General features: G+C 42.1%; 1 pseudogene; it reads right to left on the bottom strand.

Annotated features, from left to right (window-relative positions):
- Nucleotides 1-35735: 35735 nt before the first annotated feature.
- Nucleotides 35736-36631, bottom strand: LOC117516403 (annotated as a pseudogene).
- Nucleotides 36632-72089: the final 35458 nt, after the last annotated feature.

Below are 72089 nucleotides of genomic sequence, written 5' to 3'. Positions count from 1 at the left end.
ACTGGTGCACCGCCGTAGACACACTGATAGGTCAGGAGGCAGATCTTATATTCCACCCTGAACCTAACAGGAAGCCAATGGAGTTTACTGAGGATGGGAGTAATGTGTTGAGTTTTGGGCACCCCCATCAGGATCCTGGCAGCACAGTTTTGAATGGACTGGAGACGGTGTAAATTTCTGCCAGAGATCCCGATGAGGAGTGCATTACAGTAGTCCAGCCTGGAGGAGACAAAGGCGTGGACCAGCCTCTCAGCATCAGACAACGACATATTCCTAACGAGATATTCCTGAGATGAAAAGAATGCTGTCTTACAGATATGCTGGATATGGATGTCAAATGAAAAGTTGGGGTCAAAACGGACTCCCAGGTTTGTAACAGATGTTGATAATGGAATGTTGTGGCCAGAGAATTAAAATACTTTGAGGAGGGATGATTTCAGTTGATGTGGGGTGCCAATGAGAATGGCTTCAGTTTTTGTGCTGTTTAGCATAGAAAATTGTCATTCATCCACGCCTTTGTCTCCTCCAGGCAGGCAGTGAGGGTATGAATGGAAAATGAAGAAGTGGGGTCCAACCTGACATAGAGCTGAGTATCATCAGCATAGCAATGGAAGGATATTCCATGCCTGCTGATGATGTGGCCCAAGGGGAGAATATAGATGGAAAATAAGGTCGGTCCAAGGACCGACCCCTGGGGGATCCCACAGGTTGCAATGTGGGGCCTCGACCTGACTTCCCCAGATGAAGACACCCTTTCCCACTGAACTCGGTGGCCCATTGCTTGCAGGATTCCTTTCATTATTCAGTGTCCCACATGTCGTGTCCTGGCCTTAACTGACCTCACCAAACTGTCAAGGTGTTCGTCGGTTAAGTTACTGTAGGACAACTTGACGGAAACCCCAGTATCATGCATCCACCACTTTACTGTCCTCTCAGATACTCCCAGAAATGTTGCAATGTATGGCACTGGCAGGGACATCTCTACAAGGTTTAGCGGGACTTGAGAAGATATATTGAATTTTGGCCGTCCAGTGTCTCCATATGTTAGTGGCAAGTGTTGACAACTCTGTCAAAGCAGTGATGACATCCTGTGGCATCTCAACCTGGTGCGACAGTGTTCTAAACAGAACCATCTCCTGGCTGACAACAAACTGCAAATAGTCCATATCAAGGGGCAGTCTTTGTGTGACCTGGCAAACTTTGGTTAAAAGCCTCTGAAGAAATGCCCATCCGAGTCGCTCCTAGAACAAACACCATTTTAATTTCTTGCACAGGTTTAAAAGTATTGAGATTCAGAGTGAGCACATTTAAACTTATTACCAAACAAATGTAGACAATGACAACTGAAGACGTAAGTTTAAAAGGGGAACACTTTTCGGACTACACCATGAGCAGCAGCTAGTATTGCCGTAGCTCATGCTAACCTATGGCTGCTTACTGCTTAGACACATAAACACTTCTTTCTGGATGACCCTACATCTCAAAAGTAACTCAGTTTTATGTTACTTAGCCTAATTTTCACTGCAGGTTATCTGTAAGGAACATTTCTTACCTGTGTGCCTGCACCTGCCGGTTGCCCCTGCGACGCCATTGTATTAATTCAAGCAGCGATGCTGCGCTGCGTTCACGGTCTTGTATGGATTTGGGACACATCGATTTTTTAGGTATAGGTGTTAAACTTTACAATCTGGCATATTTTCCAGTTTTTATACATCAAAAATGACCAAGAGTGGTCTAGAATTACTTGTAATAGACATATTTGTCCGTTGCATCACTTTATTTACAGGTATCAAGACAATACAGTGGAGAGAAAGTGTTGAGTCATTATCTCTCAAAGTACCCACGTTTCCTGAAAGCAACATCATGTGAGGACTGTTTGCTCTGCTGTCACTCACAATTCCACGCCCCTCTCAATCGAAGCCACACCCTCTCACGCCAGAACAGGGCCAAAAGTTTGAGACTGAAAAAATAAGATCTGAAAGTGAAAAAATGAAATATGAAACCAAAAAGATAAGATTTGATTCTGAAAACTTTTATCTTGCAACTGATAAAAATGACACATCATATGTTGAAATATATTTCAGAGTAAAAAAGGAAAAAAAAATTGATCAAAATACTTAAAGACCTGAATCAAAAGTATATTTAAACTGAAAAATATATATCTTACACTTATTTTTATTTTAATAATACTTTTTAAATTATTAGAAGATTCAAAAACAAACACTGAATTTTCAGTTTCAAAATTTATTTTTTCATTCAATTGTATTTTTCAGATTACAAAACTTTTTTTCAGATTACAAAACTTTTGGCCTTGATTTAGTTCCATAGAGCTGGTGCTATAGAAATTAATAAATTAGATTTGATTTGGATTTTGGATTTTCATTAAATTGTAAGCCTGATCCTGTCAGATCGCAGAAGCTAAGCAGTGCAGGACCTGGTTAGTACTTGGATGAGAGACGTCTTTGGAACACCAACAGCTGTGCGTGTTTTTCCAGGTTACACTGGAGTTGCATCAGGAAAGGCAGCCAGCATAAAACTTGTGCCAAATACCAATCCAGATCTGGTTGTATCCACTGTGGCGACCCCAAGCAAAACAATGGGAGCAGCTGAATGGACAACAACAGATAGGGTAGATATTAGACCAAGGAAGACTCCACTGAATTTTGGAGGTGATCCGGATTCGGATTCTGGATCAAGATTTCCATTTATATTGACTTTGAAGGATTGCTTCAAACCTACTTCACAGATTCTCACCATGTTTTCACCACAGATAGATATTATGGCTTGGAAGATTCCACTGAATTTTTGAGGTAATCTGGATCCGGATTCTGGATCAATGATTTCACTTTATATAGGCTTTGAAGGATTACGTCAAAACTACTTCACGGATTCTCACCAAATTTGCACCACAGATAGATATTAGGACATGGAAGTCTCCATTGAATTTTGGAGGCAATCTGTATCTGGATTCGCGGAAGTTGTAAATCTCTGATTGCTCTTGTTTTTAACTGTTTTCACTCAAATGTGGAGATTCATCTGAGGTTTGTGTAGATCACTTCCTGTTTATGCACCTCATCTAAAAATCCAGTTCCCGCTTGCTGTGTGACTATAAATGGTCCTTGCCACTTAGCAAGTATTTGGGAGTAGTAAGATCAGGTTTAACAGTATGTGCTGTTGCCGCATCCACCACACCACAGAACCACCCTGGTTCCTGCATGGCAACTACTACATGTCCATCCACACACAAAGTAACAATCGATCTGCCTCAGTCAGGTGAAACATGGACAGGGTTTGTTTGCCTGATCTACACTAGCAAACATTTGTTTGCAAACACCACCAAACTTCATGTTTGGTGGTGTTTACCATGAAAAGTTTGCCCGAGTTTGGTAGTGTGGACGTATTGCCAAACACCACCAAACTAGTTTGCAAAAGTTTGGACATGTTCATTCTTGAAAACATGTTTGGTGAAGTTTGCCAACAAACAGCCAATCAGAGAAGAGCTGGTGATCATGTGAATTACTAGTTGGACAAAATGGCAGCCTCCAAGAAGGAAAGAGTGTGGGGATTTGAAGCGATACAAAATTTAACTGAGGAATATGAGAAACATCCATGCCTGTACAACACCATAATCAAGTGTGTGTCTTGCTTTTGTATCAGTGGCTCCACCTTCTGAAGGAGTTCCTCGAAAGCTGCCTCATCCATCCTCAGAAAGTTCTTATAACTTGGTTTGTCTGAGGACTGTATTTTAAGAAGGCAATTGTGGGTCCCATACTTGTGTCTTTTCTTAATCTAGGATCTGCACCACAAGCGAGGCTTGTGTTGTTTTTGGCGGCGGTGGCAACGTTCCACAGCAATTACACATATTACTGCTGCAGATGCCCTGATGACTTCTCTCTTGAATTTTGCCATTGTTTCTGATCATTTTTAGAGGGAAAGTGCAAAATATTGGAAAACATTACCAAACATTTGTTTGGTAATGTTTGGTACTGTTTCATAGTATGGACGCCCAAGCCAAACATAAGCAAACGTGGTGTTTGGTAATGTTTGCAAACAAAAGTTTGGTCAAGTTTGCCAGTGTAGACTAGGCATAATCCAGCCACCTTCTCAAATACCACAGACAGAGTCTTCATCTGCCTCCACAGATGTCACCCTTTGTTATGTCTTCTCCTGCTGTTTCTCACTCTCTACTACTCCTTATTGCTCATGGTTGACCTCAGTAGGATTTATTATCTCTAGTCAAGAAACCAGTCGCTGAACTTCTCTGCAGTTATTGCTTCAGGGCTGCTGTGTTGAATCGTCACCGCTGAGGAGAGAACAGTGACATGAAAATCAAGCATTGACAGCGGGTGTTGCACATAATCACTGGTGCTTTGGAGCCAACAGCCAGATCACTACACACTGACATGTGGAGGATGAAATGTCAGAAGTCATAAGCTGCAGCCTGCTGTTCTGTACAGTTGGCGTATAGCGGTGAGCCGGATACAGTGACTGCCATAAATAATTTGATAGGGATTTTGATTTGTAGAGACACGTTGTGCTTTGCTTTATGAGAGGTCTGGTGCCTTGTTGTTCTAACTAACCCTGCTCACCCAAAACAATGAGCGAATGATTAATCACAACATCAAGTGAAATTACAACTGCATCTCATTAACCAAGAAATGCCCCATCATAAGTAGTAATTAATGCAGCCAGCAGCCAGCACTGATTGGCTGCCCACTAAGCCTTTCTGCACCATGGCACATTGTCATTGACATTTAGATGTAATGACTCCAACTCATCAACCGTCATGATACATTCTTTGGCAGCAGCAACATATTAAAGTATGCGGTGTGTGAAATGTGTCTGTGCACCATGTGACAAGCCATGCTGTTCACATTTAAGGTGGTGATATGGAACTGCCGTATATTTCAACACTAAATAATAACAACACTAGTCAGCATTAATACGACAGCATGAATAAGACAATAAGCCATTATCATTTGCAAAGGCTATCCGTCCATCTGTCTGTCTGTGCTCAGTATAAGTCCAGTCCTGTTATTGCGAGAGTCTTCAAATTCACAGGGAATATTCTTGGAACACAGACCTTGGACAAGGTTCAAAGATGGCTAACCTTGGCCTATTTTAAGAGGTATATTAAGAGGTTAAAAAGTCACATTCTGTTACTATTTTTATGGTATGAGATCACGGGATTGTTAGCATGATGACATCACTTCCTGGTGCCGCTAGATGCTAACTGTGTTTTTGCCTAGAGATAACACTCTTCTCATATATTATGTAAAAGCTAGTGAGAAATAAACACTTCCAAAACTGAAAACACTGTTTTTGTAACCTGATAACACCTCTGGAAGGATTTACAAAACATTTAGTGGATGTTAACGTGGTGACATCACTTCTTGGTATCGCTAGCTGTTAACTTTGCTTCATTTTTGCCTAGAGATAACACCTTTGTCATATATTATGTGAAAGCTAGTGAGAAATAAACACTTCCAAAACTGAAAATGCTGTTTTTGTAACCTGATAACACCTCGTGGAAGGATTTACAAAACATTTAGCAGACGTTAGTGTGGTGATGTCACTTTCTGGTATCGCGAGCTACTAACTTTGTTTTGTTTTTGGATAGAAATAATATTTTTCTCTCTAGCGAGAAATAAATACTTCTAAAACTGAAAACACTGTTTTTGGAACCTAATAACACCTCTGGAGTTATTTATAAGACATCTCATAGACTTCAGCATGCTCACTAAAGTTAGCTAACTTCCTATGGAGTTAAATTTGTCTCATTAATACTTGCAAATGTATAAAGTGTGAACAACAAAAATTCCTTGATTTGCACAACTTCCACTCTTGTCAAAAGCTCATGTACACTCACACACAAGACTTACTTCAGACGGCGTTAAAATGTAAATATTGTTTTTAATTGATTGATTGATAAAGGGGCTTCATTGAACATGTACAAATTGTACGTAAGACAATAGGATCTTAATAATTATTTAAACAACTGCAAATTATAAAGAACACAATGCTCATATGATCAAGGGTATTTTAGAATAGCGTTATATTTTTTATATTGATAGCACATATGATACTGTCTTTGCTGATAACAGAAAGCTATGGTTGCATGATGGACTGGGAATTTTACCGTAATAGGACTATTCCACAGAGGAGCCATTCTTTCCTATTTCATCCTTAATAGTAAATTAGGGCACAATTTGAAGGATCATAGCAACGTCTTGATCCATCTTTGTCAATCTTATGCAAACTTGTTATATGCAGTAGTTATGACCATCATCGGCACCAGTTTTGAAATCGGGGTGACATTTTTAAGCTGTTCAAAAATTTCATAGAGATTCACCAAATCGTTGTTAATGCATGGTAATTTCCAGGTGTTCATAGTATTTACAGCTTCAGTCGTGTTCAAACATCTTTAAATGAAGTAGTCCTAGTGAGTGCAGCTTGACACATGTTTGATTGTGCTCCATCGGGGTAAAAATTTAAAGCAGAATCCATGTTTGTTGCGGTTCTGGCTTAGGACACAGCCGGGTGCAGCTTTACTTCTGTTTTTGAGAGGTTGACAGGTATTGACTTTGTAAGACAGCCACTTGCCAGGTCTCCAGTTTATAAGCCAGACTCATAGGAGGTAAGCCGTTTCATCCTGTTTTTTGTTTTTTTTTCACTTTTTCTAGATTGTGGTAGATTGTAATAGAACGGTGCCCTGTGGAATAGGGGTGTAATTAGCACTGCCACCGGTTGCATACACTCTTGTGGTCACCCTGGTTTCTTTGTATCTATGCATTCGCCACGTCCCACTCTGTTTCAGCTGTTGTTTTTAGTTTCCATGCCCCACATCCTGTTTTATTCTGATCATTTCTGTGCACAGGTGTGGTAGTAAAGAGAAGACAACTGTCTCCCCCATGTATTTAAACCTCTCTCATGTCCATTGTCAGGAAAGATGACTTTAAGCTTGCTTTCAGCTTGTTTTCATCTTGGAATATAGTACGTGCCATGGGATTAATATACATGCTGTTGGATTAAATTGGACAGTGTTTGGTACTTTCCCGGAGTAAGTGAGGTCATACCGGACTTTTCCATTACAAATGGGGAGGCCCACGGAATGAACTCAGTGGTGAAGACGATGGAATATGTCTAAAGATGATTCTAACATGACAAGTATGATCAAATGAAGTATTAATGTGTTAAAAGTAATGTCTAAGAATGATTCTAACATAACAAGTATGATTAAATGAAGTATTAATGTGTTAAAAATTAAGAGTTGATTAGAAAAAGTATGTTACAAATAAGTGAAATGAATGATTATATGAGTTGTTTTTCATAAAGAGTGCAGAGTCAGAGGAAAAGAGGAAGTGAAGAAGTTGTTTTTCATAAAGAGTGCAGTCAGAGAGAAAGAGGAAGTGAAGAAGATGTTGCAACGAGGCAAGAAAAGCTGATGATAAACAACTGATCAAATGATTAAGATGTGGTAAAATATGAAATGAATAATAAGGAATGAAAAATGTTTGTATATGATCATATGAATTGTTTTTATGTGAAAGAGAGTTGTAAGGAAATGATTGAATATGATTGATGTGATTCTAAAGAAATGATTTAAAATAATGAATTCTCAGAAAAGCTGAAGTGTTAACAGAAAAGAGGAACTTGAGAAATAAGTTACTGGCAAGGGGCCGCAGATGACTTCCAGTAAGGGTAGGAGAAGGGAGGAGGTTTTGAGTCACCAGCGTCCCCATGGTAACCAAGATCATCTGAAAACAAGAGTCCAGCACATATATAAACTGTGAAACACCAGGAAACGGGGTTATTCTTCCAGGGAGAGGTGCTGTTGCCACTTCTCCCCTGCTACGAGGAGATCACAAGACTTGACCATCTTGTGAGCAGCAATTGGAATCGTGGAGTGAGAGGATTGGAGCCATAAGAGATCGTTTGAGAGAGTTTTCAACTCCCACTCAGGCCATCCAGTCACGGAGTAGCAGAGCATTGGAGAATAATCACTGGCCTTAAGTCTGAGTGAGGAATGTTTTCTCTCTCAAGGAACATCACATCATACCAGAATGGATTAGATCAACTTTTGGTTGATTGAAGAAGGAATAAACTCTTATGTGGATTAATTTCCTGAAGGATTACAACATCACACAAGGATCGTGGTCAGCTAACGACTAATAGCTGATGAAGAGGAAATCAAGTTCATCGAGCTGGGGACTTTAACCTCAAAAACCTCCTTCCCTCACTCCTAGAAAAATTGTTAAGAAGTCAATCCAGTCCAGTCAAAGTAAGATCAGACAGTATTATTGAATTAAAAACAAAAATCTCTGCCAATCATTATTCTAATTATACTTGAATTACTGTTGTGAAATTATCACCATATAACCTATTTTGATTATGTTGTCGGCACTTGCAAAACCTGCAATAAATTTCCAAGCATGCAGTTAAAGTGTTAAGGCTCAGACATTGGATTTATTGATGCTTCTTAAGGTGTAAAAGTTAAGGTTTATTGAGTGTACAACATCAAAAAGTGCTCTAAAAGGTTAGTCTGGTTTTTAATTAAAATAATGCATCCTGGGGACTCGCTGTACGAGTCACTAAATTCAAAATCTAGCAACATTCCAAGAGCCCTGATCCATAAGAGGAGAGCTGCCATTAACGGGCGTGGCCGGTTCGTATCCTGGTTCCAGAGAAGACTATTCAACTGGGGTGCGAGATCAGCTTCAGCGGGGTGGACGTCCGGATGGAGGCAGTGAGCGGCTAGATGAATCTCCTCGCCACCAGCTTGAACAGCCTTTGTGCAGCCCTGCCGGGTAATACCCGTGGAGACACGAAGGTCGGACCCCAGAGACGGAGAGCTGGTTTAGTACACAAACACACTCATCAGAGGGTGAGCGTGTGCTGTGTATCTAAAAAATAACGGGATCTGACACCATCTCTCATGTCCCAGTACAGTACATCTCATCTCACATCTCAACATAGCGTGCTGCTCAGATGTCCTAGTGATTCACCATGTTTGTTCCTGTTTACCCGTCTTTTGCTAACCTCCTTGTCATGTGCTGCCTTGGTCCCTGCCTTGTCTGTTCCTGTTGTGTGTTGTCTGCCTGTTTCCCTCCAGGTGGCATGCAAGCAGAGATGAGAACCCTGAACCAGCTGTGTATTTAAACCCTCATCTTTCAGCTCATCATCACCAGAAACTCAGTGTTCTTCACGAGCTAAACCAGGCCCCTGTATTTTCTGCAATAGAGCCTGCGATTTTTTGGTGTTTCCACACTCCTTCCTGTTAGAGCACCCACGCTCAGTGCCTGTGTTTTTCCCTGATTGCTTCCATGCCAGTTTTGGATGATCAGCTGTTACCTGCAGCCTGCCCTATTCTCTGGAGTTATTCAAGTCCAGATTAAAAACTCATCTGTTTTCCCTTTTGTATGACTAGCATATTACTGAGTTGTTGTTGTTGTTGTTGTTATACCATTATACTCACCTCTGTTTCCACATCTCCTCAGAACACGCCTCTTCCTCAGGTCCCTGAGCGGCCACCTGGCACTGGTTCCTGTCCTGGGCTCCTACCCACACCATATCCTCCTTTTGGTCCTGTCTGTGCTGCAGCTTCCTACTTCCACCTCCTGGAGCGGGCTGTGTCAACACTCTCCAGGCCTCCTGGCTCATTATCATTTAGGTGGCACAGTCCATTGTAAATAAAATCCTCATTTGTTCATTCCAACTCTCTTTCTTGCTCGCTGCATTTGGGTTCAGAAAAAATCCAGTTTGGTCCAATCCAGAACCTAACCATAACACTTTTGTGGGTTTGTTTGCCCATACCTATTGTAAGACTGAGTTTACTCATCAGCTGCCTTTTTGAAACTGCCTTTCCTTAGCCTCTATGGACACCTTTACCACTTTGTTTCGCTGTCTCTGTTTTGAGCTTGACCAATCTAACAGCCTCTGGTGGAATCTTTATGTACCCCTTACAATGCTGGCTGTTTTGACCTTGGCTTGTAAACTTTGATCAAAGGAACATTGGACTCACCCTTATTATTTGTTCTCTGCATTGAGGTCATCAGTCACATCCAGATTCATTACAGTAGCACTGTCAAATTGGAGATAAAATTTACAGTCCAAAAGACAAGAGCGGGTCTGTACAGACTAGGAACCAATGTTGCCACAGTTACTTTAGTTATATTCAGCAGCTGCTGACAACTTTTCAGCAGCTCCTGAATGTAACTAATAAAGTAAGTAGGAATCTAATTTAGGTACTTTTAAAATTGTGCAATCAGTAAAGTAATAATTTACTTTTTCAAGGAGTAATCACTAATCGGATGGATTACTTTTTCAAAGTTAAGCCCTGGTCCCACCGAATAATGAAGGATGAATAATGAGCCATGCAGCATGTTTTTTTTTTTTATTTTGGTGCGAGAGGAGGTATTCAACAATCGTGGGAGAATAGTGGCTCTGAGAGGCTCTTAGAGGCAGAATATTCGGCTAACGAGGCTCATCTCTGAGCGTGGCTCTAATTTCAAGAAATTCTAAATTTAGCAACAACAGCATGGGGCAGTTTGTGTATAAGTTACTACGAGGACAAGCAAGGATTTTAGAGGCATGTTTGTGGTGAGGACAAGGCTTTTAAAAGCCCATTATCCGAGCCCCTCTGCGGCTACAATGACCAGACAGGCTGTTTTGAACAAGCTCAGCCCTGTTGCACACTACAATCCCACCTGCTTTGTGCACCAGATGCTGTATATAATATATATATATATATATATTGCAGATTAATCATTTTCTGTCAGAGCTTGGATGTTGAAAACACCTCTAATTGCTTCTGGAATCACAGAGGAGCTTTTTTCCTCCCTCTCTCTCATGTGCTGAGGTGGAGATCATATTTGGAACAGCTAAAAGGTAAATATTTGTAATGTTTTTATTGTAATAGCTTGGTAAAACAGTTTCTTGTTCATTTCTTCTTATAAGCAGCTGTAAAAGTATGTTTATGATGAGGTGCACTCTGAGTGCCCTGATGCAATGACTCGCATTCAAGACGCAGAACGTGAGCTTGCAAAAGAGTGACTTTGCAGTCCGTAACGGATGAACACAAAGTTAAAAGTTGGATCACGGTAACTGTAAGCCGTGGAAGAAATAAAGCCAGCAAGAGGAAGCACAGAGGCGACTGTCCAAGAACTGGTGGTTTGGTTCTAGCTGATCTGGTGCATTTAATGACTCTGGAACACAGGTGAACAGCAGCCTGACGCACGGCACACACTGGCTGGACTGTACAGAAGCATCTATTTTTGGACTGCGTTTAAAAAAATATAACAACATCTTGAATGGATGCTGTGAATTGAAGACCCGCACTTTAAAGGGACCAAGTGTGGGAGGGCTGGAGGCTGGCTACATGGTGCTACATGAATCATATGTGGCTTGACGTGGATCATATGCGGTGACACGAGCCAATCGAGGCTGGACGGGGCTCAAATGACAAGTCAGTCTTGGCTCGCTAGAGGCTGATACGTGGCACATTTGAGGCACATAGAGGCAACTTAGTAGTGGATATGTGATAGCTTAAAACATGGATCATTCTTAAAATAATCGCTGACACACCCATGCGCGGCACATTATTCATGGCTTATTATTCAGTGGGACCGAGGCTTAACTGTGTCAACACTGCTAGGAACTAGAATAACAATGAGAAACAAAAACTGAAGTATTTCTGTGTAGGCTTTCAGTTGTCCAGGTGGTTTGTCCAGATTCAAGCTTCTCTGCTACAACCCCTGACAATAATTATGGAATCACTGGCCTCTGAGGATGTTCATTCAGTTGTTTAATTTTGTAGAAAAAAAAGCAGATCACAGACATGTCACAAAACTACAGTCATTTCAAATGGCAACTTTCTGGCTTTAAGAAACACTATAAGAAATCAAGGAAAAATAATTGTGGCAGTCAGTAACAGTTACTTTTTTAGATCAAGCAGAGGAAAAAAAAATATGGACTCACTCAATTCTGAGGAATAAATTATGGAATCACCCTGTAAATTTTCATCCCCAAAACTAACACCTGCATCAAATCAGATCTGCTCATTAGTCTGCATCTAAAAAGGAGTGATCACACCTTGGAGAGCTGTTGCACCAAGTGGACTGACATGAATCATGGCTCCAACATGAGAGATGTCAATTGAAACAAAGGAGAGGATTATCAAACTCTTAGAAGAGGGTAAATCATCACGCAATGTTGCAAAAGATGTTGGTTGTTGACAGTCAGCTGTGTCTAAACTCTGGACCAAATACAAACAACATGGGAAGGTTGTTAAAGGCAAACATACTGGTAGACCAAGGAAGACATCAAAGCGTCAAGACAGAAAACTTAAAGCAATATGTCTCAAAAATCGAAAATGCACAACAAAACAAATGAGGAACAAATGGGAGGAAACTGGAGTCAACGTCTGTGACCGAACTGTAAGAAACCGCCTAAAGGAAATGGGATTTACATACAGAAAAGCTAAACGAAAGCCATCATTAACACGTAAACAGAAAAAAACAAGGTTACAATGGGCTAAGGAAAAGCAGTTGTGGACTGTGGATGACTGGATGAAAGTCATATTCAGTGATGAATCTCGAATCTGCATTGGGCAAGGTGATGATGCTGGAACTTTTGTTTGGTGCTGTTCCAGTGAGATTTATAAAGATGACTGCCTGAAGAGAACATGTAAATTTCCACAGTCATTGATGATATGGGACTGCATGTCAGGTAAAGGCATTACTTCTGTCATTACATCATCAATAAATGCACAAGTTTACGTTAATATTTTGGACACTTTTCTTATCCCATCAATTGAAAGGATGTTTGGGGATGATGAAATCATTTTTCAAGATGATAATGCATCTTGCCATAGAGCAAAAACTGTGAAAACATTCCTTGCAAAAAGACACATAGGGTCAATGTCATGGCCTGCAAATAGTCCGGATCTTAATCCAATTGAAACTCTTTGGTGGAAGTTGAAGAAAATGGTCCATGACAAGGCTCCAACCTGCAAAGCTGATCTGGCAACAGCAATCAGAGAAAGTTGGAGCCAGACTGATGAAGAGTACTGTTTGTCACTCATTAAGTCCATCCCTCAGAGACTGCAAGCTGTTATAAAAGCCAGAGGTGGTGCAACAAAATACCAGTGATGTGTTGGAGCGTTCTTTTGTTTTTCATGATTCCATAATTTTTTCCTCAGAATTTAGTGATTCCATATTTTTTCCCTCTGCTTGGTCTAAAAAAGTAACCGTTACTGACTGCCACAATTTTTTTTCCTTGATTTCTTACAGTGTTTCTTAAAGCCAGAAAGTTGCCATTTGAAATGACTTTAGTTTTGTGTCATGTCTGTGATCTGCTTTTTTTCTACAAAATTAAACAACTGAATGAACATCCTCCGAGGCCGGTGATTCCATCATTTTTGCCAGGGGTTGTATAAAAACTGAAGTATAAGAGCCTACCATCTGGCAGCGCATGAAGGCAGGCTTCCTGTTTTTCAATGTTATCAGACAATAGATAATTAACACAAACCAAATGCCAGGTGTGTGTGATTAAAAAGAATGCAGGTGTAATGAGTGCACAAAACTGAAATTAACCAGAGATCTTGTATGCTGCAGACATTTGGAAGAACATGAAAACAGAAGGTAAGGAAAAGAAAACCGCAACAAGTGAATAATAACAGAGTGATATCACAAAGAATGAGTGGAAACACTTCAGCAGACATATCCAATGGGTGCTGTCTGACTAGCAAAGATGGGGAAAAAGCAGAAGAGAAACTTCTTGACTGCTCTCAAACAGCAGGTGAGCAAAGAGAAACCTCACCGCTGTTCTCGCCACTGACAGTCAAACACGGAGAGATCTGTAAGCTGTAACGAGAAGATCTGACAATAATGAAATAAGAAGAATAGATAATTATGGGATGATCTACTTGGTCTACTAGCACTGACCCAGACCAGAATAAGCAGAAGACAATGTATGAATGAATGAATTAGTGAATGAATGAATTAATGAAAATAATGATGATGTGTACATAATACAAGGCAAGGGGAACCAGGCAGTAATGCTGCTTCCAGACAGAAAGTCACAGTTAGACCTCCTAACGGTGTGCATGTGACACCGTTGTGGTGGTACACAGAGACAAAATTACAAAAATTGTGTCACTGTCCAACTGCGGTGAACCTGACTGTATCCTTCTGGTCACCATGACCTCACATCACTTTTGCTTCTGCATTTCCAGGCTTTGGCCATATTTACTTCAGATGCAAACACAAATTATTATTTTTGATGGTAGCTGATTTGATTTGTATTGTTTCACTCTCTTCTTTTACAATGTATATTGTTTTTATTTGAGGCAGAATGATTGTATGCTGCTCATCTTGGCCCAAAAAAGAACATTCTTGACAAAGATATATGTATTAGAGCTGCGCAACAAATAAAAATTTTAATTGCATGATTTCCATGATTAATCGCGATTTATCTCATTGTTATACACAAGATCCAAAAATGAATTCAAAAGTAGTGAATAGCAAAATTTTATTTTAAATGTTCTGCCATATGAATTAATGTGCGATAAAAAAAAATTGGCGGCATTAATTAATTAATGCGTTAACATAATAATAACACATAAACTTGCCCAGCCCTAATATAGATAGATAGATAGATAGATAGATAGATAGATAGATAGATAGATAGATAGATAGATAGATAGATAGATAGATAGATAGATAGATAGATAGATAGATAGATAGATAGATAGATAGATAGATAGATAGATAGATAGATAGATAGATAGATAGATAGATAGATAGATAGATAGATAGATAGATAGATAGATAGATAGATAGATAGATAGATAGATAGATAGATAGATAGATAGATAGATAGATAGATAGATAGATAGATAGATAGATAGATAGATAGATAGATAGATAGATAGATAGATAGATAGATAGATAGATAGATAGATAGATAGATAGATAGATAGATAGATAGATAGATAGATAGATAGATAGATAGATAGATAGATAGATAGATAGATAGATAGATAGATAGATAGATAGATAGATAGATAGATAGATAGATAGATAGATAGATAGATAGATAGATAGATAGATAGATAGATAGATAGATAGATAGATAGATAGATAGATAGATAGATAGATAGATAGATAGATAGATAGATAGATAGATAGATAGATAGATAGATAGATAGATAGATAGATAGATAGATACATACTTTATTCATCCCCTCATGGAGAAATTCAGTTGTCATTCAGTAGCAAGTACGGATTAACATGGCTGATCTCACTGCGATTTCCTCCTGTGTAGCAGACGAAATTGACACATTCAGTATACCAATGATCAGGCAGAGAGCTTTGGTTTATACATTTCGGACATGCAGCTCAGTACCTACCAAACTCTCCAAATATATAAAAACAACAATAATTTGCAGTTGAGTTGAGCTCACAATGAAATAATACATACGAGGGCTGTCCGTAAAGTATAGGTCCTTTTTATTTTTTTAAAAAACTATATGGATTTCATTCATATGTTTTTACGTCAGACATGCTTGAACCCTCGTGCGCATGCGTGAGTTTTTCCACGCCTGTCGGTGACGTCATTCGCCTGTGAGCACTCCTAGTGGGAGGAGTCGTCCAGCCCCTCGTCGGAATTCCTTTGTCTGAGAAGTTGCTGAGAGACTGGCGCTTTGTTTGATCAAAATTTTTTCTAAACCTGTGAGACACATCGAAGTGGACACGGTTCGAAAAATTAAGCTGGTTTTCAGTGAAAATTTTAACAGCTGATGAGAGATTTTGAGGTGATTCTGTCGCTTTAAGGACTTTTCACGGTGCGAGACGTCGTGCAGCGCTCTCAGGCAGCGTCATCAGCCTGTTTCAAGCTTAAAACCTTCACATTTCAGGCTCTGTTGATCCAGGACGTCGTGAGAGAACAGAGACGTTTCAGAAGAAGTCGGTTTCAGCATTTTATCCGGATATTCCACTGTTAAAGGAGATTTTTTTAATGAAAGACGTGCGGATGGGTCCGCGCGTCGGGACGCAGCCGACGCGGCGCGGCGGCACAGGAAAAACACCTCCGTGTTGATAACCATTTGTAAAAATCCAGTTGGCTTTTGATGGCTTTCAGTGGAGTGAGTATATGAGAAATTGTTTATCAGCTGGAGATGTTCCAACTTGTCCTTAAGGCTTCCAACGGAGGTGTTTTTCCTGTGACGGAGCGTCGCGGCGGCTGCGAGCCGACGCTGCAATCCGCCCGCACGTCTTTCATTAAAAAAATCTCCTTTAACAGTGGAATATCCAGATAAAATGCTGAAACCGACTTCTTCTGAAACTTCTCTGTTCTCTCACGACGTCCTGGATCAATAGAGCCTGAAATGTGGAGGTTTTAAGCTTGAAACAGGCTGATGACGCTGCCTGAGAGCGCTGCACGACGTCTCGCTCCGTGGGAAGTCCTTAAAGTGACAGAATCACCTCAAAATCTCTCATCAGCTGTTAAAATTTTCACTGAAAACCAGCTTAATTTTTCGAACCATGTCCACTTCGATGTGTCTCACAGGTTTAGAAAAATTTTGATCAAACAAAGCGCCAGTCTCTCAGCAACTTCTCAGACAAAGGAATTCCGACGAGGGGCTGGACGACTCCTCCCACAAAGAGTGCTCACAGGCAAATGACGTCACCGACAGGCGTGGAAAAACTCACGCATGCGCACGAGGGTTCAAGCATATCTGACGTAAAAACATATGAATGAAATCCATATAGTTTTTGAAAAAAATAAAAAGGACCTATACTTTACGGACAGACCTCGTATATGCTCTTCTCTATTAGACTTTGGAGTTGTTTGTAATCAGTTTGAGAAACACTTAAGTTAGCATATGATTCATTCTTTTACTTATAATCTACAACCCCAATTCCAATGAAGTTGGGATGTTGTGTGGAATGTAAATAAAAACAGAATACGATTTACAAATGCTCTTCAACCTATATTCAATTAAATACACCACAAAGACAACATAATTTAATGTCCAAACTGATACACTTTATTGTTTTTGTGCAAATATTTGCTCATTTTGAAATGGATGCCTGTAACACGTTTCTTGGGTGGCACATACGGTATTGGAGGAGTTTCTGTGAAGGCTGTCAGTTGTCCAGGTGGTTTCCATAGTAGAGAAGCTTGAATCTTCGACTGGACTGGGTTGCTTGACACGAGGACGTTTCGCTTCTGATCGTAGAAGCTTCCTCAACTAAAATTCTTGCTCTGGTAGTCTGATTCTGTCTTGACTCTTGTAGAGAAGAATAACAGAAGCCAGCAAAAGCTGGAGTTTTAAACCTAACCAGACCCCTCCTACCAAGAGGCAGACTGCTATTGTCTAGTGACTAACAATTGCTCTAATTAGCATCTATTATGCTCAAGTTAGCACCCTCCTAATGACAGGGTAGCTGTCCCTCCAAACAATGGGACTGATGCCTCTCCTGATGACTTTCCTGAGGACTCTCCTGATGACATGAATGACTCATTACCATGAACAAAAGACTGAAACTGCTTTGACCTGAGTACCCCATTGTAAACAGGGGACAAGACACGCTGTCCCATTTTGTCATTCTCTTGAGGTTGGCAATGTGGTCAAGATTTTGTGCTATTAGGCCAAGGGTGGTTAACATTGTTTTGTCAAAGGTTATCTTTCTTTCAGCCTCCTCCACCTTTTCCAAATCTGGTTGTACCATCGACTCAAGCACAACTGTCCTCCTCTTTGCATGAGCCTACATCTCATAAAAGGCAGCAGCAGCTTACTGGCTGGTCAGCTGGTGGTGGACTGCTCTTCACAGGATGTGGATGCTGAAACTGAAGGCCCTGTAAGTACTGATGTGGCCTGGTCTGAAGATCATTGCTGGTGCGTGGCATCACATTGCGTGGCTTCATCCAATAAAACTGTAATCCTTTTGTTGTATTCACTCCATCAAAGGAATACTTTGCACCATCTGTCATGCTCAGTTGTTAGAGGGCAACATATGCAATATGTCATAGAATTGAGATCCAGATTGCCCTAAAATTTAATAGAGATTTCCATGGCCCAGTTAGCATCAGTGGTGAAAATTTGGTGAGAATCCGTGAAGTAGTTTTGACGTAATCCTTCAAAAATCTATATAAAATGAAACTTGATCCAGAATCCAGATCCAGATCACCTCCAGAATTTAATGGTGTCTTCCATGGTCTAATATGTATCTGTGTTGAAAATTGTGTCAAAATCCGTGCAGTAGTTTTGACGTAATCCTGCTAACAGTAATCCTTCAAACCTAGTGAAACTTGATCCAGAATCTAGATCCCAATCCGAATCAACTCCAAAATTTAAAAGGTTCTTCTATGGCCTAATATCTATCTGTGGTTAAAATCTTGTCAAAATCCGTGCAGTAGTTTTAACGTAATCCTGCTAACAGACAGACAGACAGATAAATAAATAAAAGCCGCTGATTTTATTACGTCTTTGGTGGACGTAATGATCAAATGATTCATCTGAACCTTGTGGTTTAAGAAATACTTTTCCATTGGGGTCAACATTAAATGAGCTTTTGTATTCTTGTAATTTGGGTCTGACTGTCTCTGAAGAATGTGGGAACTAATCAGCAAGGTCGAGGGTCTGGGGCTCACTTTTCTTTCCTTGGTTAATGAGTGTACACTGCTCATTACTTGTTTTTTCATTAAGATGCAAAATGTACTCTGTCCTAGACAATCAGTGGTAAACAATCCCTGACAACTGGAACTTATTAACTGTATAATTTGGTTTGCTACAATGAGGTGTCGCTGTTTGTGTTTGAGTGACAGTAAAATAATGACTAAACTATAACAAGTTTGTTTATACAGCATCGACATAACAAGCCCACAGTGGGCCGGTCCGTGATGATCTGCAACATTCAACACTTCATTCGTCAGACTCCCTCTGGAGTCCATTATGCTGCTTTCTATTGTTGTGTCAGGACTGTGGGAACACAATTCAAAGGTCTTCTTGCTGCAGCAAACAGAAAAAAAAATATAGAAATATCATTCCTTTATTATTTTGGTTCCAGGTGCAGAATTCTGACAGCTGAAATACATGAAATATTGATGTGTTGTTGGTTAAAAAAAAAAAAATTAATTAGGATATGTTGACACTAACAAGCATCAAACACGCTCAAGATTGTGTGGCATGCCCCGGGCTGTGTTTTAATAATAAAACCCCAAACCAGAAAAAGTTGGGACGGTATGAAAAATGCAAATAAAAAAAAAAAATCCAACAGCAAAACAAATGGATTCTTACATTTATTTTGACTTGTATGCCATTGTAGAACCCAATGGTTACATTGTATGAACCCAAGATATTTCTTGTTTTGTCAGGTAGGCTTCATTTTATTTTTTGTAATATTAAACCATTCCTGCACTTCAGACTTGCAACACCTTCCAAAAAAGTTGCAATGGGGGGAATTTAGGGCTAGTAATCAATTAAAAAAAAAAACAGGCGATGTCAGGAGTTGATTGAAGTTATGGTGAGGTACAAATGCAGTATCCATGAAATGGTGAGCCTTTGAGGACCAAAGTTGGGGAGAAGGTCCCCAGTTTGTCAACAAATGCATGACAAAATTATTGAAAAGTTTAAAAACAATGTTCCTGAAAGAAAGATTGGAAGGGATTTGCATATTTCTCAATGCGTAGCATCATTATATGATTCAAGGGAGTGAAAGGAAACTCAGTGAGTAAAGGTCAAGGGAGCGAGCGTAAGGGCCTGGTCACACTTAGTACGAATGAATACGAGCCAAGCCGAATCAGGGGGAATGTTTAAAAAAAAAAAAATGTGTCACATCTGGGAGGGAATAAGAACTGTGAAGGACAGCCGTCCAAACAGGCAGACTGCCCTCCAACTCACCCAGATCAATCCATGCACACGCCATGCGCATGAGCCTCCGAACACAGTACAACTGTAGGTGGAACACTGTAAGAGTACCTGGACAGCTGCCAGAATGCAGTAATTCAATTCAATTGAACAGAATTTAATTTATTTAATTTACAGTATATAGCACAAAATCACAACAAAGTTGCCTCAAGGTGCTTCACACAAGTAAGGTCTAACCTTACCAACTCCTAGAGCAACAGTGGTAAGGAAAAACTCCCTCTGATTATGAGGAAGAAGCCTCAAGCAGAGCAGACTGAACGAGGTGACCCTCTTCTTTGGCCATGCTACTGACACAATTGACAATGCAAATATACAGGAAATATTGGGAGTTCATGCTGGTGCACAGGATGGGAGGCCTGCAGAAGAAGACACTCATTCCCACTTCTGGATCTAGCCACACATCAAACAGAGAGAAAAAAAATGGAATGAGGCAGCAGAAAGACACCAAATAAGGTATAATTTATCAGGATTAAGCAACAAGATAAACAGAAGAAATACTAAGGTGATCGCCGGCCACTAGCCCTAAGCTTCATTAAAGACCCAGAATTTAGATAAAGTTGAGGCTGGGGCCTGCTGCGTTTCCTAATAAAATGAATTTAAAAGGGTAGAAAGCATAGTAACATACTATGCCAGTATGCTAGTCATACAAAAGGGAAAATAAGTGTATCTTAAGTCTGGACTTGAAAGTCTCTGCAGAATCTGACTGTTTTATTGATGTAGAGTGACCATTCCACAGAACAGGGGCACGATGAGAGAAAGCTCTGTGACCGCAGACTTTTTATTCAGCCTTGGGACACAAAGTAGTCCTGCACCCTGAGAACGCAGAGCCCGGGCCGGTACGTAGGGTTGAATTAGTTCAGCTAAGTAGGGAGGTGCTAATCAGTGAATAATTTTATAGGTTAGTACCAGAACCTTAAAATCTGATCTCACAGGGGCAGGAAGGCAGTGAAGAGATGCCAAAATGGGTGTAATGTGGTCAAACTTTTTGCTTCCTGTCAAACGTCTGGCAGCAATATTTTAAACCAAATGGAGACCCCTAATGCTGGACTGCGGTAAACCAGAAAATAGAACATTGCAGTCATCCAATCTAGAAGAGACAAATGCATGAATCAGGGTCTCAGCATCAGCCAAAGACAGGATGGGACGAATCTTCGCTATATTTCACAGGTGGAAGAAAGCACTCCAGTAAGAACAATAAGAATGCACTTACAAGCCATACGATTGCGGTCGGACAGCGGTTCAGTAGAATATATTCCAGCAGCACTTGAGGTACGCTCATGGTGCATTCAGGCACGTTTGGGATGTTTGGCCAGAGTTTGACATGGTGGAAACATGCCGAATGCCCCCCAAATGCAATCAGAATGCCATGAATGCCATTTTCATGCTCTCTGATTGTTTAGAATGGAGCCAGGCTTTGGTCAGACAGCACTTCGACTACCATTCGAAATATTTCCACTTCGACTGTGCCCATAATCTCTTGAACATGAGCAAAACATTCAGGTGGCCATTGTTTGGACTGTTGTCAGATGGCCGCGAATGCACCTTGACACCTCCCTAATGTGGGTCAAAATTTCATTTGATCAGTGTCACAGACTGAATAGTCCCCCCTAAAAATTGGTCCGCCCTGCCTTCACTGCCCATGCGTCATTTGGGACCACAACAGCACGTCTGAGAGTGATCATAGGGAATCATGTAATTTATTTTTTTTTCACAAATGTTTTATTGAGTTTTCAATAGAAAATTACAACCCTTTTTCATTTCAATTCTGATTGAATATATTAACCAAGATGAATGCACTAAAACAAATATAATAAATAAATAAATAAACAAACAACAAAAAAGGGGGGGGGGAGGAACAACCGCAACCATTAAAGTATTATTACATTTTAAATGTTTAGTTATGTAACAAGTGTCTTTTGGTATGTAATCCATTTGTCCCATTTTTCCATAATTTTGTCTTCTTCCAGTCGCAGAGTGAATGTAATTTTCTCCATAGTGAATATTTCCTGTACAATGTCCATCCATTCAGTGAGGTTCGGTGGTTCAGGTTCAAGCCATCTTCTTGTTATGGCCTTTCCTGCTGAAGTTAATAAAATTTTGACTAAATACTCATCTCTATTTGTAACAACTCCAGAAACATGTCCTAAGTATATTGTTACTGGTGTAAAAGGGACAGAGTACCAAAGTACTTGTGTCAGGGTTGAATGGATTGAAATCCAGTATGCCGCAATCTGTGAACAATCCCAAAAAACATGAGTGTGATTAACATTGATCATTCCACATTGTCTCCAACAAATATGTTGACTTGACAACTGTCTACTCTTTATACAAGGTGTTATAAAAAATTCAATTACATTCTTCCAGTTGAATTCCCTCCATTTTAGTGAAGTGGTAGAAGACTGTGCCAACTCGCATATCCTGTACCATTCCTGATCTGTTATTGTGGTAATCATTTCTTGTTCCCATTTTTCTTTAACGTATAGAGTTGTGATCTTCTGGCATGACATCATGCTATTATAAAGTTTTGATATAATCTTGAGTGTTTTTTGTTGATATGCACCTGTTATTGTTTTTAAAACTGCATTTTCTTCACCCCCATCTTCTAGTTTAACTTCCTTATTGTAGTACTCTAGTAATTGGAGGTAACAAAAGAAATCCTGATCAGTGAGTCCAAATGATGCTTTTAGATCTTGAAAGCTCCTAATCTCCTTATTTATTTTATTTTTTTTAATAACTGTACAAATTGCTGTAACACCTTTATTACTCCAATTCTTAAATGTTGAGTCATATTTTGCAGGTTTAAATTCATGGTCCAAAAATATCCATTTTAGTACTTTTCTTTCCCTATTTAATTTTGTTTGGCTACTTTATACCAAGTTTCTATTGTGAATATTGTTATTGGGTTGAGACAGTTTTTGATATCATTGGGTAATACCCAGGATCACACCAGCAACATGCAAACCGCAGCTGAGCCGCATAAAAATAAAACTTCAGATTAGGTAATGCCATGCCCCCTTTATCTTTAGGCAACTGTAATGTTGAGACTCTAACCCTCGGTCTCTTCCCATCCCAAATAAATCTAGATACCATCCGGTCCCATTCAGTGAATTGTTTGGAGGGTATATCAATAGGAAGTGATTGAAATAAATAAAAAAGTCTAGGCAAGATGTTCATTTTCACCACATTTATCCTATTTGTCAAGTCTAAAGGATAGGTGGACCATCTCTGGATATCTGCTCTAATTTTTAAATTAATTGAATTATAATTGTTCTGATATAAAGAAATGAGATCTTTAGACAGGAATACACCAAGATATTTAATTTTTCCACTATCCCAATTAATATTGTACTTACTTGCAATTTCTGTTGCAGGTTTATGATTAAAAAGGAGTACCTGTGTTTTAGGTATGTTCAGTTTATATCCAGAATATGAATTAAATTCTTGTAAAATACTCATTAATGTTGGGAAAGTGTAGTGACACGGACCCACAACAGGGGGCGTAAATGAACGGACAATGGAAGGAGTCAAATTATAACACTTTACTGGTGTGAATGTCACAACCAAACACAGCAGAATCAGAATGTGCAACAGTCAATCAATAAAGGTGTCGTGTGGGCAGGCTCGACGATAGGAGACGCCCGTCTGGAAACGAACTGGAACCACACGATTTCCACCGCCACCTGAACCCGAGGAATACTGGAGCCGCCAAGTCCCGGAGTCCCCAGGTGGCCACCTTCCCGGCGTGTCGGATCTGGTACTGCTGGCAGAAAGCAAAAGACAGTCAAAGGGTGGGTGTGTGAACACCCAGTAACAATGGTGGGAATGCCACCTCCACCTCTCACTCAACATGTTGCAGCGGTCTCAGATGAAAAGGAGCGCCGTCTTGCACAGCCTCCGCAAAAACGACCGGTTCTCCTGCAAACACTCACAATAACAGATTTATAAATCTCACAAAAAGGCTGCAAGTATTACCTCCAGATGAAGATGATATCTCGGCAGTTTGGTGGAGGTGTCTTCCTGCTTTTATACCAGATGTGATGATTAGTGACAGCTGTCACGGATGATGGGTGACAGCTGTCACCACGGCTTGTTCCTGAGGCGGCAGCGCCCTCTCGTGCCTGAAGCCCGCACTTCAGGCAGGGCGCCTTCTGGTGGTGGGCCAGCAGTACCTCCTCTTCAGCGGCCCACACAACAATTAATTTGGGTAAAGAGGAATTAATGTCTTCTAAAAATAACAAAACGTCATCTGCAAATAATCCTATCTTTTGTTCTCTTCCTTGGATCTGGATTCCCTTCAACTCTTCACTCTGGCGTATGGCTTGGGCCAGTGGCTCTATGTAAAGGGCGAACAGGCAGGGACTAATCCCACAACCCTGTCTCGATCCCCTTTTAAGTTGAAAATAATTTGTGAGAGAACCATTCACTTTTATTCTTGCTGTGGGACTGTCATAAATTGCTCTAATACATTTAATTGATTCTTGTGTCAGACCAAATTTTTCTAAAGTTAGATAAAGAAAGTCCCAGTTCACTCTGTCAAAAGCCTTTTCTGCATCGAGGCTGATCAGGGCCGCTTTAATTTTATTTTTGGTTATGGTCTGAATTACTTGTAAGCTTCTTCTAATATTATCGTGAGTTTGTCGACCAGTTACAAAACCGGACTGATCTTCGTCAATTAAATCTGCAATAAAAGTTTCAAATCTTTTCGTTAATATTGATGTATATAATTTATAGTCCACATTTAACATTGAGACTGGTCTAAAATTTGCACAATCTTCACTGTCTTTACCTTCTTTTGGGATTAAAGTAATAATTGCTTCTTTTCAAGAGGGAGGGGTCTTTCCCTCTGTATGTATATAGTTAAGTGTTCTGAGAAGCAATGGAGACAGTTCTTCCTTAAATTTTCTGTACCACTGTATGGGGTAACCATCACCGCCTGGGGCCTTATTGGTCTTAAGTCTACCTATGGCTTTATCGAGCTCCTTCTGAGTAATTTCAGCTATGATTATTTTATTTTGAGCTTCTCCTATAGAGGGGAGATCCAATTTATCCAGAAACTGTTTAGTGGATTTCAGGTCAAGAGCGCCCTCTTGTGAGTATAACTTAGTATAATACTGATAAAAAATACTTTCTATTATCTTGGGGTCTCTCTCTAATTTCTGTGAAATGGCGTTTCTAATCCTTGTAATCATTGAATCGATTTGCTGCTTACGCAGTTTTCGGGCCAGCAGTTTAGTAGATTTTGGACCAAGTTCATAATCAGACTGTTTAATATATCTAACCTTTTTCTCAATTTCATAATCTAATAATCCTTCAATTTGTCCTTTCAGATGTTTTATTTCCTTTTGAGTTTCCTGGTCCTTTTTCAACTTGAATTTATTTTCTTTATCTTTCAAGTCAGCTATTAATTGTTTATATACTTGCACTCTCCTCCTTTTTAAATATGATGCTTTTGCTATTAAATTTCCCCTTAAAACCTCCTTCAACGAGTCCCATAATATCAATGGGTCAACTAAGCCATTGTCATTTTCCTGTATGAATAACTTAATTTCTCGTTTAATATCAGCAACTATTGATTGACTATTTAGTAGCCCAACATTTAATCTCCATACAATACTTTTTATATTATTCTCCAGATTTATACTTAAATATATTGAATTATGGTCTGAGATGTCTGCCACTCCAATAACACAGTCTAATACTCTATAATAATCCTCTTGACCTATTAAAAAATAGTCTATTCTTGAATGTACTGAATGGGGTGCTGAAAAATATGTATAATCCCTTTCAGTCGGGTGAAGCCTTCTCCATATGTCAACCATCCCCATTTCCCCAAGAGTGGTACTGAATGTTCTTGTTAAACATTTATTGCTTCTGTTTGTACTTGTAGTATCGATTTTTAAATCAAGAACGGCATTAAAATCCCCCGCACATATACAGATTCCCTCAGCCTCTTTTGCTATCGTGTCAAATATCGTTTTATAGATTGTTACTTCACTTTCCGGTGGTACGTAAATATTTGCCAATGTCAAAAGATTATTTTCAATATTACCTTTAATTATGACGTATCGTCCCTCTTTATCTCTTATTTCCGAATATATTTCTAATTTAACATTCTTGGATATTAATATTGCTACGCCCCGTCTGTGGCTTTGTGCAAATGAACTATAAAAAATATTTTTATAACCAAATTTAATTAATTTCTCATGCTCTTGAGCGCTCAAATGAGTTTCCTGTAACAAGATGATATGTACCTTATCTTTCTTTAGTTTATTCATGACCCTTGCCCTTTTTACAGGATTACCAAGCCCATTAATATTTAATGATAATATTTTCAAATTTTGACTCTGCATTAATAATTGATGAGTTTGTAAATATTATTTGGTTGCTCAACGTACTATGAAAACAAAAGAAACTAAAAAACCAAAACATTTTAATAACAAAAAGAAACATATATATTACAACAGGATAAATTTGACTCCCAAGGCTGGGTCTTTCTGTACCATTTTTTTTTCCTAAACCTTTGCCCGGTGGGGGGGAAAGCCTCTTGAAAAAGAGGGCCCCCTTCCAGAATCAGTGGATGTACCTTAACAAAAAGTGTTTCCACTAATTCTACCAGTGGTATGCTCCTTTTGGTCAGGCTTAATAACATATGTAGATGACAGTATATTCCAATATATCAATCATAATTTCACACCATTTTGAAAAGAAGTGTAAATATTTCAGAACTAACAATTACCCATTACACGAGTTCAACGTCCTGCTCTTATATGGATGATCATGTCAAGGTCTACGTTTGCGCTGGAACTCCTGTAGGCGTTCTCGTGCTCGTTTAGCGGCTTCCCTCTCTCCGTGGCGGGAGACGAGTTTCCATGGTAACACATGGTCCAGTTGCGGTAACATTGTGGGGACGCTGTCGCCGGAGCCCCTCTCGTCCGGTTGGCCAGAAAGAAGCCCTCTCCGACACAGATCCCTCATGGCATCTCCCGCGCTGTCATACATTTGTGGCCCGCTGTCCCAATGAATGCGCATTCGAGTGAATGGCGTCTGAAAGCGGATGCCTCTCTCTTTGAGTGCTGCTTTGACTGCCTTATATTCTTTATGCTTCTGCAACACATCTGTGGTGCAATCATTATCAAACGAGAGGTACCTGTCTCCAATCTGAATTTTCTTCGTCCAGGCATTTCTAAGAATTGTTTCTTTGGTTCTGTATTGGAGAAAGTTCACAACTATGGACCTGGGGGGCCCAGCTTTGGTGCAAGGGAGCGGTGCGCTCTCTGGATTTGTGGATCCACTCCGTCCTCGATTAGCTTCTCACTAGCAATTAGCCTCTCCACAAACTGAATTACCGAGCCCATCTTGCTTTGTTCAGGGACTCCATAAATCCTCAACTTTCCCCTTCTTGATCTTGACTCGAGTACATCTATCTTGTCACAACAATATATTTTGTTCTTTAAGTGACTGTTCCAGCGCGTTGTTTGCTGACGCTGATCATGTTTCCAACTCGTCCACGCGAGCGCAGGCTGATTCCAGCTCGCGCTCGTGTTCTTGTAGCTTTAGCGTTGTGGTAGCTAGTTGTTGATCAATCTGCTCCTTGAACAGTGCGAGTTCATCTTTGATATCTTTCTTGAAATCTTCTTTGAATTTGTCCCAGTTAGCCGTTAGTGTCATGTTAAGTTCACTGATTTGTTCACTTATTGCTCTCAAATTCGGCCCGGTTGCTTCCAAGGCGGCCTGCTCATCGCCATTAGCATTAGCATCACTCGTCTCTTCATCGTGTGACATTAGTACCTCGATGTTGGTCCTTTCTGCCTTCCTCTTGTCCTTAGCTTTACTTCCCCCTCTCATGTCTCGAGTAATTTGCTTAAAAGCAATGAGATGTTTTAGAATTAGTGGGGTTTCAACCACCTGCCTTTTCAGAGCAATTGCATCACGTGTCCATCTTCCTCCGTAGCTTACCGGAAGTCCCCATGTAATTATTAACCATCAGATACAAGGTAAACCCTCTTAAATCATTCTACAGTCAGTTTTAAGCAGAACAAGGTGATAATCGGTGGATCGCAGCTGATGCATAGAAATGACAATGCTGATGCTCCAAATGATGCTAGCACAGTGAAGGCAGGGCGGACCGATTTTTAGGGGGTACCGTTTGGAAAGTGACACTGGCATTTGGCCTCTGGTGTGGGGTATAATTAGGGGTGCACATAACTGGTACTCATGGTGCTCATGTGCTAAACATCATTGACGCACAGAAGAAGGAAACAATTTTCCTACAATCGGCCATTGCATTCCTCTTATGATGTGCTTCCCTTGTGTTTTCTGTTGCGCATCATTTATTTTTAGCACGAAGAAGCACCATGAGTACTACTTATGTGCATACCTGGGTGTAATATCAACACCTGTGATCTCCAAATCCCTCAGATGGCATCAAGAACAATCATTCATTAATAGCTGATATAACCACATGGGCAAGGGATTACTTTGGGAAACCTTTGTCAAGCACTGCAGTATGGCGATACATTTACCAATGCCACTTAAAACTTGACTGTGCACAAAAGAAGCCTTATGTTAACCCTGTTCTTGGCACCATAAGGGTTGGACCATCACATATTGAAATTGTATGTGTATTGTGTACAGAAGAATAAGTATTCCAGTTTTTTAGAGTAAATGGAGTGTTTTCTGGACCAGGAACAAAAAGGATCATTCATGCAATTATGAGCAACAACTCCAAAACACCAGGGTGAGTCATAGTTGTGTCAGTTGTGTCATTTCTGTGATGGCAGCATTAATGCAGAATAGTACATTGACATTTTAGAGCAACATGTGTTGCTTTCAAGGAGACATCTTACATTTTTCAACAAGACAGTATAAAACCACATTCTGAGCACATTAAGGTATGACTGTGGAAGAAGGGGATACAGATACTGAACTGTCCTGCCTGCAGTCCTGACCTGTCCCACCTGCAGTCATGACTTGTAACCAATAGAGGTTGTGTGGAGATTTTTGAAATGAAAATGCAGCAATAATGATGATCCCATGCTGTAGCACACACCCATGATGTTGGCAGGAAGAATGGAACAATACTTAAAAGATGAAATACCTAAAAGATGTCTTGGCAGTGAGGAAACTAATCAGTGGAGTGTAGTAAGAAGAAATGGCAACATTACAAAGTGGGAATTGCTTTGGCATACTAACTTTCTTGGAATGTGTTGCAGGCCTGTAATACATGAGTGGATGTAGATTCAGAAATTAAATGAAGTTGACCTGACAAAACATGAAATATCTTGGTTTCATACTGTCTACAATGAAATAAAAGTCAAAGTCAATTTACAAAAAAATCCTTTTAATTTGTTTGTTTTGTTGATGTTATTAATTTGCCATTTCTATACTATCACAACTTTTCAGATTTAGGGTTGTAAGATGCTGTAACAAATCCGCACTTTATCAGACGTCACCTTGTCACACCTAATCATAAACAAGCTTTTCCTGTTGTGAACACTGTGTCAGTGATCCATTTCCACTAATCTTCTCCATTATGTCACCTGTTTGTGGTGGATAAAAGTACTTAATTTCCTTTGTTGTTGTTGGAGAAGATTAATTACATATTTGCCTCCTATCACTACGTCAACCAGACAGGTTATGGCTCTTTTGTTGTTGTTTTCAACATAATTATGCAGTTTTCAGCCAATCTCCATTCAGCTTGGGAGAACAATCCATCTTATTAAGAGGTAAAACATGTTACATTTAGTTCTTGAATTGTGACTTTATGTTCTTTCTCATTTTGAGATTGGGCACTTTTTTCATTTCCATACATTTCTGAAGAATTACTGATGTCTGTGGAGATTCTCAGTCATCCTGGTGATGGTATTCGAGCCAGCCAACTCGACATGTTTAGTTTCTTGAAGATATTTCACTCTTTATCCAGAAAAGCTTCATCAACTCAAGTTCGAAGAGTGTAGGAGATAAATATTTATCCTCTCTTGGGTGACTAAAGTCACAGTGATGTATTGAAAGTCGGTAAGCGTCATTGGTCACTGGAGGTCGCTAGAGTTCAGGTGCAAGTTGCTGTTGTTCTTTGTTTAATTTGAGAACAGATGAGGACAATCTTTGAGTCTCTGTGGAATTGATGAAAGGATAGAATTATATCTGGGAAAAAGGTAGTGTCTCAGCCCCCACCTCTGTTATGAGGTTCCATCGCTTTAAACAAAAGTGACTTCCTTGACACCACTTTTGAACCAGCCACGTTCTCTGTCTAAATTCCAAACATTGCTATCTTCAACGGTTTGTCCTCAACTGGTCTTAAAGGTGCTATGAATGATTTTTTTTTAGTCACTAGATGTCACACTTGCACTGCACTTCAGGATGCAAACAAAGATTCCCTCCTTGGCCCCTCCTCCTCAAACTTCCCTCCTCCGCAATAAGCAGAAGCAACAGCAGTTTAAAGAAGTTTGTGTCACGAATGAAGATGTTAAAGCCAAAGCAGAGAGCAGACTGAAAAGCAGTTATGTCTTTGCTTTTTTTTTTTTTTTTTTTGAGTAGGAAATAAAAAACTCCAAGGAAAAAAACAACAAAAAAATTGTGGTAGCTGAGAATTACGGCAACACAGGGCACTGTGAGTCCAAAGCAAAAGTTCACCTCTGAAAGCAAAGCAAACCTAGTGGTAACAGACTTCTGGGGGGAAAAAAAATGGAGCACTACTCAAAAAACAAGATTATATGTTTGGGTGAAAAACTTTAGAATAGAAGCAAACACAGAAGCTCACTTCAGTCTGCAAAAATCACTCTGCACAAATGCTGTAAAAATGATGCCAGGAAAAAACTCTGAGAGCTTGACACGTAAGCAAGATGGCGTTTCAGCGATGAGTGTCAGGAAGCTGAGACTTATGAAGAACAATCAGTGCTGGAACAATCAGTGCTAGAAGCATTGGGAAACGTGGTCACTGGGCAACAGAGAGAAATAAGAACTACTCACAAAGTGAACAGACTGCATAGAATGAAATGGAGCATGCCAGCCGTGCACAGGCCAACTGTAACAATACCCCTCCCCTAACGAACATCACCAGATATTCTGGTCAGGTGAGGGCAATCCCAATAGAATTCACTAATCAAGGACTTGTCCACAATAAGAGATTCTGGCTCCCAGGACTGATTGTCCAGCCCATAGTCCTCCCAATAAACAATGAATTGTCTGTCTACCCAATTGGCAAACCGCCATCAGGAGCTTCACAGTAAACACAGTGGTACCTTTGACCACCCTAGCCAGTAGTGGAGTCAAAAATGGGGGACACAACAGGCTGGTGGGTACTGGCTTGATGTGTGTGACATAGACGTTTGGGTGAAAGTACAGGAAATTAAGCAAAACATGACAGATTGCCAAAGGGCAAAGGACCTTCGATATCGGGTACGGCCCAAAGCAATGGGAGCAAGCTTACGGCAAAGCGACCATGGTGGGAGGTTGTCAGTAGAAAGCCAGACTGACTGGCATAAGTGGTATTGGGGGGCTGTTGAGCGATGTCTGTTGGCAGACTACTGAAGGTACTGAGAGGAGCACAACAGAGAGGTTTGTGACCGACACTAGATTGAGCAGCAGCCATGAACATAGTTTGGAGCCCAATGAGACAACCACCTCACTTTCCAGGTCTGGAAAGAGAGGCCGTTGATAGCCATATATACACTCGAACAGGGACATCCACGGAGTCATGGAGGAAGGAAGTAAGTAAGCTTTATTTATATAGCACTTTTCACAGACCAAGGTCACAAAGTGCTTCACACGATATAAATAGACAATAAAAACAACACATACAAATATAGAACAATAAAATAAATTGACACTAAAATGCCAGTTTAAAAAAATGTGTCTTTAGTTGCTGTCTAAAAACATCCACAGAATCTAGTGAGCGAAGAGAACAGGGAAGCTCATTCCAGAGGCGAGGTGCCACAGCTTTAAAAGATCTGTCCCCTCGAGTTTTAAAACAAGTTCGGGGAACCATCAGCAGGTTCTGATTGGAAGACCTCAAACTCCTGCTGGAAACATAAGGCTGGATCATGTCCTTAATGTATTCCGGTGCCTGCCCATGTAGAGCTCTAAAGGTCAGCATGAGGATTTTGTAATTTATCCTGTAAAAAACAGGGAGCCAATGTAAAGACTTGAGGACAGGAGTAATATGCATTGTCCTGTGGGCGTGGGTAAGAAGTCGTGCCGCAGAATTTTGCACTACCTGCAGGCGGGCCAGCTCTTTCTTACTGAGGCATGTAAAGAGACTGTTACAATAATCAAGTCGTGAAGAAACAAATGCATGCAAAATCATCTCTAGCTCATTAAAAGCCACCATTTTGCATAATTTGGAAATGTTTCGAATTTGGAGAAAACAGTTCTTAACGAGCTGCCTGGTGTGATGTTCCAAAGACATCCCTCCATCCAAAATGACACCCAGGTTACGCAGGCTGCCTTTAACAGAGCTGCTCAGATTACCAAGGTGATTCTTAATGACAGACATAGCACTATCTGGAGCTACAATCAATGTCTCAGTCTTATTAGAATTCAACTGCAGGCTGTTTTCAGTAAGCCATTCTGTAATTTTAGTGAGACAACTAATGAGAGAGCAAATTTTCTGTGCTTCAGCTGTCTTAAAAGAACAGTACAGCTGCAAGTCATCGGCATACAAATGGTAGGACACATCGCAGAACTGTTGGATCAGCTTACCAAGAGGAAGGATATACAGCAGGAACAAAATCGGACCCAGGACTGAGCCATGCGGGACACCCCACAAAAGATCAGCAGATTCAGACATCACATTGTTCACAGAAACACTAAAAGTTCTACCAACCAAGTAAGAGCTAAACCACTCTAATACAGGACCTGACATGCCAACCGTATCCCGCAATCTATTAATCAAAATGCCATGGTCAACGGTATCGAATGCAGATGACAGATCCAATAAAACCAGCACAGAACATTTACCACTAACAGCGGCCATCATAATGTCACTAGCCACCTTCAACAGGGCAGTTTCAGTGGAATGAAACTCACGGTACCCGGACTGAAATGTGTCATAGATGTTGTTAGTCTGCAAAAATGATTTAAGTTGGACACAGACCACCTTTTCCAAGACTTTAGCCAAAAAGGGGGTCTTTGATATTGGCCTAAAGTTCTTCAGTTCCATAGAGTCCAATCCTGCTTTCTTTAGCCGTGGTTCCACAACAGCATGTTTAAAAGAACAAGGAAACACACCAGTCGACAAAGACATATTGAAAATTTTAACAATACAAGGCCCAATAGAGTCAAAAACATTCATAAACAATCTAAAAGGAACTACATCCAAAATACCAGAGGTTGGTTTCATTATGTTGATGACAGATAGAATGTCCTCAATTGTAACAAGCTTAAAAGAGGTCCAGCATTGAGTGGGAGGTCCCAAATACCGGGAATCACAACAAGAGGGCAATGAGAGCGGCAAACTATCTTTTATGACTCTGACTTTGTCAATGAAGAAATTAAGGAACTACTTGTTTTAGGAAGAACAGGAGTTACAGCAGCAGCAGGTGACACAATAGAGCTGATTGTGTCAAAGAGCACTTTGGGATTTCTCTTATTTGAGGCAATCAGCCGATAAAAATAGTTTGTTATTAGTCATTAATAGTCATTAAAGAGGCATTCCACTGACTCTTTAATTTTGAAAAGAGAGCTGCGGTCGTAAGTCCTTACAGCACAAACACAACGGCTGCCTGTCAAAGCTAATATAACAGCACATACGATCAGAACCAAAACAAAAATTTGACGCGGCAACAGACGAGCAGCAGCCAAAACAAACACAGGCGCCATCTTGTCCCAAGTAAAGCCCCTGGAAGCAAGTGTGTTGTGGGTGTATTCTACCCAACAGAGATTACTGGCTCATCGATTCAGCTGTGATGAGACAAGACACCGCAGGGTGACACCTAACTCCTGGTTTAACCTCTGGGCTTGCCCATTGGTCTGGGGATGATACCCTGAGAGTAGACACCCCTACCAACCTACAAAACTCCCACCAGAAGCAAGACACAAACTGGGCCATCTGTCAGATGACAACCATGTAGGCAGAAGACATTACTGAACTCACAACTTGACGGTGTATTTTGCAGATGGCAGTTTAGGTAACAGTACAAAGTGTGCCATCTGAGAGAACCTTTCATTAATAGTTGGAATGTATGCGTTGGCCTGGGAAGGTGGCACGCTGGTCATGCCATCAACTATGAGGTGGGACCAAGGATGGTAAGGAACCCAGATAAGTTGTAGAAGGCCCACTAGGGGCTGAGAGGAGGTCTTTGAAGTAACACAAATGGAACAAACCTAAACAAACTCCCAGAGATCCTGAGACAAGGTGGGCCAACAGAATCTCTACCACACCAGGGTTTTTGTCCTCGTACCTCCAGGGTTGCAAAGAATTTTGAGGAGTGACCCCACTGCAGAACCTGGGAGTGCTGGGCCAGTGGACAGTATAGATATTTAGGAAAGCCTGGGAGGAAGCCTGGATACCCTTAAAGGGCTCCCTCACTGACCGTTCCATTTGACACTCAAGACATAGGCAGGGGGCAGGACCCTAGTCTCCTCTCCTAAGTCCTTAATAAGGGAGAATGTCTAGACAAGGTGTCGGCCTCCAATTTTGGGAGCCAGATTGATAGGATATGTGGACACTGAACCTACAAAGGAACAGTGCCCAACTTGCCTGTTGCAAATTCAAGTGTCGGGGCGCCCTTAGTTATTGTAGGTTCTTATGGTCTGTCAGAATCAGGAAAGGGTGCTTAGTGCCATCCACCAAGTGCCTCCATTCTTGCAAGGCTAGCTTTTTGATCAGTAACTCACAGTTCCCCACAGCGTAGTTGCGCTCCACAAAGAACAGCTTCTTAGAGATGTACGCACAAGGATGGACCTTGCTGTCAGCGGCGGAGCTCTGTGACAGTGCACTCTTACAGTGTACTGACTCTTACACTCTTACTAAACCATAAAACTCTTACTAAAAACCTCAGTATGGTCCAAATATTATTCCGGGACACCAGTCAGGTCACTGGGCTTCATGGTCAGCTGCTGAGTGTCACTCTGGGGATCATGCCAGATACAGACTGCAGAACAGCACACTGACCAACTTGATACAGACTTTGAAGGCCAATCAATAGGGGGATAATACTTAACTAGTCAGGAGTATCCTAAAACCAATGGGTTAGTCAATTAAATCTGTTCACAATGATTACCCACATCCCTCGACCGGGGATGTCTGGTGGGTGACTGTCACCAACAGCTGGCTGTCAAGGGCATCGACCCTAAGGGACTGCTGCAAGGGCTACAGAGGAATACTGATCTGCTGCACTAGGTTGCAGTCCATGAAGTTTTCATCTGCCCCCAAATCAATCAATCAATCAATCAATTTTTTTTATATAGCGCCAAATCACAACAAACAGTTGCCCCAAGGCGCTTTATATTGTAAGGCAAGGCCATACAATAATTATGTAAAACCCCAACGGTCAAAACGACCCCCTGTGAGCAAGCACTTGGCTACAGTGGGAAGGAAAAACTCCCTTTTAACAGGAAGAAACCTCCAGCAGAACCAGGCTCAGGGAGGGGCAGTCTTCTGCTGGGACTGGTTGGGGCTGAGGGAGAGAACCGGGAAAAAGACATGCTGTGGAGGGGAGCAGAGATCGATCACTAATGATTAAATGCAGAGTGGTGCATACAGAGCAAAAAGAGAAAGAAACAGTGCATCATGGGAACCCCCCAGCAGTCTACGTCTATAGCAGCATAACTAAGGGATGGTTCAGGGTCACCTGATCCAGCCCTAACTATAAGCTTTAGCAAAAAGGAAAGTTTTAAGCCTAATCTTAAAAGTAGAGAGAGTGTCTGTCTCCCTGATCTGAATTGGGAGCTGGTTCCACAGGAGAGGAGCCTGAAAGCTGAAGGCTCTGCCTCCCATTCTACTCTTACAAACCCTAGGAACTACAAGTAAGCCTGCAGTCTGAGAGCGAAGCGCTCTATTGGGGTGATATGGTACTACGAGGTCCCTAAGATAAGATGGGACCTGATTATTCAAAACCTTATAAGTAAGAAGAAGAATTTTAAATTCTATTCTAGAATTAACAGGAAGCCAATGAGAGAGGCCAATATGGGTGAGATATGCTCTCTCCTTCTAGTCCCCGTCAGTACTCTAGCTGCAGCATTTTGAATTAACTGAAGGCTTTTTAGGGAACTTTTAGGACAACCTGATAATAATGAATTACAATAGTCCAGCCTAGAGGAAATAAATGCATGAATTAGTTTTTCAGCATCACTCTGAGACAAGACCTTTCTGATTTTAGAGATATTGCGTAAATGCAAAAAAGCAGTCCTACATATTTGTTTAATATGCGCTTTGAATGACATATCCTGATCAAAAATGACTCCAAGATTTCTCACAGTATTACTAGAGGTCAGGGTAATGCCATCCAGAGTAAGGATCTGGTTAGACACCATGTTTCTAAGATTTGTGGGGCCAAGTACAATAACTTCAGTTTTATCTGAGTTTAAAAGCAGGAAATTAGAGGTCATCCATGTCTTTATGTCTGTAAGACAATCCTGCAGTTTAGCTAACTGGTGTGTGTCCTCTGGCTTCATGGATAGATAAAGCTGGGTATCATCTGCGTAACAATGAAAATTTAAGCAATACCGTCTAATAATACTGCCTAAGGGAAGCATGTATAAAGTGAATAAAATTGGTCCTAGCACAGAACCTTGTGGAACTCCATAATTAACTTTAGTCTGTGAAGAAGATTCCCCATTTACATGAACAAATTGTAATCTATTAGACAAATATGATTCAAACCACCGCAGCGCAGTGCCTTTAATACCTATGACATGCTCTAATCTCTGTAATAAAATTTTATGGTCAACAGTATCAAAAGCAGCACTGAGGTCTAACAGAACAAGCACAGAGATGAGTCCACTGTCCGAGGCCATAAGAAGATCATTTGTAACCTTCACTAATGCTGTTTCTGTACTATGATGAATTCTAAAACCTGACTGAAACTCTTCAAATAGACCATTCCTCTGCAGATGATCAGTTAGCTGTTTTACAACTACCCTTTCAAGAATTTTTGAGAAAAGGAAGATTGGAGATTGGCCTATAATTAGCTAAGATAGCTGGGTCAAGTGATGGCTTTTTAAGTAATGGTTTAATTACTGCCACCTTAAAAGCCTGTGGTACATAGCCAACTAACAAAGATAGATTGATCATATTTAAGATCGAAGCATTAAATAATGGTAGGGCTTCCTTGAGCAGCCTGGTAGGAATGGGGTCTAATAAACATGTTGATGGTTTGGATGAAGTAACTAATGAAAATAACTCAGACAGAACAATCGGAGAGAAAGAGTCTAACCAAATACCGGCATCACTGAAAGCAGCCAAAGATAACGATACGTCTTTGGGATGGTTATGAGTAATTTTTTCTCTAATAGTTAAAATTTTGTTAGCAAAGGAAGTCATGAAGTCATTACTAGTTAAAGTTAATGGAATACTCAGCTCAATAGAGCTCTGACTCTTTGTCAGCCTGGCTACAGTGCTGAAAAGAAACCTGGAGTTGTTCTTATTTTCTTCAATTAGTGATGAGTAGAAAGATGTCCTAGCTTTATGGAGGGCTTTTTTATAGAGCAACAGACTCTTTTTCCAGGCTAAGTGAAGATCTTCTAAATTAGTGAGACGCCATTTCCTCTCCAACTTACGGGTTATCTGCTTTAAGCTACGAGTTTGTGAGTTATACCACGGAGTCAGACACTTCTGATTTAAAGCTCTCTTTTTCAGAGGAGCTACAGCATCCAAAGTTGTCTTCAATGAGGATGTAAAACTATTGACGAGATACTCTATCTCCCTTACAGAGTTTAGGTAGCTACTCTGCACTGTGTTGGTATATGGCATTAGAGAACATAAAAAAGGAATCATATCCTTAAACCTAGTTACAGCGCTTTCTGAAAGACTTCTAGTGTAATTAAACTTATTCCCCACTGCTGGGTAGTCCATCAGAGTAAATGTAAATGTTATTAAGAAATGATCAGACAGAAGGGAGTTTTCAGGGAATACTGTTAAGTCTTCTATTTCCATACCATAAGTCAGAACAAGATCTAAGATATGATTAAAGTGGTGGGTGGACTCATTTACTTTTTGAGCAAAGCCAATAGAGTCTAATAATAGATTAAATGCAGTGTTGAGGCTGTCATTCTCAGCATCTGTGTGGATGTTAAAATCGCCCACTATAATTATCTTATCTGAGCTAAGCACTAAGTCAGACAAAAGGTCTGAAAATTCACAGAGAAACTCACAGTAACGACCAGGTGGACGATAGATAATAACAAATAAAACTGGTTTTTGGGACTTCCAATTTGGATGGACAAGACTAAGAGACAAGCTTTCAAATGAATTAAAGCTCTGTCTGGGTTTTTGATTAATTAATAAGCTGGAATGGAAGATTGCTGCTAATCCTCCGCCCCGGCCCGTGCTACGAGCATTCTGACAGTTAGTGTGACTCGGGGGTGTTGACTCATTTAAACTAACATATTCATCCTGCTGTAACCAGGTTTCTGTTAGGCAGAATAAATCAATATGTTGATCAATTATTATATCATTTACCAACAGGGACTTAGAAGAGAGAGACCTAATGTTTAATAGACCACATTTAACTGTTTTAGTCTGTGGTGCAGTTGAAGGTGCTATATTATTTTTTCTTTTTGAATTTTTATGCTTAAATAGATTTTTGCTGGTTATTGGTGGTCTGGGAGCAGGCACCGTCTCTACGGGGATGGGGTAATGAGGGGATGGCAGGGGGAGAGAAGCTGCAGAGAGGTGTGTAAGACTACAACTCTGCTTCCTGGTCCCAACCCTGGATAGTCACGGTTTGGAAGATTTAAGAAAATTGGCCAGATTTCTAGAAATGAGAGCTGCTCCATCCAAAGTGGGATGGATGCCGTCTCTCCTAACAAGACCAGGTTTTCCCCAGAAGCTTTGCCAATTATCTATGAAGCCCACCTCATTTTTTGGACACCACTCAGACAGCCAGCAATTCAAGGAGAACATGCGGCTAAACATGTCACTCCCGGTCTGATTGGGGAGGGGCCCAGAGAAAACTACAGAGTCCGACATTGTTTTTGCAAAGTTACACACCGATTTAATGTTAATTTTAGTGACCTCCGATTGGCGTAACCGGGTGTCATTACTGCCGACGTGAATTACAATCTTACCAAATTTACGCTTAGCCTTAGCCAGCAGTTTCAAATTTCCTTCAATGTCGCCTGCTCTGGCCCCCGGAAGACAATTGACTATGGTTGCTGGTGTCGCTAACTTCACATTTCGCAAAACAGAGTCGCCAATAACCAGAGTTTGATCCTCGGCGGGTGTGTCGTCGAGTGGGGAAAAACGGTTAGAGATGTGAACGGGTTGGCGGTGTACACGGGGCTTCTGTTTAGGGCTACGCTTCCTCCTCACAGTCACCCAGTCAGCCTGCTTTCCTGGCTGCTCGGGATCTGCCAGGGGGGAACTAACGGCGGCTAAGCTACCTTGGTCCGCACCGACTACAGGGGCCTGGCTAGCTGTAGAATTTTCCACGGTGCAGAGCCGAGTCTCCAATTCGCCCAGCCTGGCCTCCAAAGCTACGAATAAGCTACACTTATTACAACTACCGTTACTGCTAAAGGAGGCCGAGGAATAACTAAACATTTCACACCCAGAGCAGAAAAGTGCGGGAGAGACAGGAGAAGCCGCCATGCTAAATCGGCTAAGAGCTAGTAGCTACGCTAACCTAGCGGATTCCTAAAAACACGCAAAGTGAATAATGTCTAAATAATTTAGAGGTGATTCAGCAGAAGGAGTGCTTTAGTTAAGGCACGTAAAGATTACACTGGGAAACAAATCGTAATCTAGATAACTAGATCAATCTAACTGCGCAGATTAAACAGCTAACAGATACAGAAAAACACCGCTGTGCTCCGGAACAGGAAGTGATACAATACCGCAGTGAGAGCCAACCACCAGTAGAGGCAAGCAAGGGATAGCCTCTACTAATCAATGAAGACAGTGAGCTACAATTGAACGTCTGGAGAGACAATGTATATTGGAAGCAGGGAACACTGACTGGGCATCTCTTGCTCTTATGCTCTTAATTCTGAGCCTGCCCTTTTCCCAGGCAAGCAGCAATAAAATGGCCAGTCACCCCACAATAGAGGCAAAGACTGGACTCCATACAGAACCAAAGATGTGCCAGAGTGAGACAAGATCAGCCCTCCTTCATGGGTGCGGGAGGCAGCAGGGCTGGCATAAGCACAGGTGAAGCACAGGTGAACTGCAAAGGAACAGTAGCCAATATGCATCCAGTCGTTCCAGTCCAGTCTAAGGGCATGGATAGTTCCAAGAGGGCCAAGTGGTCCTTGTCCTTCAGCATATCTGAGAGACCGTTAAAAGAGGCATCACAGAGAGCCCCATTGTTCCAACTGCTGTCGGCCACCAAGGTCTGGAATCTGATGGCATAATCGATCAACTGCCTGAGCCCTGGCAGATTGACAGCAGTCCACAGACAGCCTCTCATGCATGAAGTCTTCCTTCAAAGATTGTCATAAGGTGGCAGCAAAGGCCTAGGTGAAACAGCAAATGGAAGATCCCTGATCCCATTCCGCTACTGCCCATTTTCTTGCTTGAACTGTAAGTTGGGTAATTATGAAGGCCATCTGTGATGCATCCATAGAGTTTGCGCTAGGTTGGAGTGATAATGTCATGGTGCAGAGGGGTGATAAAAGACCTGCAGGATTTGGGATCACCCTATATCGTTCTATGGGTGGAAGGTAGGGTTCCTGCTATGGGGTTGTTGCCTCCTGGGCTGTCGGACCTTGTTCTGACATGGGGTGTGGGGACTAGAGAGATGGAAGGCTGCTCCGTGGGATGGTTGGGACTACCCATGACATGATCCAGCTTGCGTAACACCACTTCTTCAAATGAAAGAAGATTACTGACGAGCTCTGAGTCGCTTTTTTTCTGTCTGTCGGAAATTGAGCACCTGGGCCAGATGCAAAAAAGTACTTCCTGAAGGGTCGACCCTGATGACGCGCTCTCTTGAGGATTAGGAAGGGTTGAAATGTAATGTCACAGATCAGGATGTTAACCCCAATGCAGAGAGCAGACTAAAGAGCTGTTAAAGAATTTTATTTTGCACAGGGAACAAAACTCCTCCAAGGGAAAAATTACAATATTAGCAGTAGCTCAAAACTGCCACAGTGGAGGGCACTTTGAGACCATAAAAGACATTCACCTCTGAAATCAAAGCAAACAGTGGTATCTACAGCACTGCTCAGAAAACACGATCATATACTTGGCTGAAAAAGAAGCAAAGCTCAGTCTGCAAAAATCAGTCTGGCTGCAAAAACAACGTTGGGAAAAAAAATCTGACAGACAGCAGGAGAGAAACTATCAGAGGATGCTCCCGCAGGCGTGATCGACACGGAAACAAGACCATGTTTCAGCGATGAGGGTCAGGAAGCAGAGGCTTATAAAGAAGCGCTGGGAATCCCTGGTCACTGGATGACACAGAGAGAGTAAACAAAAGGCGTGGAATAAAATGGCACGTGCATGCACCAGGTGTGCATGGGCCAACCATGACAAATAGGGCTTTATGTTGAAAAAGACAAACCTATGTGGATTTTAATCTGATTACTATTTAGCCTCTTAATCTGATTTTTAAACCAGAATGGGACCCCCATCACCCCTTGGTTACATTAGCTACAAGAGACAGCGGCAAAGCAACTAGCTGTCATTCATTTTCAATCAGAGTGGGTGTTTTACAGCAACAAAAGACAAGTGGTTACTATGCTGTCAGGTAGTGGGAACCAAAATGGATGAGAAATGTATTTTATGCAAATGCGACACAGTGGCTTCAAGTACGAGTGAAGGCAGTGTGACGGCTGTGTGATGTATGTTGGTTGGTTGTATTTATCATTATTTGTAGAAAAGGTCATGTTTAAAATGTAAAACATCCAGGCCTCAGTTACATTTCTTTGTCATAAGGGTTTGAAAATGAAATGTTTGGAATCATTGCCATTTTATACATATATTGGTAGATTCCTTCCCACTGTCGCCAAGTGCTTGCTCATAGGGGGTCGTTTTGACCGTTGGGTTTTTTCTGTAATTATTGTATGGCTTTTGCCTTACAATATAAAGTGCCTTGGGGCGACTGTTTGTTGTGATTTGGCACTATATAAATAAAATTGATTTGATTTGATACCTTGGAATCGTTAAAAAAAAAAAAAGTACTCTCTAATACTGATATAGGCCCCAAAAAATTCACATCACTCGGGCTCTATTTGTGATAGTGATACAAATGCATGCAAAGTTTTGTAAAATAATTAAAACAGTTAAATATATTTAAATACACTCAACAAAAATATAAACGCAACACTTTTGGTTGTGCTCCCATTTTGTATGAGATGAACTCAAAGATCTAAAACTTTTTCCACATACAAAATATCACCATTTCCCTCAAATATTGTTCACAAACCAGTCTAAATCTGTGATACTGAGCACTTCTCCTTTTGCTGAGATAATCCATCCCACCTCACAGGTGTGCCATATCAAGATGCTGATTAGACACCATGATTAGTGCACAGGTGTGCCTTAGACTGCCCACAATAAAAGGCCACTCTGAAAGGTGCAGTTTTATCACACAGCACAATGCCACAGATGTCGCAAGATTTGAGGGAGCGTGCAGTTGGCATGCTGACAGCAGGAATGTCAACCAGAGCTGTTGCTCGTGTATTGAATGTTCATTTCTCTACCATAAGCCGTCTCCAAAGGCGTTTCAGAGAATTTGGCAGTACATCCAACCAGCCTCACAACTGCAGACCACATGTAACCACACCAGCCCAGGACCTCCACATCCAGCATGTTCACCTCCAAGATCGTCTGAGACCAGCCACTCGGACAGCTGCTGAAACAATCGGTTTGCATAACCAAAGAATTTCTGCACAAACTGTCAGAAACTGTCTCAGGGAAGCTCATCTGCATGCTCGTCGTCCTCATCGGGGTCTCGAACTGACTCCAGTTCGTCGTTGTAACCAACTTGAGTGGGCAAATGCTCACATTCGCTGGCGTTTGGCACGTTGGAGAGGTGTTCTCTTCACAGATGAATCCCGGTTCACACTGTTCAGGGCAGATGGCAGATGGCAGACAGCGTGTGTGGCGTCATGTGGGTGAGCAGTTTTGATGTCTGATTTCTGATGTCAATGTTGTGGATCGAGTGGCCCATGGTGGCGGTGGGGTTATGGTATGGGCAGGCATCTGTTATGGATGAAGAACACAGGTGCATTTTATTGATGGCATTTTGAATGCACAGAGATACCGTGACGAGATCCTGAGGCCCATTGTTGTGCCATACATCCAAGAACATCACCTCATGTTGCAGCAGGATAATGCACGGCCCCATGTTGCAAGGATCTGTACACAATTCTTGGAAGCTGAAAATGTCCCAGTTCTTGCATGGCCGGCATACTCACTGGACATGTCACCCATTGAGCATGTTTGGGATGCTCTGGACCGGCGTATACGACAGCGTGTACCAGTTCCTGACAATATCCAGCAACTTCGCACAGCCATTGAAGAGGAGTGGACCAACATTCCACAGGCCACAATTGACAACCTGATCAACTCTATGCAAAGGAGATGTGTTGCACTGCATGAGGCAAATGGTGGTCACACCAGATACTGACTGGTATCCCCCCAATAAAACAAAACTGCACCTTTCAGAGTGGCCTTTTATTGTGGACAGTCTAAGGCACACCTGTGCACTAATCATGGTGTCTAATCAGCATCTTGATATGGCACACCTGTGAGGTGGGATGGATTATCTCAGCAAAGGAGAAGTGCTCACTATCACAGATTTAGACTGGTTTGTGAACAATATTTGAGGGAAATGGTGATATTGTGTATGTGGAAAAAGTTTTAGATCTTTGAGTTCATTTCATACAAAATGGGAGCAAAACCAAAAGTGTTGCGTTTATATTTTTGTTGAGTGTATTATAATATATATTTAAAAATACATATAAACAGTCAGTAATGACCTTGGCAGTCACCAGATCTTGCTACTGGAAATTAAGCCAACAAAGGCAATTTCAAACTACATGTAGCTTCAAAACTACACATATGTTGAGAGACAGACAGAAGTGTCTGTTTCAGTTCCTTTCATACAAAATCCCTTCCACAAAGTTGTGAAGTTATGATCATGTCCTTTCAGTTTTAGAAGATAAATACTGTGAATCAGTCAGAAAGAAATGGTAATCTCTGATTTTGTACATTTTTCAACAGAAACAGTCTGTCTTTCTCAGTGACATACATGCCTGCTCCTAATCCACCATCAATCCAGCATCAACAAATCATCCAGCAGGTGGCAGACATGTCTGTAGGATATTATTTCAGCAAAACAAAGACGATTATTCAATTTTTCTGGTACATCACAGATAAGTACATTTTGATGAATTTGAATTACATGATGACAGCATTTATTGTTTTTGAGTGAAGATGTTAAACAACAGGAGGGGATGGACTCATTTATCTATTTATTCACTCTGTTGTGGTTTGGGGTCCAGACTGGATCGTTACAGGCAATGGACTCAAATGCTGGGAGCAAGGATGAGAATGGGCTGTGAACAAAAAAGAGATTTATTTACATTAATGAACAACTAAGGAATTGCTGAGCTGGAGATGGTGCCTGCAGAACCCAGACAGGGCACACTTGTAGCAGTGGAAATCCGGGAGCTGCAGTGCACACAGAGACAGGCTTGGGAGTTAGAGAGTGAGTTGGAATCCTGGATACTGGGACTGGAACCAGAGCCAGGTGGAATGCACAGAGCCAAGGATGAGGACCGTTCTCGGAGGAGGAGGAGAACAAAGGTGAGCGAATGCACTCATAACACTGGAAGCCTTTAACAAAAGAATTTTCACAGTAGCCTTAATGCACGTTTGCAGTTCAGGAATTATAGTTCAGAAATTGTTCACAGTCCAGGAATTGTTCACAGAGGGCAGAGATCAGCAGCAGCGTGTCTTATGATACAACTCAGTTAAGTTGGACTTGGCTTCAGAATCGACTTGGAAGCTCTTAGTAGTTCTGTATAACAGAAACCTGCCATCCCTGGTTCTCAAGACAAGGCACCTAAGTGGCTCTACTCTACTCTTTTCTACTCTCCTATCTTACTCCTCCTTTTTAGATATTTAGATATACCTTTATATACTAGCATAGTTCCACCTTAGAATTGGAATATAATATATAAGATATACCTTACTGAATTTTCATACAGTTCTTGGTAACAGTTCTTGGTAATGCACAGTCACAAACAGGAGCAAAGTGAGAGGCGGAAACTCACAAACTCAGAATCAGTAGGAACTTATCTGAATGGAGCAGAGCAGCACGTTCTGAGGCTGAGTGCAGATGAGCTGCGGCACAGGAGCAAGTTCCAAAATGATGTAGTGCTGGTTGTGGTGTGGAAGCCAGGAGCAGTGCAGCGTGGAAGCCACGCAGGAAGGCGTCTGGAAACACCAATAGGTCAAAGAGCTCTATTACGGAAAATAAAGGAGCCAGGTTACCTTGAGATGAGCTGCAGGAAGCTCAGACGTCAAAGCGCATGGAAGTGACAGCATAGACAAGGTCTATGCTGTCACTTCCATGCTGGTTCAAAGTCATGGATCAATGTCGATGTAGATTCTGGCAAAGGCCGAGCTTAAAGCCAGGGTTTAAGTAACCCGCTCCTTATCAGGAGCTCATGAGCATCAGGTGCGAGGAGATGATGAGTTGCAGGTGTTCTTCGGCTCTGCAGCGCGCCACCTGGAGGGAAAACAGACAAATAAACAGACAAGAGGAGACAGAAGGGGAAGGGGAGAGAGGCAGACAAAGGCAGCCCACGACACCTTCACTGCATTTCAGAGCAAATATGGTTTGGCTTTTCTGAAGTGGTTAAATGTGGGGGTCTGGTGCTGTGTGAATATGTTACCTATGGTTTGTTTGTTTTAGTCTTTTTGTTTGCTTGGGAAAACATAAGATTTTCTCCTTTTATAAAGTATCTGAGGACACCACACTGTTGAAAGGCTCATGCATGAATGTAAAAATCCTGTTTCATGTTGCCTCAGTTTGTTAACTTTCTCAGAGCTTTCTTATCATATCCTCACATCTTAATTGCACCACTGAACCACTCCGGCACTTTCCTCCACAAGGACTAAAGACAGAGGATGGAAGTAAACATCACGGATTTGCATTACGTGTGTGCTAAAGTAAAAGAAACAGAAAACCAAACTGATGTAATCAGTGCTACTTTGGATTTAAAATTCAAACAAACAAACAAACTGTGATGTCCTTGCATTGGTTGATGTAGTCTTTTTTAGGTACTCCCAATTATTTTATTGTAGACTGTCCCAAGACTAGGGGCAGCATGGTGACTTAGTGGTTAGCACTGTTGCCTCACAGCGAGAAGGTCATGGGTTCAATTCCCGTGGCCTTTCTGTGTGGAGTTTGCATGTTCTCCCCTTGTTTGCGTGGGTTTCCTCCAGGTATTCCGTTTTCCTCCCACATCAAAGACATGCGGGTTAGGTGGATTGGAATCTTTAAAATTGTCCGTAGGTGTGTGTGTGGGTGTGTCTGTGTTTGTTTGTCTATTTGTGGCCATGCTACAGACTGGCGTCCTGTCCTGGGTGTACCCCGCCTCACACTCTATGACTGCTGGGATAGGCTCCAGCCCCCCGCGACCCTTAATTGGACTAAGCGGTAGAAGATGAATGAATGAATGAATGTCCCAAGACTGTCCCAGAATCTGCATCGCCTTCTTTCACAAGATAATGATTTTCTTTTCTCATAATTGTCTGATTGCATCAAAGTCACGCATGCAAGCAAGTTAATAAAATATAAACTTGTTTTACATTTTTCCATTTTATCCAGATGCTCAAAGCACTTTGTCATAGTATTGACCTGGCACAAGTGGAAATAATAGTGCAGCCTATCTTATTTGCTAGCCATGGTACAACATTCAAGTTTGGACCTGGGCGCTGCTATGCAGTGGGCAAGCTCATTACCACACCAGTAGCCACCTTCTAGAGACAGGACCCTTGTTGCTCTATTGTGGTTTCTTCTTTTTAAAGGGTGAAGATCCACATATCTTAGGGTGACCATATTTTGATTACCGAAAACCAGGACACTCTGCCTCGGCAATGAGATACTCAAATGATACTCGGTTGGCCGCGGGTAGGAATTGGCGGAACCTGAACAGGTGTCAGAACTGGAATGATAATACAATTGCCGGAATGATTGACAGAACAACATCTTACCATGCGCCCTACTCTCAAGATATTCAAATCAAATCAATTTTATTTATATAGCGCCAAATCACAACAAACAGTTGCCCCAAGGCGCTTTATATTGTAAGGCAAGGCCATACAATAATTACGGAAAAACCCCAACGGTCAAAACAACCCCCTGTGAGCAAGCACGTGGCGACAGTGGGAAGGAAAAACTCCCTTTTAACAGGAAGAAACCTCCAGCAGAACCAGGCTCAGGGAGGGGCAGTCTTCTGCTGGAACTGGTTGGGGCTGAGGGAGAGAACCAGGAAAAAGACACGCTGTGGAGGGGAGCAGAGATCAATCACTAATGATTAAATGCAGAGTGGTGCATACAGAGCAAAAAGAGAAAGAAACACTCAGTGCATCATGGGAACCCCCAGCAGTCTAAGTCTATAGCAGCATAACTAAGGGATGGTTCAGGGTCACCTGATCCAGCCCTAACTATAAGCTTTAGCAAAAAGGAAAGTTTTAAGCCTAATCTTAAAAGTAGAGAGGGTGTCTGTCTCCCTGATCTGAATTGGGAGCTGGTTCCACAGGAGAGGAGCCTGAAAGCTGAAGGCTCTGCCTCCCATTCTACTCTTACAAACCCTAGGAACTACAAGTAAGCCTGCAGTCTGAGAGCGAAGCACTCTATTGGGGTGATATGGTATTATGAGGTCCCTAAGATAAGATGGGATCTGATTATTCAAAACCTTATAAGTAAGAAGAAGAAGTTTAAATTCTATTCTAGAATTAACAGGAAGCCAATGAAGAGAGGCCAATATGGGTGAGATATGCTCTCCTAGTCCCTGTCAGTACTCTAGCTGCAGCATTTTGAATTAACTGAAGGCTTTTCAGGGAACTTTTAGGACAACCTGATAATAATGAATTACAATAGTCCAGCCTAGAGGAAATAAATGCATGAATTAGTTTTTCAGCATCACTCTGAGACAAGACCTTTCTAATTTTAGATATATTGCGCAAATGCAAAAAGCAGTCCTACATATTTGTTTAATATGCGCATTGAATGACATATCCTGATCAAAAATTACTCCAAGATTTCTCACAGTATTACTAGAAGTCAGGGGACACCATGTTTAGACACCATGTTTCTAAGATTTGTGGGGTCAAGTACAATAACTTCAGTTTTATCTGAGTTTAAAAGCAGGAAATTAGAGGTCATCCATGTCATTATGTCTGTAAGATGATACTGCAGTTTAGCTAATTGGTGTGTGTCCTCTGGATAGATAAAGCTGGATATCATCTGCGTAACAATGAAAATTTAAGCAATGCTGTCTAATGCTGTCTAAACTTTCCTTTTTGCTAAAGCTTATAGTTAGGGCTGGATCAGGTGACCCTGACCAGACTGCTGGGGGGTTCCCATGATGCACTGAGTGTTTCTTTCTCTTTTTGCTCTGTATGCACCACTCTGCATTTAATCATTAGTGATTGATCTCTGCTCCCCTCCACAGCATGTCTTTTTCCTGATTCTCTCCCTCAGCCCCAACCAGTCCCAGCAGAAGACTGCCCCTCCCTGAGCCTGGTTCTGTTGGAGGTTTCTTCCTGTTAAAAGGGAGTTTTTCCTTCCCACTGTCGCCAAGTGCTTGCTCACAGGGGATCGTTTTGACCGTTGGGGTTTTTCCATAATTATAGTATGGCTTTGCCTTGCAATATAAAGCACCTTGGGGCAACTGTTTGTTGTGATTTGGCGCTATATAAATAAAACTAATTTGATTTTATTTGATTAATAATACTGTCTAAGGGAAACATGTATAAAGTGAATAAAATTGGTCCTAGCACAGAACCTTGTGGAACTCCATAATTAACCTTAGTCTGTGAAGAAGATTCCCCATTTACATGAACAAATTGTAATCTATTAGATAAATATGATTCAAACCACTGCAGCGCAGTGCCTTTAATACCTATGGCATGCTCTAATCTCTGTAATAAAATTTTATGATCAACAGTATCAAAAGCAGCACTGAGGTCTAACAGAACAAGCACAGAGATGAGTCCACTGTCTGAGGCCATAAGAAGATCATTTGTAACCTTCACTAATGCTGTTTCTGTACTATGATGAATTCTAAAACCTGACTGAAACTCTTCAAATAGACCATTCCTCTGCAGATGATCAGTTAGCTGTTTTGCAACTACCCTTTCAAGAATTTTTGAGAGAAAAGGAATTTGGAGATTGGCCTATAATTAGCTAAGATAGCTGGGTCAAGTGATGGCTTTTTAAGTAATGGTTTAATTACTGCCACCTTAAAAGCCTGTGGTACATAGCCAACTAATAAAGATAGATTGATCATATTTAAGACCGAAGCATTAATTAATGGTAGGGCTTCCTTGAGCAGCCTGGTAGGAATGGGGTCTAATAGACATGTTGATGGTTTGGAGGAAGTAACTAATGAAATAACTCAGACAGAACAATCGGAGAGAAAGAGTCTAACCAAATACCCGGCATCGCTGAAAGCAGCCAAAGATAACGATATGTCTTTGGGATGGTTATGAGTAATTTTTTCCTCTAATAGTTAAAATTTTATTAGCAAAGAAAGTCATGAAGTCATTACTAGTTAAAGTTAAGATGTCCTAGCTTTACGGAGGGATTTTTTATAGAGTAACAGACTCTTTTTCCAGGCTAAGTGAAGATCTTCTAAATTAGTGAGACCCATTTCCTCTCCAATTACAGGATAAAGATTATCTGCTTTAAGCTGCGAGTTTGTGAGTTATACCACGGAGTCAGGCACTTCTGATTTAAGGCTCTCTTTTTCAGAGGAGCTACAGCATCCAAAGTTGTCTTCAATGAGGATGTAAAACTATTGACGAGATACTCTATCTCACTCACAGAGTTTAGGTAGCTACTCTGCACTGTGTTGGTATATGGCATTAGAGAACATAAAGAAGGAATCATATCCTTAAACTAGTTACAGTGCTTTCTGAAGACTTCTAGTGTAATGAAACTTATTCCCCACTGCTGGGTAGTCCATCAGAGGAAATGTAAATGTTATTAAGAAATGATCAGACAGAAGGGAGTTTCAGGGAATACTGTTAAGTCTTCAATTTCCATACCATAAGTCAGACAGATCTAAGATATGATTAAAGTGGTGGGTGGACTCATTTACATTTGAGCAAAGACAATCGAGTCTAATAATAGATTTAAATTCCGTGTTGCGGCTGTCATTCTCAGCATCTGTGTGGATGTTAAAATCGCCCACTACTAATTATCTTATCTGAGCTAAGCACTAAGTCAGACAAAAGGTCTGAAAATTCACAGAGAAAACTCACAGTAACGACCAGGTGGACGATACGATATAACAAATAAAACTGGTTTTTGGGACTTCCAATCCTCCGCCTCAGCCCGTGCTACGAGCGTTCTGGCAGTTAGTGTGACTCGGGGTGTTGACTCATTTAAACTAACATATTCATCCTGCTGTAACCAGGTTTCTGTAAGGCAGAATAAATCAATATGTTGATCAATTATTATATCATTTACTAACAGGGGACTCAGAAGAGAGAGACCTAATGTTTATAGACCACATTTAACTGTTTTAGTCTGTGGTGCAGTTGAAGGTGCTGTATTATTTTTTTCTTTTTGAATTTTTATGCTTAAATAGATTTTACTGGTTATTGGCGGTCTGGGAGCAGGCACCGTCTCTACAGGGATGGGGTAATGAGGGGATGGCAGGGGGAGAGAAGCTGCAGAGAGGTGTGTAAGACTACAACTCTGCTTCCTGGTCCCAACCCTGGATAGTCACGGTTTGGAGGATTTAAGAAAATTGGCCAGATTTCTAGAAATGAGAGCTGCTCCATCCAAAGTGGGATGGATGCCGTCTCTCCTAACAAGACCAGGTTTTCCCCAGAAGCTTTGCCAATTATCTATGAAGCCCACCTCATTTTTTGGACACCACTCAGACAGCCAGCAATTCAAGGAGAACATGCGGCTAAACATGTCACTCCCGGTCCGATTGGGGAGGGGCCCAGAGAAAACTACAGAGTCCGACATTGTTTTTGCAAAGTTACACAACCGATTCAATGTTAATTTTAGTGACCTCTGACTGGCGTAACCGGGTGTCATTACTGCCGACGTGAATTACAATCTTACCAAATTTACGCTTAGCCTAAGCCAGCAGTTTCAAATTTCCTTCAGTGTCGCCTGCTCTGGCCCCTGGAAGACAATTGACTATGGTTGCTGGTGTCGCTAACTTCACATTTCGCAAAACAGAGTCGCCAATAACCAGAGTTTGATCCTCGACGGGTGTGTCGCCAAGTGGGGAAAAATGGTTAGAAATGTGAACGGGTTGGCGATGTACACGGGGCTTCTGTTTAGGGCTACGCTTTCTCCTCACAGTCACCAAGTTGTCCTGCTCTCCAGGCTGCTCGGGATCCGCTGGAAGGGAACTAACGGCGGCTAAGCTACCTTGGTCTACACCGAACTACATGGGCCTGGCTAGCTGTAGAAGTTTCCACGGTGCGGAGCCGAGTCTCCAATTCGCCCAGCCTGGCCTCCAAAGCTACGAATAAGCTACACTTATTACAAGTACCATTACTGCTAAAGGATGGCCGAGGAATAACTAAACATTCACACCCAGAGCAGAAAGTGCGGGGAGAACAGGAGAAAGCCACCATGCTAAACCGACTAAGAGCTAGTAACTGCGCTAAGCTAGCGGGTCCTAAAAACACACAAAGTGAATAATGTGTAAATAATTTAGAGGTGATTCAGCATAGGGAGTACTTTAGTTAAGGCACATGAAGATTACACTGTGAAACAAATTGTTATCTAGTTATCTAGATCAATCTAACTGTGCAGATTAAACAGCTAATAGATACAGGAAAACACCGCTGTGCTCCGGAACAGGAAGTGATACAATACCACAGTGGAGCCAACCCCAGTAGAGGCAAGCAAGAGTCCAAGCAAGAGACATGTATGATACTGATAACCACCTCAAGATAATGTAATAAAATGTCATCATTCAAAGCAGAAAGACCCACCCACACCGTCATGTTCAAAGCACAAACTTATCTTTTCTGTCCCAATTAGCACTAATCGCTGGAATAGCAAATCACCATATTGGGAAATTTACCCTCGCTAACACTAGATGGCACCACACAAGCTCCCGTTCTGCCATTCCGTTGCAAGAGTTTGGGACTTCTAATGCTGACCTATAGCTTTATATAGTGGCTAAATAACTTATTTAAATGGTGAGACGTGATCATCTCATCAATATGTTTTGGGTGTAATATAAGCAAAATGACCCATTCCGCCGATTGTCATCCATTTGAGCAATTACCAATTACTCCAATTGACAGTGTAAATATAAGGTCTTACCCATTCGTGTTAGTGAAGAAAAGTCCCTCTCAGCATGTTGCACCGTCAGATCAGTCAGAGAAGTGGAGCTTCCTCCCCCACCCTTCCAAACTGGTTCTCTGTCTTGTTGCAACAAGTTGAAAAACTCACAGCACCTCATTAACGTCTCATTTACCACAGACTCCAACCGATCGTGGCTGCACTATTACTGATTACTGAACTGATTACTCAGTTCTCCGTATGGAGCAGAGACACCATACACGTGCACTGGATGACATGTCTTTTTAGGTTGAAGTGTGTGAAAGTGTCGTGACACGGACCCACAACAGGGGGCGTTAATGAACGGACAATGGATAAGCCAAAAGTAACAATTTAATGTTGTGAATCGCACAACGACGTACAGACAATAACATATGAACTGTCAATCATACACCAGGTGACGTGTGGGCAGGCTCGACGATAGAAGACGCTTGGCGAGAGAAGAGCCGGATCCCACACAGCTTCCACCACCAACGGAGCTGAAGAAACACCGGAGCCACCAAGCCCTGCGCCCCAGGTGGCCGCTGTCTTCAGCAGTCAGACCCGGTACTGCTGGCAGAAAACAGAGACAGTCCTGGACATGCCGGACGTCGGCTTCCATAGACGCCCACCAGAAGCGCTGCCGGACCACTGCCACGGTCCTTCGTACCCCTGGATGACAGGAGAGCTTGGAACCATGACAGAAGTCAAGGACCGCAGCCCTGGCCTCTGGTGGGACGTACAACTTGTCCTTCGGCCCTGTCCCCGGGTCCGGGCTCCGTGTCAGGGCCTCCCGGACAGTCTTCTCCACGTCCCAGGTAAGGGTGGCCACGACAGTGGACTCGGGCATGATGGTGTCAGGGGGGTCTGACGGCTCGGTCCTGACCTCCTCTTCATGCACCCGGGACAGGGCGTCAGATCGTTGGTTTTTTGTCTCCGGGCGGTAGGTGATCCGGAAGTCAAACGCCCGAAGAACAGCGACCAGGGTGCCTGGGGTTCAGACGCTTCGCGGTCTGGATGTACTCCAGGTTCCGATGGTCCGTGAAAACCGTAAATGGTACCGATGCTCCCTCCAACAGGTGTCTCCACTCCTCAAGAGCCTCCTTCACCGCAAGAAGTTCCCGACTGCCGACGTCATAGTTCCGTTCAGCTGGGGTCAACCTGCGGGAAAAGTAGGCACATGGATGGAGAAACCTTGTCGGACTCCCCGCTCTGGGATAGCACGGCTCCTATCCCTGAGTCAGAGGCGTCCACTTCAAATACGAACTGGCGCTTGGGATCGGGCTGCACCAGAACTGGTGCAGTCGAAACCGGCGTTTCAACTCCCTAAACGCGGCTTCGCACCGATCCGACCAGGTGAAGGGGACTTTTGTGGAGGTCAGGGCTGTCAGGGGGCTAACTACCTGACTGTAGCCATGATGAACCTCCGGTAGAAATTTGCAAAACTGAGGAACTGTTGTAGTTTCCTACGGTTCGTTGGTTGGGGCTAATCTCTCACCGCCGCAACCTTGGCCGGATCAGGGGCGACGGAGTTGGAGGAGATTATGAACCCCAGGAAAGACAAAGAAGTGCGGTGGAACTCACACCTCTCGACCTTCACAAACAGCCGGTTCTCCAACAACCGCTGTAGGACCTGACGTACATGCTTGACATGGGTCTCAGGATCCGGAGAAAAGATGAGTATATCATCTAGATATACGAAGACAAACCGATGCAGGAAGTCCCGCAAGACGTCATTAACCAACGCTTGGAACGTCGCGGGCGCATTGGTGAGGCCGAACGGCATGACCAGGTACTCAAAGTGACCTAAGGGGTGTTAAATGCCGTCTTCCACTCGTCTCCCTCCCGGATCCAAACCAGGTGAAAAGCATTCCTAAGATCCAATTTCGTGAAAATTTGGGCTCCATGCAGGGGCGTGAACACTGAATCCAACAGAGGTAATGGGTATCGGTTGCGAACCGTGATCTCGTTCAGCCCTCTGTAATCAATGCATGGATGGAGTCCGCCGTCCTTCTTACCCACAAAAAAGAAACCAGCACCCATCGGGGAGGTGGAGTTCCGGATCAACCCGGCAGCTAACGAGTCCCGGATGTAGGTCTCCATTGATTCACGTTCCGGACGTGAGAGGTTATACAGCCTGCTGGACGGGTACTCAGCGCCCGGTATCAATCAATGGCACAATCATACGGATGGTGCGGGGGCAGCGTGAGTGCCAGATCCTTGCTGAAGACGTCAGCAAGGTCATGGTACTCGGCTGGCACCGCCGCCAGATTGGGGGGGACTAAAACCTCCTCCTTAGCTGTCACACCGGGTGGAACCGAGGATCCTAAACACTCCCGGTGGCAGGTTTCTCTCCACTGAACCACAACCCCAGACGGCCAATCAATCCGGTGATTGTGTTTTAACACCCATGGAAAACCCAAAATCACTCGGGAGGGTAGAAGGTGTTACAAAAAAACACAATCTCTTCCCTGTGATTCCCAGACACCACCAATGTCACTGGCTGTGTCTGGTGTGTGATTATTGGAAGAAGGGTGCCATCTAGTGCCCGCCCGACAATGGTGACGGTAAGGCCACTAGAGGGAGCCCAACCTCCTTTGCCCATCTGCTATTCCAGCAGATTCCCCTCCGACCCCGTGTCCACCAGTTGCTGGGGCGTGAAGGGTTAGATCCCCACTCAGGATCGTGACTGGGATACGTGCAGATCGTCGGGGTCTCCCCAGGGGGGTGTTGTGACCCACCCTTAGCCCAGTCTCTAAGGACGAGTGCTGCTGTTTTTGACCGTTTGGGGCATTCTCTCTGTGTGTGCTCGGTAGAGCTGCAGAGAAAACACTCTCCACGGATCAGCCTCCTTTGTCTCTGATCTGATCGCTTTTTGGCCCTGCTCGTTTCCCTAGCAACCGTCAGCAGGGGGAGCTGTCATCACGTGGAGAGCCCTGGCAGCGGAGCGTGGGGAAGTCGGCTCCCTTTCGGACCCGGGAGGAAGAGGACGGCTTGTGCCTGACCACGCCCCTCGCCTCGCTCCCGTCGGTGTTCTGTTAATCGGTTGTCTAACCGTATAACCAGGTCGATAAGCCATCTAAATCCCGCGGCCGTCCTTCACCACCAGGTGCTCCTTAAGGACCAGAGACAGTCCGTTTACAAAGGTGGCGCGGAGCGCAACAGCATTCCAGCCGTCTCGCGCTGCCGCAATGCGGAAGTCGACTGCATACTTTGCTGCGCTCCGACGCCCCTGCCGTATCGACAGCCAGCACACTTGAAGCGGTCCTCGCCCTTCTATGAGGGTGGTCGAACACCTGTCGGAACTCCCTCACAAACTCAGTATAAACCGTTAGGAGCCATGAATTCTGCTCCCAGAGCGCCGTAGCCCAGGCGCGTGCCTCTCCTCGAAGCAGATTTATAACGTAAGCCACCGGGCTAGCGTCTGACGCGTACATGACGAGACGCTGTGAAAAAGACGAGCGAGCACTGCATCAAGAAGTCCGCGCACGGTCTCCACACAGCCACCGTACGGCTCTGGAGGGCTTATGTATGCTTCAGGGGAAGGTGGGGGGGTTCGTTGAACGACCAGCGGAATGTCGTTTCTGGCACACGGTCAGCAGGAGGAGGTGCTGCAGCAGCGCCACTGAGCACAAGCTTCCACCTGGGCAGTGAGAGCATCCATCCTACGATTGAGAACACTGCTCTGCTCGGTAACTAAGTCCAACCGAGCGGTAGGTAAAGGCGGCAGCTCACCCAACACGCCTCCTGCTGACGCCCTGTGCACCTCGCTCTTCTATTGGCTGTTTCAAGCGATGGTTGACGCCCCTCGGGATCCATGTCGCGGCCGAGAAATCCTGTTGTGAAAGTGTCGTGACACGGACCCACAACAGGGGGCGTTAATGAACGACAATGGATAAGCCAAAAGTAACAATTTAATGTTGTGAATCGCACAACGACGTACAGACAGTAAACAATATGGTGGACTGTCAAGCATACACCAGGTGACGTGTGGGCAGGCTCGACGATAGAAGACGCCTGGCGAGGAGAAGAGCCGGATCCCCACACAGCTTCCACCACCAACGGAGCTGAAGAACACCGGAGCCGCCAAGCCCTGCGCCCCAGGTGGCCGCTGTCTTCAGCATTCAGACCCGGTACTGCTGGCAGAAAAACAGAGACAGTCCTGATGAGTGTGAGTTCGCACACTCAGTAATCCCCAGTCAGTGTTTAGTTAGGAGGGAGCACCTCCACCTCCAATCACACACTCGTGCAGCTCCTGTTTCAACACTTATCTGGTTTGGGGATCACACCAAACGACCAATCCCACAGATAAGGACACACCAGGAAAACGGCTGCAAAGAAGTTCAGATTATTACTCAATGTTTTGAGTCAGCAGAGAAAGTTACCTGAATGGTAGCTGATTTCTTGGCGGGGAGGTGGAGTTGCAAGTCCGGCCTTTATGGTGATGGTGATGAGTAGTGGATGAGTGACAGCTGGTTATGGATGATGTGTGACAGCTGTCACTCCTGGTCGCTCCGAGGCCCTCTCGTGCTTGAAGCCCGCACTTCAAGCAGGGCGCCATCTTGTGGTGGTGGGCCAGCAGTACCTCCTCTTCGGCGGGCCCACACAACATGAAGAGGATTTTGCAAATCATTGTATTCTGTTTTTATTTACATTTTTCACAACGTCCCAACTTCATTGGAATTGGGGTTGTACAAAGTCTAGTCCTGCATTATGAAGGGTCAAAGTGATCAAAATTAATTGAAATATTGAATGTGGTAAATATGAACGCAGTAAACCATAGATTGTGTGTAAAAATGAAAGCATTAAAACTTTGAATGTGGTGAAAATGAAAGCAGTAAAAACAATTAATATGGTTAAAAGTGAAAGCAGGTAAATATTGAATGTGGTAAAAAAAAAATCAAAAGGGTAAAACTGGACTTGATAAAATGGAAGGTGTGAAGTACTGAACATGAAAATGTGTGATGTAAAAAACAACATTTAGCACCTCCACTTTACCCACTTTCAATTGTATCATCACCGCGTCAACTGTGTAATTTTGCTCACTTCTGGTAGATCGGAATATGGCAGCAGCCACTGTGTGACCAGTGTGTGACAGCAGACATTTGTAGTCCAGAGCACTGCGCATGTCACTGACCGCGGGGGTGGGCGCCGTTGGGAGTCGCAGGCGAAGACGCCCAAATCTAACATAAGTCTACTAAAGACTTTAGCATTGATTCGACCGGCATTGTGTTATTTGAAGTTGGTAAGTATTAAATCACATCAATATGCTTTAACATAGTTTTTTCAAGATCTTATCACAATATTCAATATAATTTCAATTTCACGGCGATAGCGCCCAAATCAGGGTACAAATTGCAAGTTTTTGCAAAATTCATGGTTAATACAAAATCCCAGACATGCGCAGTGGGTTTGGACTACAAATGTCCAATGTCGCACAGTGGCTGCTGCTGTATTCCGATCTACCAGAAGTGAGCAAAATGCACAGCTGACGTGGTGAATGATACAACTGAAGTGGGTAAAGTGGAGGTGCTAGAATCGAAGCAGTGAATTAAATTAGCCAATGTTATACTCTGAAGACATAATATTTATAAGATTAATAGGGGTGGTGGCCAAGTGGCTAATGCGCTTGGTTTCAATGCAGAAGGTTCCAGGTTCAAATCCCACCCCTGCCACATTTCTCCATGTAATGTGGAGTTGCATCAGGAAGGGCTTCCGGCGTAAAACCTGTGCCAGTCAACATGCAGATCCACCTTGGATTTGCTGTAGCGACCCTGAGTGCAAACAAGGGAGCAGCCAAAGGGGACTTACTATTTATAAGATTAATATTTACCATAATGTGATTTTGATGGCATCCAAATTTAACGATTCTAATTTTCAAAGGGGCAATATTAATCAGATGTTGTTTTTTACGTCACTCATTTTCATGTTCAGTACTTCACACCTTCCATTTTTATCAAGTTCAGTTTTACCTTTTGATTTTTTACCACATTCAATATTTACTGCTTTCACTTTTTAACCACATTAATTATTTTACTGCTTTCATTTTTCACCACATTCAAAGTTTTACTGCTTTCATTTTTACCACAATCTATGTTTTACTGCATTCATAATTACCACATTCAATATTTTAATTAATTTGGATCACTTTGACCCTTCATACTGCATGTCATACAGACTACACTACTGATTCAAGAGTGAGTCAAGAAAATCATGATAGAGGACAATTGCAAATCCAGACACTCTGTTTCTTGGCTCAGCTTCTCAAGTGCTGTAATCAGGGCCATCTATCCAATGATTCTCCAAAGAGCAGAACATTATCTATGAGGTTAAGTTCAGGAAAGCTTTCATTTCCGATAAAGGCACATAAATCATTAGTTTGGCCAACCCTACTCTACACCAGCAGAGGTCTACAAGGAAGGTGGCACAGCACTGACTGAGAAGCTCCATCAACCTTTCCTGCTCATGTGCCAACAGGAGACAATCTCCCAGGAGTTCAAAGATGTCTCCATCATGCACCTGTACGAGCAGAAGAGAAAATGTCAAGCTCTGTGGCAACCACTGAGGTACTTGCTTGCTTTCTATCACAGGCAAGATACTGTCTAGGATCCTGTACAATGACTTCATATCACAAAACCAGTGTGGATTCCAGCAAGAATGAGCAATAATCAACATGGTATTTGCTGCAAGGCAGCTGCAAGAGAAATTCTAGTAGCAGAATGCTGACCTGTTCACCACCTACTTCGACTTGACCAAGGCCTTTGACATGTTGAGTAGAGAAAGCATCTGTACTATCATGGCCAAGTATGGACACCCACAAAAGTTTATTTCTTTGTATCACCAGTTCCACATGGCATGCAGGCAAGGGTACAGGACAATGATGATACATCTACACCATTTGCAGTCTCCAATGGTGTCAAACAGGGCTGCATCATAGCACCAACACTGGTCAGCCTCACATTCTCTGCAATGCAGACTGATACATTCACAGGCAGCAATGTTGGAATCAGCTTCAAGTACTGAACAGATGGCAAGCTGTTTAATCTCAGGAGTCTTCAAGTGAAAGCCAAATTCAGGACAGACATCATCAGACACCTTTTTATTCCCTGTTGATTGTGCTCTCAATGCTGGATCTGAAGCTGATAAACAACTCAGCATCAACAAGTATGCCACTGCCTGCAGAGACTTCGGCCTAATCATCAGAACTTCAAAAGAAATAAAGTTCTGCATTAGCCATCCCCAGGGAAACCCTATGTTGAGCTAACATCACAGTCAAAGACTCAACGTGGTGGACTGGTTCAGCACACTGTCAAGAAAAGTACAGACGCAATATGCTCACGTCTGGAAGTGTTTGTTAAAAGATGGGCGGCAGCATTTTGCACAAGTTGGAGGCGTGCATGAGAAGATGATTAATACCAGTATAAAGTGCATTACACTAATCCAGTCTGGAGTTGATGAGAGCATGAATAGCCATGTCAAGATCACATCTACTGAGAAAGGTCTTTACTTTAGCCGGAAGACATAGCAGGAAAATAACTTGCATTGACAACTGCGTTTATTTGTTAATCGTATCTCAAACAGTTGTCAAATATTACTCCCAAATTCTTGACAATTGGTTGTAAATAATTAGCCAGAACACCAAACTTTGACAGTACAATATTTGGCATGCCAGAATGTCCAAACACAATGGTCTCTGATTTACCATTATTCAGGTAAAGGAAATTTTGGACAGCCACTGCTTAACATCATGAATACAATTAAAAATAACCCTAATTCCAATGAAGTTGGGATGTTCAAACTATATTCAATTGAATACACCACAAAGACAAGATATTTAATGTTCAAGCTGATAAACTTAATTGTTTTTGTGCAAATATTTGCTCATTTTGAAATTAATGCCTGCAACACATTTCAAAAAAGATGGGACAGTGGTATGTTTACCACTGTGTTACATCACCTTTCATTCTAACAACACTCATTAAGCACTAATTGTGAGTGTCATGATTGGGTATAAAAGAAACATCCCCAAAAGTCTCAAAAGCATTCAAAGCAAAGATGGGGTGAGGATCACCACTTTGTGAACAACTGCATGCAAAAATAGTCCAACAGTTTAAGAACAATGTTTCTCAATGTTCAGTTGCAAGGAATTTAGGGATTCTATCATCTATCTACAGTCCATAATATAATCAAAACATTCAAAGAATCTGGAGAACTTTCTACACAAGTAAGCAGCAAAGCCGAAAAGCAACACTGAATGCCCATGACTTTCGATCCCTCAGGTGGCACTGCATCATTGTGTAAAGGATCTTACCGCATGGGCTCAGGAACACTTCAGAAAACTATTGTCAGTTAACACAGTTCGTCGTTACATCTACAAGTGCAAGTTAAAACTCTACCATGTGAAGCAAAAGCCATACATTAACTACATCCAGAAACGCCGCCGCCTTCTCTGGGCCTGAGCTCATTTAAAATAGAGAGACGCAAAGTGGAAAAGTGTGCTGTGGTCTGATGACTCCACATTTCAAATTGTTTTTGTAAATCATGGACGTCATATCCTCCGGACAAAAGAGGAAAAAGACCATCCAGATTGCTACCAGCACAAAGTTCAAAAGCCAGCATCTGTGATGGTATGGGGGTGTGTTAGTGCCCATGGCATGGGCAACTTACACATCTGTGATGGCACCATCAATGCTGAAAGGTACATCCAGGTTTTGGAGCAACACATGCTGCCATCCAAGTAACGTCTTTTTCAAGGACGTTCTTGCTTATTTCAGGAAGACAATGCCAAGCCACATTCTGCATGTGTTACAACAGCATGGCTTTGTAGTAAGAGTAGTAAGAGTGCAGGTACTCGACTAGACTGGCCTGCCTGCAGTCCAGACCTGTTGCCATTGAAAATGTGTGGTGCATTATGAAGCACAAAATACGACAACGGAGACCCCGGACTGTTGGGGTTGATGTACAACTGAAGTTGTACATCAAGCAAGAATGGGAAAGAATTCCACCTACAAAGCTTCAACAATTAATGTCCTCAGTTCCCAAATGCTTATTGAGTGTGGTTGTGTGTATAGGATAGCAATGTGTGTGCGCTCACATGCACACACAAAACTTTCCTTGTTCTGGTAACCTTTAAGTTCTGAACAGTCCCTGAGGCCCTTTGGGCTGGTGTTTATTCCTAGTTCATGTAACACATATGATAAATAATATGGCTGTTGTGTGTGCTCTTATGTATGTTGTGTGGATTTTCTCTCTCTCTCTCTCTCTCTCTCTCTCTCTCTCTCTCCTTATGTTAACCCTGTTCTTGGCACCATAAGGGTTGGACCATCACATATTGAAATTGTATGTGTATTGTGTACAGAAGAATAAGTATTCCAGTTTTTTAGAGTAAATGGAGTTTTCTGGACCAGGAACAAAAAGGATCATTCATGCAATTATGAGCAACAACTCCAAAACACCAAGGGTGAGTCATAGTTGTGTCAGTTGTGTCATTTCTGTGATGGCAGCATTAATGCAGAATAGTACATTGACATTTTAGAGCAACATGTGTTGCTTTCAAGGAGACATCTTACATTTTTCAACAAGACAGTATAAAACCACATTCTGAGCACATTAAGGTATGACTGTGGAAGAAGGGGATACAGATACTGAACTGTCCTGCCTGCAGTCCTGACCTGTCCCACCTGCAGTCATGACTTGTAACCAATAGAGGTTGTGTGGAGATTTTTGAAATGAAAATGCAGCAATAATGATGATCCCATGCTGTAGCACACACCCATGATGTTGGCAGGAAGAATGGAACAATACTTAAAAGATGAAATACCTAAAAGATGTCTGGCAGTGAGGAAACTAATCAGTGGAGTGTAGTAAGAAGAAATGGCAACATTACAAAGTGGGAATTGCTTTGGCATACTAACTTTCTTGGAATGTGTTGCAGGCCTGTAATACATGAGTGGATGTAGATTCAGAAATTAAATGAAGTTGACCTGACAAAACATGAAATATCTTGGTTTCATACTGTCTACAATGAAATAAAAGTCAAAGTCAATTTACAAAAAAATCCTTTTAATTTGTTGTTTTGTTGATGTTATTAATTTGCCATTTCTATACTATCACAACTTTTCAGATTTAGGGTTGTAAGATGCTGTAACAAATCCGCACTTTATCAGACGTCACCTTGTCACACCTAATCATAAACAAGCTTTTCCTGTTGTGAACACTGTGTCAGTGATCCATTTCCACTAATCTTCTCCATTATGTCACCTGTTTGTGGTGGATAAAAGTACTTAATTTCCTTTGTTGTTGTTGGAGAAGATTAATTACATATTTGCCTCCTATCACTACGTCAACCAGACAGGTTATGGCTCTTTTGTTGTTGTTTTCAACATAATTATGCAGTTTTCAGCCAATCTCCATTCAGCTTGGGAGAACAATCCATCTTATTAAGAGGTAAAACATGTTACATTTAGTTCTTGAATTGTGACTTTATGTCTTTTCATTTTGAGATTGGGCACTTTTTTCATTTCCATACATTTCTGAAGAATTACTGATGTCTGTGGAGATTCTCAGTCATCCTGGTGATGGTATTCGAGCCAGCCAACTCGACATGTTAGTTTCTTGAAGATATTTCACTCTTTATCCAGAAAAGCTTCATCAACTCAAGTTCGAAGAGTGTAGGAGATAAATTTATCCTCTCTTGGGTGACTAAAGTCACAGTGATGTATTGAAAGTCGGTAAGCGTCATTGGTCACTGGAGGTCGCGTAGAGTTCAGGTGCAAGTTGCTGTTGTTCTTTGTTTAATTTGAGAACAGATGAGGACAATCTTTGAGTCTCTGTGGAATTGATGAAAGGATAGAATTATATCTGGGAAAAAGGTAGTGTCTCAGCCCCCACCTCTGTTATGAGGTTCCATCGCTTTAAACAAAAGTGACTTCCTTGACACCACTTTTGAACCAGCCACGTTCTCTGTCTAAATTCCAAACATTGCTATCTTCAACGGTTTGTCCTCAACTGGTCTTAAAGGTGCTATGAATGATTTTTTTTAGTCACTAGATGTCACACTTGCACTGCACTTCAGGATGCAAACAAAGATTCCCTCCTTGGCCCCTCCTCCTCAAACTTCCCTCCTCCGCAATAAGCAGAAGCAACAGCAGTTTAAAGAAGTTTGTGTCACGAATGAAGATGTTAAAGCCAAAGCAGAGAGCAGACTGAAAAGCAGTTATGTCTTTGCTTTTTTTTTTTTTTTTTTGAGTAGGAAATAAAAAACTCCAAGGAAAAAAACAACAAAAAAATTGTGGTAGCTGAGAATTACGGCAACACAGGGCACTGTGAGTCCAAAGCAAAAGTTACCTCTGAAAGCAAAGCAAACCTAGTGGTAACAGACTTCTGGGGGGAAAAAAATGGAGCACTCAAAAAACAAGATTATATGTTTGGGTGAAAAACTTTAGAATAGAAGCAAACACAGAAGCTCACTTCAGTCTGCAAAAATCACTCTGCACAAATGCTGTAAAAATGATGCCAGGAAAAAACTCTGAGAGCTTGACACGTAAGCAAGATGGCGTTTCAGCGATGAGTGTCAGGAAGCTGAGACTTATGAAGAACAATCAGTGCTGGAACAATCAGTGCTAGAAGCATTGGGAAACGTGGTCACTGGGCAACAGAGAGAAATAAGAACTACTCACAAAGTGAACAGACTGCATAGAATGAAATGGAGCATGCCAGCCGTGCACAGGCCAACTGTAACAATACCCCTCCCCTAACGAACATCACCAGATATTCTGGTCAGGTGAGGGCAATCCCAATAGAATTCACTAATCAAGGACTTGTCCACAATAAGAGATTCTGGCTCCCAGGACTGATTGTCCAGCCCATAGTCCTCCCAATAAACAATGAATTGTCTGTCTACCCAATTGGCAAACCGCCATCAGGAGCTTCACAGTAAACACAGTGGTACCTTTGACCACCCTAGCCAGTAGTGGAGTCAAAAATGGGGGACACAACAGGCTGGTGGGTACTGGCTTGTGTGTGTGACATAGACGTTTGGGTGAAAGTACAGGAAATTAAGCAAAACATGACAGACTGCCAAAGGGCAAAGGACCTTCGATATCGGGTACGGCCCAAAGCAATGGGAGCAAGCTTACGGCAAAGCGACCATGGTGGGAGGTTGTCAGTAGAAAGCCAGACTGACTGGCATAAGTGGTATTGGGGGGCTGTTGAGCGATGTCTGTTGGCAGACTACTGAAGGTACTGAGAGGAGCACAACAGAGAGGTTTGTGACCGACACTAGATTGAGCAGCAGCCATGAACATAGTTTGGAGCCCAATGAGACAACCACCTCACTTTCCAGGTCTGGAAAGAGAGGCCGTTGATAGCCTATATACACTCGAACAGGGACATCCACGGAGTCATGGAGGAAGGAAGTAAGTAAGCTTTATTTATATAGCACTTTTCACAGACCAAGGTCACAAAGTGCTTCACACGATATAAATAGACAATAAAAACAACACATACAAATATAGAACAATAAAATAAATTGACACTAAAATGCCAGTTTAAAAAAATGTGTCTTTAGTTGCTGTCTAAAAACATCCACAGAATCTAGTGAGCGAAGAGAACAGGGAAGCTCATTCCAGAGGCGAGGTGCCACAGCTTTAAAAGATCTGTCCCCTCGAGTTTTAAAACAAGTTCGGGGAACCATCAGCAGGTTCTGATTGGAAGACCTCAAACTCCTGCTGGAAACATAAGGCTGGATCAGGTCCTTAATGTATTCCGGTGCCTGCCCATGTAGAGCTCTAAAGGTCAGCACGAGGATTTTGTAATTTATCCTGTAAAAAACAGGGAGCCAATGTAAAGACTTGAGGACAGGAGTAATATGCATTCCTGTGGGCGGGGTAAGAAGTCGTGCGCAGAATTTTGCACTACCTGCAGGGGGCCAGCTCTTTCTTACTGAGGCATGTAAAGAGACTGTTACAATAATCAAGTCGTGAAGAAACAAATGCATGCAAATCATCTCTAGCTCATTAAAAGCCACCATTTTGCGTAATTTGGAAATGTTTCGAATTTGGAAAAACAGTTCTTAACGAGCTGCCTGGTGTGATGTTCCAAAGACATCCCTCCATCCAAAATGACACCCAGGTTACGCAGGCTGCCTTTAACAGAGCTGCTCAGATTACCAAGGTGATTCTTAATGACAGACATAGCACTATCTGGAGCTACAATCAATGTCTCAGTCTTATTAGAATTCAACTGCAGGCTGTTTTCAGTAAGCCATTCTGTAATTTTAGTGAGACAACTAATGAGAGCAAATTTTCTGTGCTTCAGTTGTCTTAAAAGAACAGTACAGCTGCAAGTCATCGGCATACAAATGGTAGGACACATCGCAGAACTGCTGGATCAGCTTACCAAGAGGAAGGATATACAGCAGGAACAAAATCGGACCCAGGACTGAGCCCTGCGGGACACCCCACAAAAGATCAGCAGATTCAGACATCACATTGTTCACAGAAACACTAAAAGTTCTACCAACCAAGTAAGAGCTAAACCACTCTAATACAGGACCTGACATGCCAACCGTATCCCGCAATCTATTAATCAAAATGCCATGGTCAACGGTATCGAATGCAGATGACAGATCCAATAAAACCAGCACAGAACATTTACCACTATCAGCGGCCATCATAATGTCACTAGCCACCTTCAACAGGGCAGTTTCAGTGGAATGAAACTCACGGTACCCGGACTGAAATGTGTCATAGATGTTGTTAGTCTGCAAAAATGATTTAAGTTGGACACAGACCACCTTTTCCAAGACTTTAGCCAAAAAGGGGGTCTTTGATATTGGCCTAAAGTTCTTCAGTTCCATAGAGTCCAATCCTGCTTTCTTTAGCCGTGGTTCCACAACAGCATGTTTAAAAGAACAAGGAAACACACCAGTCGACAAAGACATATTGAAAATTTTAACAATACAAGGCCCAATAGAGTCAAAAACATTCATAAACAATCTAAAAGGAACTACATCCAAAATACCAGAGGTTGGTTTCATTATGTTGATGACAGATAGAATGTCCTCAATTGTAACAAGCTTAAAAGAGGTCCAGCATTGAGTGGGAGGTCCCAAATACCGGGAATCACAACAAGAGGGCAATGAGAGCGGCAAACTATCTTTTATGACTCTGACTTTGTCAATGAAGAAATTAAGGAACTACTTGTTTTAGGAAGAACAGGAGTTACAGCAGCAGCAGGTGACACAATAGAGCTGATTGTGTCAAAGAGCACTTTGGGATTTCTCTTATTTGAGGCAATCAGCCGATAAAAATAGTTTGTTATTAGTCATTAATAGTCATTAAAGAGGCATTCCACTGACTCTTTAATTTTGAAAAGAGAGCTGCGGTCGTAAGTCCTTACAGCACAAACACAACGGCTGCCTGTCAAAGCTAATATAACAGCACATACGATCAGAACCAAAACAAAAATTTGACGCGGCAACAGACGAGCAGCCAAAAAAAACACAGGCGCCATCTTGTCCCAAGTAAAGCCCCTGGAAGCAAGTGTGTTGTGGGTGTATTCTACCCAACAGAGATTACTGGCTCATCGATTCAGCTGTGATGAGACAAGACACCGCAGGGTGACACCTAACTCCTGGTTTAACCTCTGGGCTTGCCCATTGGTCTGGGGATGATACCCTGAGAGTAGACACCCCTACCAACCTACAAAACTCCCACCAGAAGCGAGACACAAACTGGGCCATCTGTCAGATGACAACCATGTAGGCAGAAGACATTACTGAACTCACAACTTGACGGTGTATTTTGCAGATGGCAGTTTAGGTAACAGTACAAAGTGTGCCATCTGAGAGAACCTTTCATTAATAGTTGGAATGTATGCGTTGGCCTGGGAAGGTGGCACGCTGGTCATGCCATCAACTATGAGGTGGGACCAAGGATGGTAAGGAACCCAGATAAGTTGTAGAAGGCCCACTAGGGGCTGAGAGGAGGTCTTTGAAGTAACACAAATGGAACAAACCTAAACAAACTCCCAGAGATCCTGAGACAAGGTGGGCCAACAGAATCTCTACCACACCAGGGTTTTTGTCCTCGTACCTCCAGGGTTGCAAAGAATTTTGAGGAGTGACCCCACTGCAGAACCTGGGAGTGCTGGGCCAGTGGACAGTATAGATATTTAGGAAAGCCTGGGAGGAAGCCTGGATACCCTTAAAGGGCTCCCTCACTGACCGTTCCATTTGACACTCAAGACATAGGCAGGGGGCAGGACCCTAGTCTCCTCTCCTAAGTCCTTAATAAGGGAGAATGTCTAGACAAGGTGTCGGCCTCCAATTTTGGGAGCCAGATTGATAGGATATGTGGACACTGAACCTACAAAGGAACAGTGCCCAACTTGCCTGTTGCAAATTCAAGTGTCGGGGCGCCCTTAGTTATTGTAGGTTCTTATGGTCTGTCAGAATCAGGAAAGGGTGCTTAGTGCCATCCACCAAGTGCCTCCATTCTTGCAAGGCTAGCTTTTTGATCAGTAACTCACAGTTCCCCACAGCGTAGTTGCGCTCCACAAAGAACAGCTTCTTAGAGATGTACGCACAAGGATGGACCTTGCTGTCAGCGGCGGAGCTCTGTGACAGTGCACTCTTACAGTGTACTGACTCTTACACTCTTACTAAACCATAAAACTCTTACTAAAAACCTCAGTATGGTCCAAATATTATTCCGGGACACCAGTCAGGTCACTGGGCTTCATGGTCAGCTGCTGAGTGTCACTCTGGGGATCATGCCAGATACAGACTGCAGAACAGCACACTGACCAACTTGATACAGACTTTGAAGGCCAATCAATAGGGGGATAATACTTAACTAGTCAGGAGTATCCTAAAACCAATGGGTTAGTCAATTAAATCTGTTCACAATGATTACCCACATCCCTCGACCGGGGATGTCTGGTGGGTGACTGTCACCAACAGCTGGCTGTCAAGGGCATCGACCCTAAGGGACTGCTGCAAGGGCTACAGAGGAATACTGATCTGCTGCACTAGGTTGCAGTCCATGAAGTTTTCATCTGCCCCCAAATCAATCAATCAATCAATCAATTTTTTTATATAGCGCCAAATCACAACAAACAGTTGCCCCAAGGCGCTTTATATTGTAAGGCAAGGCCATACAATAATTATGTAAAACCCCAACGGTCAAAACGACCCCCTGTGAGCAAGCACTTGGCTACAGTGGGAAGGAAAAACTCCCTTTTAACAGGAAGAAACCTCCAGCAGAACCAGGCTCAGGGAGGGGCAGTCTTCTGCTGGGACTGGTTGGGGCTGAGGGAGAGAACCGGGAAAAGACATGCTGTGGAGGGGAGCAGAGATCGATCACTAATGATTAAATGCAGAGTGGTGCATACAGAGCAAAAAGAGAAAGAAACAGTGCATCATGGGAACCCCCCAGCAGTCTAAGTCTATAGCAGCATAACTAAGGGATGGTTCAGAGTCACCTGATCCAGCCCTAACTATAAGCTTTAGCAAAAAGGAAAGTTTTAAGCCTAATCTAAAAGTAGAGAGAGTGTCTGTCTCCCTGATCTGAATTGGGAGCTGGTTCCACAGGAGAGGAGCCTGAAAGCTGAAGGCTCTGCCTCCCATTCTACTCTTACAAACCCTAGGAACTACAAGTAAGCCTGCAGTCTGAGAGCGAAGCGCTCTATTGGGGTGATATGGTACTACGAGGTCCCTAAGATAAGATGGGACCTGATTATTCAAACCTTATAAGTAAGAAGAAGAATTTTAAATTCTATTCTAGAATTAACAGGAAGCCAATGAGAGAGGCCAATATGGGTGAGATATGCTCTCTCCTTCTAGTCCCCGTCAGTACTCTAGCTGCAGCATTTTGGAATTAACTGAAGGCTTTTTAGGGAACTTTTAGGACAACCTGATAATAATGAATTACAATAGTCCAGCCTAGAGGAAATAAATGCATGAATTAGTTTTTCAGCATCACTCTGAGACAAGACCTTTCTGATTTTAGAGATATTGCGTAAATGCAAAAAAGCAGTCCTACATATTTGTTTTAATATGCGCTTTGAATGACATATCCTGATCAAAAATGACTCCAAGATTTCTCACAGTATTACTAGAGGTCAGGGTAATGCCATCCAGAGTAAGGATCTGGTTAGACACCATGTTTCTAAGATTTGTGGGGCCAAGTACAATAACTTCAGTTTTATCTGAGTTTAAAAGCAGGAAATTAGAGGTCATCCATGTCTTTATGTCTGTAAGACAATCCTGCAGTTTAGCTAACTGGTGTGTGTCCTCTGGCTTCATGGATAGATAAAGCTGGGTCTCATCTGCGTACAATGAAAATTTAAGCAATACCGTCTAATAATACTGCCTAAGGGAAGCATGTATAAAGTGAATAAAATTGGTCCTAGCACAGAACCTTGTGGAACTCCATAATTAACTTTAGTCTGTGAAGAAGATTCCCCATTTACATGAACAAATTGTAATCTATTAGACAAATATGATTCAAACCACCGCAGCGCAGTGCCTTTAATACCTATGGACTGCTCTAATCTCTGTAATAAATTTTATGGTCAACAGTATCAAAAGCAGCACTGAGGTCTAACAGAACAAGCACAGAGATGAGTCCACTGTCCGAGGCCATAAGAAGATCATTTGTAACCTTCACTAATGCTGTTTCTGTACTATGATGAATTCTAAAACCTGACTGAAACTCTTCAAATAGACCATTCCTCTGCAGATGATCAGTTAGCTGTTTTACAACTACCCTTTCAAGAATTTTTGAGAGAAAAGGAAGATTGGAGATTGGCCTATAATTAGCTAAGATAGCTGGGTCAAGTGATGGCTTTTTAAGTAATGGTTTAATTACTGCCACCTTAAAAGCCTGTGGTACATAGCCAACTAACAAAGATAGATTGATCATATTTAAGATCGAAGCATTAATAATGGTAGGGCTTCCTTGAGCAGCCTGGTAGGAATGGGGTCTAATAAACATGTTGATGGTTTGGATGAAGTAACTAATGAAAATAACTCAGACAGAACAATCGGAGAGAAAGAGTCTAACCAAATACCGGCATCACTGAAAGCAGCCAAAGATACGATACGTCTTTGGATGGTTATGAGTAATTTTTTCTCTAATAGTTAAAATTTGTTAGCAAAGAAGTCATGAAGTCATTACTAGTTAAAGTTAATGGAATACTCAGCTCAATAGAGCTCTGACCTCTTTGTCAGCCTGGCTACAGTGCTGAAAAGAAACCTGGAGTTGTTCTTATTTTCTTCAATTAGTGATGAGTAGAAAGATGTCCTAGCTTTAGGGAGGGCTTTTTTATAGAGCAACAGACTCTTTTTCCAGGCTAAGTGAAGATCTTCTAAATTAGTGAGACGCCATTTCCTCTCCAACTTACGGGTTATCTGCTTAAGCTACGAGTTTGTGAGTTATACCACGGAGTCAGACACTTCTGATTTAAAGCTCTCTTTTTCAGAGGAGCTACAGCATCCAAAGTTGTCTTCAATGAGGATGTAAAACTATTGACGAGATACTCTATCTCCCTTACAGAGTTTAGGTAGCTACTCTGCACTGTGTTGGTATATGGCATTAGAGAACATAAAAAAGGAATCATATCCTTAAACCTAGTTACAGCGCTTTCTGAAAGACTTCTAGTGTAATTACACTTATTCCCCACTGCTGGGTAGTCCATCAGAGTAAATGTAAATGTTATTAGAAATGATCAGACAGAAGGGAGTTTTCAGGGAATACTGTTAAGTCTTCTATTTCCATACCATAAGTCAGAACAAGATCTAAGATATGATTAAAGTGTGGTGGGTGGACTCATTTACTTTTTGAGCAAAGCCAATAGAGTCTAATAATAGATTAAATGCAGTGTTGAGGCTGTCATTCTCAGCATCTGTGTGGATGTTAAAATCGCCCACTATAATTATCTTATCTGAGCTAAGCACTAAGTCAGACAAAAGGTCTGAAAATTCACAGAGAAACTCACAGTAACGACCGGTGGACGATAGATAATAACAAATAAAACTGGTTTTTGGGACTTCCAATTTGGATGGACAAGACTAAGAGTCAAGCTTTCAAATGAATTAAAGCTCTGTCTGGGTTTTTTGATTAATTAATAAGCTGGAATGGAAGATTTCTGCTAATCCTCCGCCCGGCCCGTGCTACGAGCATTCTGACAGTTAGTGTGACTCGGGGGTGTTGACTCATTTAAACTAACATATTCATCCTGCTGTAACCAGGTTTCTGTTAGGCAGAATAAATCAATATGTTTGATCATTATTATATCATTTACCAACAGGGACTTAGAAGAGAGAGACCTAATGTTTAATAGACCACATTTAACTGTTTTAGGTCTGTGGTGCAGTTGAAGGTGCTATATTATTTTTTCTTTTTGAATTTTTATGCTTAAATAGATTTTGCTGGTATTGGTGGTCTGGGAGCAGGCACCGTCTCTACGGGGATGGGGTAATGAGGGGATGGCAGGGGGGAAGAGAA

This window comes from Thalassophryne amazonica, chromosome 8, assembly GCF_902500255.1.
Source record: "Thalassophryne amazonica chromosome 8, fThaAma1.1, whole genome shotgun sequence".
Lineage (NCBI taxonomy): Eukaryota > Metazoa > Chordata > Actinopteri > Batrachoidiformes > Batrachoididae > Thalassophryne > Thalassophryne amazonica.
This window is presented reverse-complemented; position numbering and strand designations above follow the sequence as displayed.